Raw genomic sequence first — 72,089 nt, 5'->3', positions numbered from 1 at the left:
CAAGGCTCCATTGTGTGTTTTGGAATGGTTTGTGCAGCTGGATGCCCTTCCTAATGCCAATCATTTTACAGAGCATACAGAGTGCTCTTTGCATGGTTTCTTGACCATATGATTTTTGATTATATTCATTATATGCCTATAAATTTTGGGAGGCAGAAAAAAATGGTCCTGAAACCTCCCATGTCTCACAATGGATTAACAAATTTCTTTTATAAGCATGTTTCTTTTTCTATTTTAGATTTTACATTTTACAATACAAATCTTGATGAATCTCAGAGAGAAGCTGTGAAATTTGCAATAAATCAAAAGAATATTGCTATAATTCATGGCCCACCTGGTACAGGAAAAACTACCACAGTTATTGAGATTTTGTTGCAAGCTGTCAAGCAGAAACAAAAGGTATATACTTCCCATTATAAAAAAAAAACTTTGCATTCATAAAACTGAGAATTACTATTTATTGGAAAGTAGCATGTTTTGTTGAACTAATTCATTATATGACTGGTATTTATTTTATCAACCTGAAACAGGTACAGGCATGGTAGTGTGGTTAAGAAGTTTGCTTTCCAACTATATGCTTTTCGGTTAAGTTCCACTTTGGGCAAGTGTCTCTACTATAATCCCAGTTAGTCCCAAGTCAGTCAAATAGGACAAATTTATATTATTTTATCTCAGTGCATCTATTGTATATGAAGCTTACAGTCTTGGATTGTCTCCCAGTGATTCCATTATATCTCGTGTGTCCTTAGTTTACATTGAGTACAGCATATGGAATTTATACCTACCCCTTTTCTACATACCAAGGCCATTTCCCTGAGGGTGCTAGAGTCCCGTCTTCTTTCCTACTTATTAAAACCTTCCTATTTGTCAGGCTTGCCTTAAGGCCTCTCAGTTCCAGGTTTAGCTTCCAAGCCTGGAATTTCTTCTCTAATTCTCCTATGAATTTAGCTATAAGAAATAGATTATCAGCATATAGGAGATCTCATGGACAGCTAATCTTAAACTATTCAATGATGGCTTTTCAATGACGAACAGAAGAGATGTAAAGACTGAACCTTAATGCTTTCCTATCTTCACTCTGAATTCATCACTTTACTTACTGAACCCTTGTACAGAGCTTGAACCACCTGCACAAGCCATTTGTCTGTACCTAATTTCCTCAAAACTCACCAAATTACTGAATATGGTGTCCTGTCAAATGCTTTCTTCAAATCAATGAAAGCCAAGAAGAGTTATATAAGACTTGCTGATGTAAATTATTCAGTCACTGTCTAAGTTAGTATTAAAAAAAAAACCTAACTGGAAATGCTCATCATCATTGTTCTTTCGTACTTGCATGAGATGGACAGGTGGGTCATCTGCAACATCTTGCTGATTATGCAGCTAGGAAAGAAACTGAAGCATGTCAGGAGTTATCTCTTTCTGCTTGCTGAAATGATTCAAATAGCAGTTTTTGTGCTAATGTCTTTTCTTCATCACATAATTCAGTCATTTGGTTTTATGAAGATGTGAAGGGACAGACTGTGTTGTCATACGTGACAACATTTCCCACGGCTCCCAACTTCCATAGGGTGCAAATGCAAACAAACACACATACATACATATATACATAAATGCACCCCTCACACACACACACGCGCATGCAAAAGGTTTCCTTGCACTTTCCATCTACTAAATTCTATTCACAAGATATTGGTCAACCTGATGTTACACTAGAAGACAGTTACTCAAGATGCCACAGTCTAGGATTGAACCTGCGATCACATGATTGCAAAGCTAACTTCATAATATAAGGCGGTGATCTGGCAGAAATGTTAGCATGCTGGGCGAAATGCTTATTGGTATTTCGTCTGTCTCTACGTTCTGAGTTCAAATTCTGCCAAGGTCGACCTTGCCTTTCATCCTTTCGGGGTCGATAAATTAAGTACCAGATACGTGCTGGGGTCGATGTAATCGACTTGATCCCTTTGTCTGTCCTTGTTTGTCCCCTTTATGTTTAGCCCCTTCTGGGCAATAAAAAAAGAAAGAAAAAACTAACTTCATAATCACACAGTGATGTCTGCATCCATACTTTTTTTTTTCTAGGTTCTTGTGTGTGCACCATCAAATATTGCTGTGGATAATCTTGTGGACAGATTAGCCCAGCTGAAACAGAATATTCTTCGTATTGGTCATCCAGCTCGTCAATTGCCGCATCTACAAAAATATTGTTTAGATGCAATTCTTTCATCGAGTGATGGTGGAAAGCTAATCATGGATGTCAAGAAGGATTTGGATAAAGCTTATGTAAGTTTACTAGACAGGTTGCGGATTCATCTGTATATCTATTACTAACCGTGTGTCTATCTACCTGAAAAATACCCACTCACCTATCCACCTACCTACATACATACATGCATACAAATATATGTGATGTTATACATTTTCATGTTTCCTCTGCAACTATAGCTTATTTCAGATTGTGCTTGCTGAGACCCCCCTCGGTCATGACTGACCATGGGATTGCACCAAGGAAGTTACTCTCCCAGGCACAAGTCTGGGCAAGGTTGTTTATGGAAGACCAGCAGTCGCCCATGCATACCGGTCTCCCCACTCCATGCCACCAGTGTTATACAAAGGAAAGGCAAAGGCCAATACAGCTTGGCACCAGTGACGTTGCAACTCATTTTTACAGCTGAGTGAACTGGAGCAATATGTCATAAAGTGTCTTGCTCAAGAACACAACACGCAGCCCGGTCCAGGATTCGAACTTACAACCTCGCGATTGTAAGCTCGATGCTCTAACCACTGAGCTATACGCCTTCACTGATTGTGCTTACTAAAGGTTTTTTCTTATAACATTAGTTAGTATAACTATAGTTAGTCTTTTAAGAGACTGTCTAACCTTAACAACACAGATTCCATGCTTTAACAATGATGATGAATATTATATTTTCATCATCGTCATCATTATTCAATTGGTTTGATTTTAAATGAATAACAATAAACATCTTGGTTATTGACAGTGTAGCAGCAAATATAAGAAAAATGTTATAATGTTAGAGCTTGTACGTTAAGACGAATGACAAAAGATATGGCTTTTTGTCAATTTTGTAGTCTCACTGTTAAATAAAAGATAAAATAAAGACATGCAAAAATAACAATGATATATAGTCAAATACATCTTTTTTTTTTTAGAGTCAATTGTTGAAATCAAATAAAAATGGTGAAAAATATAAATATAGAGAAGAGATAAAGGTGTTGCGAAAAGAACTTCGTCAAAGAACATTACAGAGTAGCACTGAAATCCTAAAGCGTGCTGACATTATCCTCTCCACCTTAACAAGTGCATCTGATGATGGATCTCTTAAAGAATTGAAATATAATTATTTTGACATGGTTGTCATTGATGAATGTTCACAGGTAATACTCTTTATTAATTATTAAACAATGTTTCATATTGTCATCTTTTTTTTTAAAGTATCCATCATTTATAGTTTGGATATACAATCTAGATATTCAAATAGGATGCTATGTTTATTGTGCAACATATTTAATTATTCATTCACGTGCTTTATGTCCATTTTACCATGCTGGCATGGGTTAGGTGAATATATTTGTGAGGCATTATTTTACAGCCAGATGCCCTTTCCTGTCACTAACCTTATCTGATTTTCAAGTATGAGATCTCTTATACCACATGCCTGCATGATTTTCTGAAAAGTGCTGATGCAAATATAAAACACACATGCAATCATGCACAGACACGTATGTATTATTATACAATGGGTTTCTTTCAGTTTCTGTCTTCCAAATTCATTCACAAGGTTTAGTCAGCTCAGGGTTATAGTAGAAAAAACTTACTAATGTGTTGTGCAGTGAGATTGAACCCAAAACTCAATCACATAGCCATCATCATCATTATCATTCAATGTGCACTTTTCCATGTTTATATGGTCAGACAGAATTTGTTGAGGCAGATTTTCTATGGCCTGATGCCCCTCTTAGGGTGGTGAATAATTGACCTGAGAGAGAGAGAGAGAGAAGCTGACAAAATGCTTTGTTATTTCATTTCACTTCATTTCCTTAACCCCTTGACAATGGTTGACGCAAATATGCGATCACAGTTTTGCTTGCCTACCCGTGGTTAACGTAAATATACGATGTAGAGCTGCCCTACATCTATCACAGACTTTTTAGCGGCTGACGTATGTTTACATTTGCTATCATGTACTTTATCTCTTGAGGTGCGCGCGCTCGCCCTCCTGTGCATTATCTTAGCTATTTTAGGTTACGTTCAAGTCATGAGACTAGCAGTAGACCATGCGGATACTTTACATGCATAATACTGTGTTTTGAGTTGTACCACAATCAAGTTATTTTTTTAACTTGAGCAGAATAACTCATGCATATCATATTATGACAAATAGCTTCACATAGTCCGTTTTCATAAACCGGTAGACGTAAATGTACGATGCTATGTTATTGTAACGGTGAATATAAATAGAAGCGAGCTCATTGGCACTTGTGTGTTTGTGTGGCCTTATTAGATAAAAAAAAACTGGAGCAGTGTCTCACATGCTTTGGGTAATACCGGCATCAAGGGATTAAGTTGGAGCTTGAATCCTTTTTTGGTCAGCATTCTCTGTCATCATTCTGAGGTCAATGAATCAGAACCTGGTAAATAATGGATTTGATTTAATCAAATTTCTCCCCAATTTTTCACTTTGTGCCAACTGTATGACTATTGTTGCGGAGACTCTGCATTGTTGTGGAGGAACTGTGTTGTTGAGGAACTATGTTGTAGAAGTACCATGTTAAAGAGGCATTATGTTGTTGAAGAAGATTAATATTGTTATAGAGGAGCTGTATTATTGTAGAGGCAATAAGTTGCTATAGAAACATTATAGTATTTATGCTTGTTATTCTGACTTGAGGTTTCAACTTAACCTCCTTCAACCATGTTTCTCACATGGTCAGCTGTATGTTGGATGTTCCAGAGTTGACATTCTCAGTGATAAACATGGCAAGACAGGAAACAGAGTATATGAAGAAGCACTTATATGAATAATATGTGCATGTAATGTACAGAAGTGTAAAACCATTGAGTGTTAAAAGTAAGTATTACTTTCTGAGAAATACACTAATCTTACACGACAAGCAAAGGGTACTGTGCTAAGGCTATGAGTTTATAACCCAAGTGAAACCTGGTCCTTCTGCTTGTAACATATTATAGATAATGAAGGCAGTCATAAACAATTATTTCTTTTGTCACTCAGAATCTCTTTTTCTTCTTAGAAGGATTTGATTTAAGAAAGTCTACCTTCATTTTCTATGCTTCAGTAGATTCCTCACACTTTGCAAACTTGGATGAAAGTGTTGTTGTTACTCTTGACATCAGCAAAGCTTTCGACTGTATCTAGTGCTGAGTTCAAATTCTATTGAGGTCTACTTCATCTTTTATCCTTTCAGGTTGTGGATTCGCAGACTAGTGAAGGTATCAGACCAGATGCTTTGTGATATCTGTTCCAGCACTTTGCATTCTGAATTCAAATCACACCATAGCCTATCTGTTGCCCAGTTTAACACCACTACCTGGCACCTTTGGTGTCTTTAGTGAAGGCCACTCTGTTGCAAGAATTCAGGCCTGGTTACTGGTTTGAGGATATCTCTTTGTCCTTCTCTTCCACCAGTCTTGGAGGCCCTGTAGCAGGTCATGAGCAATGCTTTCCTTCCTGACTGAAAGTTAAAGAAAAAGAAGAAAAAGTTCTTTGTTGTTTTATGTCTAAGAATCAATATTATAAGGATTTGTTAAAATCCTTTTGATATTTTAATTTAATTCAAATCTTAAAATTTTATAAAAATATTTTTTCTATGTTTTTAGGCAACTGAAGCTGCCTGTTGGATACCAATTCCTCGAGCTCCTAAATGTGTTTTGGCTGGAGATCACTGCCAGCTTCCACCAACTATTATATCAAAGGAGTATGTATTTTCACATTTTACATTTTAATTTTTTTCTGTAAGATGGTGGTGATGGAAATAGGGATGTCTTGACCATTATATTCATATTCCTCCTCTCAGTCAAATTTGCTTTGAATAGTCACAGACAACATTGAATAGAGTGGGCTCTAGTCTTGTTAAGAACATGAGTACCTCTCTAGTGCTGGTGGTATGATAAAGTGCACCCAGTACACTCTGTAAAGTGATTGGCAATTAGAAGGACATCCAGTTGTAGAAAGATGCCTACAATGGAACATGAGAGTGAGGCACAACTCCCATCTTCTCTAGTTGGGTAGTAACATTGCATAAGAACAGACTTGAACTGTGGCAACCTTTTCAACCCATGCCAGCATAGAAAAGCAGATATAATGATGACAGTGACGTTGATGTTATATAAATTTGTGAAAATTGTGTCACTGCCCTTACAATCTGGCTTGGAATAATAATTATAAATATGGGAACGCATGAACACTGCTGGGTTTCAAATCTACTGAGGGAGAAACTTCTGGTTTGCTGGGGTCAAAGGGCAGAACTGAATGCATGTCTAGAACAGAAGGTCACACTTTGACTTAACCTCTTCTGAGAGTTACAGAATGTGAGCTCAGCAACTAAGGCAGAAATAATTTCGTGTGATGTTGGTGTATTAATAGAATGGATATGGAGAATTGTGTTTTGAAAGGGCAGCTTTTCATTATGTTTCATTTATATATCTAAATACTGTATGTAGGAATCAGCAATTTGTATTGATGCATTCTCACAAACAGAGATTCCTTGAGGATACAGAGAGTCTGAGGGACAATGAATCAAGTGTTTTTAGAGTATGGCAATCCAGCTTGAGAAATTGTCATTTCTTATACAAAAATTTAGTAGATGTCCCTAGCACTAAAGTTGTATGAGATTACATGCTAGGGCAATTTCACTTCATTAAGCTTCAATTTGGTATTTGGTTCTTTGTTTCTAATTGTTTTCTATTCTGTATTTGAAGGGCAGCTAGTGCAGGTTTAGAGATAACACTGATGGAAAGAGTCTTGAAGGAATATGGAAATCAAGTGAAGAAAATGCTAGCCACTCAGTACCGAATGCATCAGCATATTATGGAATGGTCATCAAAACAGCTGTATGACAATGAACTCATTGCAGATTCTTCTGTTAAAAATCATCTTCTAAAGTAAGGATTTATGATATTGTTTGAAGAATATCTGTTCTTATTATAGATATCTAGTAACATTTATTTTAGTAAGAACCACTGTTAGTATATTAATGAAATTTGAATTTCTTTTTAAAATGCTTTTATGGTTTCAATGATGTTACTGTATATTATATTAATTATTATACATGGTAAGAAAAGGGTTAAAACATTTTCATAAATTTTCTTAGGGATCTGGAAAGAATAGAAGAAAATGAACTTACCACAGAACCACTAATATTGATTGACACTGCTGGTTGTAATCTGCCCGAACTGGAAGTTCCAGAAGAAATATCAAAGGGCAATGAAGGTTTGCATAATTTTTCTTTTCTTTTCTTTTTCTTTAATTTGTTATAATTTGATGTAAGGAAGTAATTAGATTCTAGCAAGTTGTCTGCAATGTTACCACCACCACCACCACTACCACCATCATCATCATCATTTCAACACCTTTTCCATGCTGACATGGGTCTGACAGAATTTGTTGGAACAGATTTTCTACAGGCGGATGCCCTTCCTGTCACTTACACTCACCTGTTTCCAAGCAAGCTAATGTTTCCCCATGGTTGGACATGTTTTCATGGAAGACTGGAAATAAAGGATACCACTTACATGCTGCTGATGCTTGTTTACAACTATCATGTGATGTTGAGACAAAGAGACATGATCAAACACACTCACAATAGGCTTGTTTCAGTTTCCATCTTCCAAATCCACTTATAAGGCTTTGGCCTGCACAGCACTGTTGTAGAAAACAGTTGGTACCTCTGAGAGGAACTGAACCTGAAACCATATAGTTGGGAAGTGAATCCCTACACTACACAGCCATGTTTATGCCTACGTATCTAATGATGTAATACATATATACGACGGGCTTCTTTCAGTTTCTGTCTACCAAATCCACTCACAAGGCTTTGGTCGGTCCGAAGCTATAGTAGAAGACACTTGCCCAATGTGCCACGCAGTGGAACTGAACCCGGAACCATATGGTTGATAAGCAAACTACTTACCACAAAGCCACTCCTAAGGAATTTTTAAACATCAAATGGCCTTGAGGGTCCATCCAAATTAAATAGGAATCAAAGGGGTCCATAGGCAAAAAATGGTTGAGAACCACTGTTCTTTGTGATTCTTGAAAGATTATATTTGTATTCTTACTATACAAAGTAATTAATTCAAAATGAATTGTACACTTTGCAATATATTCCTTACATCAGTTACATGTATGTTTATTTTTGTACCATTCATTTTGAATGATGCTGTATTTAAAATTTTTTTTCCATCTACAGGGGAGGCTGAAATTGTTAATTACCATGTAAGGAAGCTTATATCTAGTGGTCTTTCAGTTGAAGAAATTGCAGTTATTGCACCATACAACCTCCAGGTATTACTTAGAATCCTACATTTGTCTTAAGATGTACATGTTTTTATATTTTTATTTCTTTTTGCATTTTTTGCTGTTATTACATACCTCAAAAAGGTCATGGATTTGCAGAATTGTTAAAGCAGGAACAAAATGTTTTATGGTTTGTAGCAATGGTTCTTTATGTTCTGAGTTCAGTTCCTGCCAAATCAACTTTGTTTTGTGTCCTTCTGGAGTCAGTAAAATAAAGTATCAGTAAAGTGTAAGGGCAATTCTATTCAACACTTTTCCCCTTATTTTTGAACTTGTGCTTATTTTGTAATTATTGTTGTTCTTGTTATTATATTTGCAAGATATATTTCAACTGTGTGTGTGTATGTATGTGTATGTATATATATATATATAAATTTTCAGAATGAGATAAAAATCCAAAGCTGTGAAAGATTTTAGAACATTTATAAATAGAAGGTCTTACAGCTGTTTCCGGGATATTTTATACATCCCTTCATTGGAGACGGTGTGAGAAAATGGTTAAGCAATAGATATGAAATAGAGAGTGAAGTGGAGGAATGAAAATAGACATGAGATATGCAGGGATATTGCATCAGTAGATTCATTATTTAGGCGGAATCTTATATGTATACCATTCTGCCTAAATAATGGATCTACAGATGCAATATCTCTGCATATCTCACGTCTATTTTCATTCCTCCACTTCACTCTCTATTTCATATCTATTGCTTAACCATTTTCTCACACCTTCTCCGATGAAGGGATATATAAAAGTATCCTCGAAAAGCTGCAAGATCTATTTATAAATGTTCTAAAATCTTCCACAGCCTTGGATTTTTATTCCATTCTGAAAATTTTTTGATATATACACATGCTGATATATGACCTACGTTAGACTCCTCATTCGTGTAATCACCGAACCTGGAGCTTAACTATAGTCTGTCCATAGCACTTACTCAGCATTACTTGACACCTTTGGGTCTTATTGACACCATAACCTCTCTCTCTCTCTCTCTCTCTCTATATATATATATATACACACACACACACATATATACATACACACACACAAACAGTGTAAGCTATTAGTTATCACTGTGCAGAATATCATTATAACTGGTGTTTAATGTTATCAGCTGGTTATCATTATTAAAAAAAGTACTGTTCCAAAGTTATTACAATATAATGAACAATTTCCACCTTAAACATATGCATACATATAATATACTCTCTAATAATAAATGCAAAATTCTCTTTGTCCATCTGAGACCCCTGTATCTCAGTCTACATTTGCTCTTCATAGACATATTATACCATTTTGGAATCAGAATGGTCCCATGATTGAAAAATCTATCCAGCATTGGGATCAGATCTAGATGAGGATTTATTATATTCTAACAGTTGAAAATTCAAATTTTAAAAGAACTCCAAAAATTCATGAACTTAAAAGTTTTTCATTTAAACTGAATTTAAAGTAATACCATATTAGTAGGGTACCAATAAATGCTTTATTATTATTATTGCTCCCTTTAGTTTTGGGCTGCAGGCCCAATTAGCCCTTCACAGGAGCTAGCTTCAAAGTCCACATGGAGTGCAGTTCTTAAGCTAAATATATATATATTTTGTAGGTTGAATTACTGCGACTGAAATTGAGTTCAGATTATCCAAAATTGGAAATAAAGTCAGTTGATGGTTTCCAAGGCCGAGAGAAAGAAGCTGTTGTTATTTCCTTGGTGAGGTCAAATGAAAAAGGTGAGCAAACTTTTCAAATTCCCTTTCACCTTCTTCTAAAAGCAAAATAAAACATACAGTAATAAATATAAATTTATGAATTATTATCTCAAAAACATCTGGTATCTATTTTGAAAACCTTATGATTTTAATAATTATTTGCAATAATTTTAGAAGTGTATAAAATGTATATCTGTGTATCATACTTAATGTATAATACTTCCGGTGTCAGTCCCGCTGTTTGACTCCTTGGACAAGTGTCTTCTACTACCATGCAAGTGGGTTTTGTAGATGGAACTGAAAGAAGCCTGTTGTATATGTGTGTGTGCATGTGTTTGTTCCCCACTACCACTTGACAACTGGTGCTGGTGTGTTTACACCCCTGTAACTTAGTGGTTTGGCAAAAGGGACTGTTAGAATACATACCAGGCATTACAAAAAATGTGTTGGGTCGATTCAACTAAAAATTTTCAAGGTGGTGCCCCAGCATGGCCACAGTCTAATAAACTGAAACAAGTAAAAGATACACTGTTGGTAGGCCAGTGACTGCAGTATTTATCCTGAGATAACATCTCTTATAGTCATGCTGTGTTGAAAACAATAAATATCAGGAGACATCTCAGCAGTGGTCAGTGAGAATATCAGAGTCAGTATATCTTTTTTGGATCTTTTCAATGATACATACTTGTAGTCAGTCCACATTCTTAGACTTTCTCATATTTAATGTATTCAACTATGAATAAAACATTCTCTGATGTTTCTAGTGGTCACTTGGTCCTTTGGAAAGACCGAAATGCATCTTGCATTCTTGCTGACCACTGCTGAGATGATTTCCCATCTGATGATATTTGTGTTTTTAATATAGCACATCCATAATAAATACTGTGGTAATTGACCTATTAATTGTGTATATATGTTATGTATGATTCATTAGATTGTTATTTTAATAGTGCTTCAGTTGCATATACCATATTTGTATGATTATGTAAGAATTTAAATATATTCATAAAAATGTTTTCCATTTTTATTTTCTAGGAGATGTTGGTTTTCTATCGGAAAGCAGACGTATAAATGTAGCTGTAACAAGAGCCCGCCGTCACTTAACTGTTGTTTGTGATAGTGAAACTATGAGACACGACAAATTTCTCTCTTCGTTAATGGATCATTTCTTCGATAAAGGATTTGTTTATTCAGCTAATCAGTATTTAAATGGTTTGTATTCATGCAAATAATGACATTATCATTGCTCATCAGTGTTTACTTTCTCATGCTTGCATAGATTAGACAGAATTTGTTGAGGTAGATTTTCTACAGCCATCTGTCCTTATTTCCAAGCGAGGTAATATTTCCCCTTGGCTGGACATATTTTCACAGAAGACTAGAAATGAACAACACCACTTGTGTAACAGTAATGCTTGTTTACAATTATCATGTGGTGTCATGACTAGGAGACATAAACTCTCTCTCTCTCACACACACACACACACCAGGGATACTCAGTTGGACTGAACCTGAAATCACATGGTTAGGAAGTGTACCTCTTCACCACACAGCCATGCCTATGCCTACATATCTAAGGTTATATGTTCCATATTAGTTATATCTACATGTTTATTAGCTTAGGACATGTTGATGGTGCCTTAATAACCACATAGAATATTTCCCCCATTCATTTTAGTCCTTCATCATCCCACTTCTAAAGTATAAGATTATTTTATCAAACTGAACCTCACTACTTCTTCCCATACAGTCATCACTACTAATGTATTATTATTTTCATTTTTTTTTTCATTTCTTAAATATCCATTCATATTATACATGTTTTTCTTACCAATGGTTGGTCCTTTTTCAAACAATGATAGCCATCTATGAAATACTAGCTATGTAAACCAGAATGGATTTTTAATTTAGTAAGACATCTGTCTAGTTCTGTTGTTATCATAGATACTCTTGTTTAATCTGTCTGTGGTTTTACGATAGGAAGAGTGACCAGTCATAACAATCCTAGCCAAATCAAACATGATGACTTAGAATTTATGTATTGACATTATCTAAGTTAATATGACCAACATATTCTAAACCTTTGCACATGAAATGTGGTGTCAAGCAGAATGATACATGGTGTGAACATCAAACAGTATCTTATATGGCAACTATTTATTATTCATAGACATTGTAACTGCTTTGGCAAGGCTTTGAAATCAATAAAACACAAATAAAAACAGAAATTGAAAAATGTGTTATTTTAAAATGAATTGAAAATATGCACCTTCAAATATGTTCCGCTCTGATTATTCCAAAATGTGAGCAGACATGTAGCTCCTCAACAACAAGAAACCTGTTTTGTTGTGGCCCCTTCATTCATAATTGAAGTTCTCATTTCCAAGCACGAAGCTGCCTCCCTCTCTTCAATCAAAAGAGATCTTTGGCTTGTAAGCTGCATGACAACTTCACTAGTGCTAGTGACACAAAAAAGTATTCAGTACATTCTGTAAAGTGGTTGGCTTTAGAAAGAGCATCCAGCTGTAGAAACAATACTAGAACAGATATTGGAGTGTTATTCAGTCTTTGAATGTTGGATCCTGTCAAACTGTCTAATCTATGCATGGGAGGTGGATGTTAAAAAATGGTGATAATAATAAGAATAGTGATTAGTGATCTTCTCTTGTGAGTAGAATAACAAATAAATGTACTGTACGCATTGTCATCATTGAACATTGTTTAATAATTAGTTCCATAATTACGAAAGAAAATTTTATTTTCATTATTTATTGTATGTAGTCTAAAGAATCCTAAGTTGAAATTATTAGTTACTCAATTCTTTAGTTTATATTTTAATGTCTAAAATTACTCATTAAAATATCAACAATTAACTATCTTAAGCATCTTTCTAGGTTCTTTTTCTTTTCTCTCTTAAACTAATTTTTAATTAATATGAACTGTAATTTTTAAAATTTTGTTTTAAACAGATGATATTGTAGACCGGTCATCCTTAAGAAAATTGGAAATGATGAATGGCATTGAAATTGGTAAAAATGCTAACAGAAAAAAACCCAAACCATGTGATGAAAAACAAAAGTATTGTATATATTTTAAACTTCTGTGAAATTTTCTTGTAATTCTATATTTTGGAGTGACCCATGTTTTTTTTTTTTTTTATTATAAACTTGACTGTAGTTTGTCTCAGATTTTGGTTTGAAAACAAAAAACATTAGTCTAATCCTTCATTTCCCCTTTTCTTCAAATATAAAAATCATAATCACTTCCATATTTTAAATAATTAAATATTGTGTGTTTGAAGTAAGTTTATAATTTTAAACCCTTTAGTGTTCAGATTATTCTGTTGACTGTTATGCTTATTTGTTCACATTGTTTTGGATTATTCATTATCTTATTGCTTTGAGATTTCAATGGTGTGCTTGCTTATTTTTAGTATGGCATCGTATGTAAGGCGTGACAGGCCGAATATGATCAGTTTGAACATAAAACAGGCCGGATATGGCCGATTTAAACACTAAAGGGTTAAACAATACATCTGAAATAGGGTTAGACAAACTTGAAGCAGACCTAGAGTAGAGAAAGTATGTCATTGACAAAGGTGCAAGTCACAAAAGTTAGCTAACTGACTGCTTGGCAAAATGATTAATCAAACACTTGATTAATTAATTGGATAATAATAATAGGAAGTGCTTATTTCTAATTGTGGAAGAAACATATGGAAAGGGTAGACCCAGGAGACGAAGTGGTGAGAAAAGACCTTCAAACTTTGGGCCTCACAGAGGAGATGACAAGAGACAGACTTCTGGTGATTCACTGTGCATAATAAGACATGTCAAGCTCCTTTTTGGTACTGGAGGCAAACTCATACACACATGCACAGACATATACATATACACATCTCTTTATCTATCTGTATGTATACATATATAAATACAGTAGTGTGCCAGGTATCCTTTGAAGGCAGCGAGCTGGCAGAAACGTTTGCACACCGGGCAAAATGCTTAGTGGTATTTCGTCTGCCGCTACGTTCTGAGTTCAACTTTACCTTTCATCCTTTCGGGGTCGATTAAATAAGTACCAGTTACACACTGGGGTCAATATAATCGACTTAATCCGTTTGTCTGTCCTTGTTTGTCCCCTCTGTGTGTAGCCCCTTGTGGGTAGTAAAGAAATAGGTATCCTATGATGGATACCTCTTATGTGTTTAAATATACACTGTATTTATATGAATAATATATAGTATATTGACTAATTTTTCTACACGCTAGGCCACTGGTAGTAAAAATTTCTAAATTTTTTCCTACCCTGTTATTATTAATGTATGTATACACATATAGATAAAGAGAGAGGATGCAATTTATTAATTGAATTCAATTGAAATACAAACTTTCCCTCTCCTCATACACAAAATCAGAAATATGCTTACACATAGACAGAGGTGGGGAGAACAAGAGAAACATTAAAATGCTTGGTATCAAATAAGTCAACATTGAATCAGTGACGTCAGATAGGTGGTGTCAACATAGCTGTACCAAAACATCTCATGTCCACTCCACTGATTCCTTTGCTGTTAGTGACCCAGGAGAGTTTGTGTCTTTGTTCCTTGTCTGTGAGGATTGTGGTTCATCTGCTCATTAGTTTGGATTACAGTTCTTACTTTTTATTATTTCAGCAAAATGTCTAAAGCCGACAAGGATGCGAAACGACATAATGAACTGCATAAAACTCTCACAGATTTCTCAAAAAACTCTGAGGAAACTGTGAAAATTTTCCCATCTACACTGAATTCTTTTGAAAGAATGCTGGTGCATGAAGTAAGGAAAAATATTTCAAGTTTTTCTTGTTTTTTTTTTTATTGATGTTTTTGAAAAACAGTTTGTGTTAAAACATATTGCATTTTAGTAGTGTCATTTTTGTTATTTGAAACACTATTTTTGTATTTCATTGAATCAATCTTGTTATGAATCTATAACATAGGAATCAATACAGTTCATTTGTGAATTTGATGACAAACCAACGCTCATTTTATACTTTTTTAAAGTATAAAATCTGTAAAAGAAACTGTGAAACTAATATTACCAAAATGCAAGAATATTATCTATATTAGATTTATCAAAATAAATTTATTTTTAGAATAATTATATATATATAAGCTTATTCTAAAATTAAATTCTTTTTGTTGTTATTTTTTTCAGATAGCCAACAAATTGGGTTTGATACATATCAGTGAAGGAGAAGGCAAGGACAGACAAATAGTTGTTAAAAAATCAAATAATGAGCAAGTAATTAGCCATAGTGATACACTTGAAAATGATTCTTCCAAAGACTTGGTTGATAATGAACCTATAGATAACGAACTTGTAGACAGCTGTACAGGAATGTCTACTGTTTCTTCCTCTAACTGTGATGATAATACAACAACAAACCAGGCAATGTCTATTGATTCAACAACAAACCAGGCAATGTCTATTGATTCAACAACAAACCAAGCAATATCTATTGATTCAAGTGAGTTGTTGGATGAATCACTACTTATGAAAGAAAAACAGAATAAAAAAACAAAGAAAGTAAAGAAACAAAATAAATCAGTGCCGGTTTTTGATTTTGATAAACCTGCAGAGGACACTGAAACATGTTCTTACTGTTCACGGCAAATTTTAAAAAGCAATTATGACTTGCATATCCTTCATTGTTCCAAGAGTAAAAAACCTAACACTAAGACTTCTAAACCAACACAAATGCCCAAAGTCAAAGCCAAATCTGATAAGATGACAAAGGCTCTAAACAGTGTCGATCCAGATGACTTTGATGCTTTAATATCAGCAGCTATGGAAGTAAATAATAAATGCAGTTTCCCTAAATGTAAAGAAAAGACCCATGTACTGCGTATACACTGTGAATTTTGCAGGCTTCATTATTGTATATCTCACAGCATGCCAGAAATTCACGGTTGTGGAGCTGAGATAAAAGCTCAAGCTCGTAAAATAATCTCTCGTGATGGTGTCATATATAGCGGAAGTGGTGTTCCTAGCAAATTACCAAATGCAGTTAAAAGTGCTCGTCTTCAAAGTAAGTTAGATAAGAGGTTGACAGAAATGTCAGACCAACGTAAACAAAAACAGAAGAAAAGCTAATTAATTTATTTAATTATAGGGAAATTGTTGCTTTCTTGGTATTCAACATCTAATGCTGGTTTATTAATATGCAGCAGTTTCTTGGGAAAAAAAAACAAAAAAATGTTTCATTTTGTCAATACATTGATGAAGTTTGTTAATAAAAATATAACTTTTGACTTTGGATAAATTATCAAGTTTTTCAATATAAAACTTATTTTAACTTATTTTGGGGGAGTAAGCATAAAATAGCGACTGAATTGATTATTTAAAATGCTTTGAATAAAAAATATTTTGTTGAAAGATAAAAGGCAATAAAATTTGCACTGTATATGAAATAAAATTAAGCTATCATATTTTGCATATAAAACTTTTGTGTTTATGTTCCACATGGCTATGTAGCTAAGTTTGCTTCCCAACCACATACATGATATCAGGTTCAGTCTCACTGCATAGTGCCTTGAGCAAGTATCTTCTACTATAACCCTGGGCAGCGAGCTGGTAGACACGTTAGGGCGCCGGGCGAAATGCTTAGTGGTATTTTGTTTGTCGTTACGTTCTGAGTTCAAATTCCGCCAAGGTCGACTTTGCCTTTCATCCTTTCGGGGTCGATAAATAAAGTACCAGTTTCACACTGGGGTCGATCTAATCGACTTAATCCCTTTGTCTGTCCTTGTTTGTCCCCTCTATGTTTAGCCCTTTGTGGGCAATAAAGAAATATATAACCCTGGGCTGACAAAAGCCTTGCAACTGGATTTTGGCAGATGGAAACTGAGGAAAGCCTGTTGTGTACGTGTGTGTTTGTGTGAGTGTTAGCATGTATATCTTTGTGTCTCATTGTCATTTTGGGAAAGTTATTGCCTAAATCAGTCTGAGTAGCATAAAAATGTTTCATGATGCATCTAAACGATTTGAATTGATCAAACAGAACAATAAAAGAATTATATCCTGCAATCACCAGACACATTTGTCCAATACCAAGCAACCAAGTAGGAGGTTGGTCTGGGATTTTTTGAAGAAATTTGTCCAGTGAACATTTGAATTTTATGGGATCCATTTCTGTTTTGATATATTTTGGTATGGTATTAAAGAGAGCTGTACCAGTTGAGGTAAAGGAATTGTGATGTAATGTTGCTATGTGTACTGAGATCAAATTTTGGTATTGAGCAGACAGCACGTGGCCAAGTCTTGGATGGATTTTAAAATTGATGCCAACATCATTTGTGCAATATTGATGGAATATTTTCCACATAACAAAATGATGTAGCAATCCCGGCGTTGTTGGAGAGAGTAGAGATTGAGGTTTTTTAGTCAACTCAATAATCAATACCTCTCATGCCATCTATCTTTCTTGTTATGAACCTCTGGAGTGCTTCTACTGTCATAATGAGTTGTTTCATATGAGGGGACCACAGTGGGCAACAGTACTCAGGGTGGGGTCGGGCAAAAGTAGAGTAGAAAAGGATGATGGTGTAGGCATCTCTAGACTAGAAAGTTCTCAAAATTCAGGAGCACATCTTGCAGGCCAAGTCAACCTTGCTGTTTACGTGGAAATTCCAGCTTAGATTGTTTTTAACAATCACTCCAAGATCTCTAGTATTGTTGAATGACATTAGGGAGTCACCTGAGGGAAGAGCATATGGTAATTTCAGACTTTCCTCTTTCCGAAAGTGAATCAAATCAAACTTATCTTCATTTAAATAAATAAATATATATATATATATATATATATATATTAGTGCTTCATCATAGTTTAGCAACCATTATATCAGCCTATGCTCCTCAATCGGGGCTACCCGATGGACAGAAAGACAGATTCTATGACACTCTACTGCAGACTACCTCGTTGACGAACGACAGAGACCTTATCTTTGTGGCTGGTGACTTCAATGGTCACGTTGGACGACATGCTGGGGGCTTCCATGGCGTACATGGAGGCTATGGCTATGGCTCCCGCAACGAGGAGGGAACCAGGCTGCTGGAGTTCTGCGATGCAAATAATCTTATGATTTGCAACACTAACTTCAGGAAACCTACCAGCCACCTAGTCACTTACCAATCGGGCCAACATACCAGCCAAATTGACTACATCCTTACAAGGCAAAGGGAGAGATGGCTGCTTATAAATGCCAAAACCTTCCCAGGTGAAGAATGTACCCCACAACATAGACTGGTAGTTAGTGACTTTAGGATCAGGACTAGGAGGACAACCAGAAGACGACAAATATGGAGAAGAAGGATCTGGAAGCTTAAAGATCCTGCAAATGGACAGAGATTTAGGGACATATTACTTGAAGCCTCTGACGAAGTAGAAGGGGATAGAGCATCACAGGGGGTAGAAGACAGCTGGACGTTTCTAAGGGACAACCTGCTGAGAGCCACTGACCAGATCTGTGGCTGGTGCAAAGTCCCCTCTCGACCTAGAATAACGTGGTGGTGGAACAATATTGTAGACAGGGCTATTAGAGAAAAGAGACAGGCTTGGAAGGTCTGGAAAAATGGGGGTAGCAGGGGATTGTATCAGACTGCCAAAAGAGAAGCTAGGAGACAGGTTTATTTAGCCAGAGGGGAAGCAGATAAGAAAAAATTTGCCAATGTTCTGCGCCGTGAGGACCAAAGACTGGAGGTGTTTCGTGTTGCAAGACAGTGTGTGAGAGAGAATCGTGATGTGGTAGGAGAGAAGTGTGTTCGCATGGAAGATGGTTCACTTGCGCTAAATGAGGATGCAAAGAGAGAGGTTTGGAGATGCCACTATGATAGGTTGCTGAATGAAGAAAATGAATGGGATAAAGAGAGTCTGCCGAATGTTGACCCAACAGAGGGACCAGCTATCCGAGTTGATAGTTCCGTGGTAGCTAAGGCAATTAGAAGCATGAAGACAGGGAAAGCCCCAGGCCCATCAGGAATCACTGCAGAGATGCTCAAAATGTCTGGTAGTGTCGGCTATAGCCTAGTCACCCGTATAGTTAATCAGGTGATACACAAAGGGGTCATACCCAATGACTGGTGTAGCAGTATAATAGTCAACTGCTACAAAGGTAAAGGTGATGCCCTAGATACAAATAACTACAGAGGTATCAAGCTGTTGGACCAGGTGATGAAGGTTACGGAGAGGGTCATAGCCCAACTAATTAGAGAGAGAGTTAGTTTAGATGAGATGCAGTTTGGGTTTGTGCCAGGGAAAAGTACTACTGATGCTATATTCCTGGTAAGGCAGCTGCAGGAGAAATACCTAGCCAAAGATAAGCCCCTGTACCTGGCTTTTGTTGACATGGAGAAAGCCTTCGACAGGGTCCCCCGATCCCTTATCTGGTGGGCAATGAGGAAACTAGGGATAGATGAATGGTTAGTGAGAGCTGTGCGGGCCATGTACAGGGACGCCGCTAGTAGGGTGAGGGTTGGAAATGTGTACAGTGAAGAATTCCGGGTAGAGGTAGGAGTCCACCAAGGCTCAGTACTCAGCCCCCTCCTATTTATCATAGTCCTCCAGGCAATAACGGAGGAATTCAAGACAGGATGCCCTTGGGAGCTCCTCTATGCTGATGACCTTGCTCTAATTGCTGAGTCGCTATCAGAACTGGAGGAGAAGTTTCAGGTGTGGAAACAAGGATTAGAATCGAAGGGCCTCAGAGTCAATCTAGCTAAAACCAAAGTCGTAATCAGTAGGAAGGTAGACAAATCACAAACACCTTCAGGTAGATGGCCCTGCTCGATCTGTAGAAAAGGTGTAGGTAGAAACTCTATAAGATGCACCAAGTGTAAGCTATGGACACATAAGAGATGCAGCAATGTCAAAGGAAGGCTAACTAGGAAGATGGTTTTTGTATGTGGCAGATGCTCAGGAACAATAAACACTGAAAATGCTCTGAGACCAACTTCCGTCACTTTCCAGGGAGAAAAACTAGAAATAGTTGATAGTTTCCGTTACCTAGGTGACCAAGTCAGCAGCGGGGGCGGGTGTGCTGAAAGTGTAACTGCTAGAGTAAGAATAGCTTGGGCAAAGTTCAGAGAGCTCTTACCTCTGCTGGTGACAAAAGGCCTCTCGCACAGAGTGAAAGGCAGACTGTATGATGCGTGTGTACGAACAGCCATGCTACATGGCAGTGAAACATGGGCCGTGACTGCTGAGGATATGCGTAAGCTCGCTAGAAATGAAGCCAGTATGCTCCGATGGATGTGTAATGCCGGTACTCACACTCGGCAGAGTGTAAGTACCTTGAGAGAAAAGCTGGACCTAAGAAGCATCAGTTGTGGTGTGCAAGAGAGACGTTTGCGCTGGTATGGTCATGTGGCGAGAATGGATGAAGATAGTTGTGTGAAAAAGTGCCACACCCTAGCGGTTGAGGGAACCTGTGGAAGAGGCAGACCCAGGAAAACCTGGGACGAGGTGGTGAAGCACGACCTTCGAACTTTAGGTCTCACTGAGGAAATGACTAGAGGCCGAGACCTCTGGAAGTGTGCTGTGCGCGAGAAGACCTGGCAGGACAAGTGAGTCCATAACCCGTGGCCTTCTACATGGGATGGAGCCAGCCTACGTATGCATACCTTCCCTTCTTGGGACACAAAACTCTACTTGTGAAGACGTGATGAGGCAAGTGAGGATCAGAATCGAAATCGATCAATGGAAATTGCGGATGTGCTACCAGTGCCGGTGGCATGTCAAAACTCTGCTTGTGAAGACCCGTTGAGGCAAGTGACGATCAGAATCGAAATCGATCAATGGAAATCGATCAATGGAAATTGCAGATGTGTTACCAGTGCCGGTGGCATGTAAGAGAACTTTCCGTTTCGCGACCGTTGCCAGCACCGCCCCGTTTCGTGTCCGTTGCCAGCCTCGCCTGGCCCTCGTGCCGGTGGCACATAAAAAGCACCATCCGTTCGTGGCCGTTTGCCAGCTCTGTCTGGCACCAGTGCGGGTGGCACGTAAAAAGCACCCACTACACTCACGGAGTGGTTGGCGTTAGGAAGGGCATCCAGCCGTAGAAACACTGCCAGATTTGACTGGGCCTGATGAAGCCTTCTGGCTTCACAGACCCCAGTAGAACCGTCCAACCCATGCTAGCATGGAAAACGGACGCTAAACGATGATGATGATGATGATGATGATATATATATATATATATATACAGATAAGGGGCCTGGTGCAGCCTTCTGGCTTCCCAGACCCCAGTTGAACCATCCAACCCATGCTAGCATGGAAAGCGGACGCTAAATGATGATGATGATACATGTATAACTATACATATATATATAAGTAATAAGTTAAAAGCTGGTTGGAACTGTGAACATTATTGGAGACATAAACACAACATAACAAAATCATTGTGTAACTTTCATTTAATAATATTATTTTTATATTCTAATTTACAGTAAAATCTTATACCAAGATAACATTTCAAATATATTTGATAGAACAATTTTTTGTTGGCTTTTCATGACTCAGTGGCAGTATCAAAAAACCTAACCAGTTTGCACAGGTCATAGTTTATAAGAATGTCTTTAAGAATAGGTAATTTGTTTTTGACATCATGTCCTTTAAATCTGTTGCTGTCAATAAATAAATCTGTAATAACATGTGAGAAAGAGTTAAGGAATTCAATAATATAAATACATACATATTAAAAATGATTAAATTGATGAGTTTTGTGTGTGTGGTCTTTATGATGCAAAGAATCTATTTTGCAGCATCACCTAATTCCCATGAACCCCTTTGATTACTTATTTTATTCTGGTAGGTCCCTATTCTCACTTGTAGTTAAAGACTAATTTTACAGATACTTCTTTCAAAATTCCTATTTTGTTTTTTATACATTAACCCTTTAGCATTAAGATTTCTCTGCCAAATGCAATGCTTCTTTATTCACATTGTTTTAAATTGATCATGTCCTGTAGTTTCAAGATGAATATAATGTGATTGTTTATTTTTAGATTGACATTGTAGGTTACTTGTAAGAGGCCTGATCTGGCTGGTTTGAACATAAAACGGGTAGAATATTTCGACTGGATTGCCAACCTCCTCTGGCCCCTGTGCCGGTGGCATGTAAAAAGCACCCACTACACTCATAAAGTGGTTGGCATTAGGAAGGGCATCCAGCTGTAGAAACACTGCCAGATCAAACTGGAGCCTGCTGCAGCCTCCTGGCTTCCCAGACCCCGGTCGAACCATCCAATCCATGCTAGCATGGAAAACAGACATTAAACGATGATGATGATAGCTAAGTGCTAAAGGGTTAACTTGTGTAGGTTGAACAGTGTAAAATGTTAGAGAAAGAAGCCTAGATGTTTCTGGCAATAAATATATCCAAAGTAACATATTTTCATGGACCCTTAAAATATTACTGTAGATCCCTAATTTACTATTTTCCTTTCATGGACCCCTGGGGGTTAAATAGATCCTGGTTGAGAATTTAAAGCTATGTATGTTGACCATGGACATAGTACATTGACTATTATTGAATACAAACCATCAAATCTTGATTGGGAATTCATCTTTCTAGTGATTTAGTCAACTTCAGTTCTGATGACAGCAATAACAATAGTGGTGGTTGTGAAAGAGAGGGAGAGATAATTTGATACAATTGCCCCCCAGCCACCACCACCACCAATAAAAGAAATCAATAAGATGGTTGCTAAGAAAAAGGATATTATGAAGTCTTTCTAAGTGGAATGAACTTTGGGAAAACTCATTTCTGATACTCTCTGCATGTTCTAGAATCTTTTGATATTCTTCTGATAGGAAACTGAGATCTTTTTCATGTACTTGTAATTCCTGGTAAGAAAAAGAAAGTAGAAAAAAAAGAAAGACATTTATCAAATCATTAGGAGATTTGCTTTTCCTGGTTGTATAGGCCTGAAAATACATTTTACTGTGAATTCCCAGCACACTACATTCTGCAATGGAGACATGTCACTCTAGACTCTTTCAACAACACAGTCACTGCTATATAAAGGAAGCAGTATAGGTGCAAGTGTGGTGCTATGGTTAAGAAGCTTGCTTCCCAACAATGTAATCTGAGGTTCAGTCTCACTGCATGGCATCTTAGGCAAGTGTCTTCAACTACAGCCCTGGGCACTCCAAATTCCAGCAAATAGATTTGGTAGACAGAAACTGAAAGAAGCCTACTGTATATATATATATATATATATATATATATATATATATATATCATATTCATCATTTAATACCCGTTTTCCATGCTGGCATGGGTTGGATGGTTTGACTGAAAAATAGTAAGCTGGGGAGCTGCACCAAGTTCCAATCTAATCTGGCATGGGTTTTATAGCTGGATGCCCTTCTTAATGCTAACCACTCCAAGAGTGTAGCAGATACTTTTTATGTGCTACCGCCATGGGTGTCAGTTATGAAACACTGGCATTGGGCACGACTATGCTCTCACTTGGCTTGACTGGTCTTCTCAAGCAGTATATTGCCAAAGGTCTCAGTCACTTATTACTGCCCAATGTGTGTATGTGTGCCCTTGTCTTGACATCATGGTTGTAAATAAGCATCTGGGTCAAACAAAGGATGTCAATTGCTTCCAGTCTTCCATGAAAAACATGCCTGGCCATTTGAAAATATTATGATGCTTGGAAATAAGAGAGGGTTGGAAGGGATTGTAGTGACGCCATCTTGGAAATCTCCAGCATGCATGACAGGGTTGGAATCTTCTGGAAGGCCTGCCGGAACTTCCCTCTTGTACATGTGCAGAAAACTAGCAGCAGCAAAGTTCTCCTTTATCTCTCTCTTTTGACGTTAGCAGCTGAATGATACAGACGTGTCTCCAGCAGCTCTCTCAAGCTGCTACCTCGTGGTGCTTCCCCGCTATGCTTGTATGGTCAGGATTGACTCACTCCACTAGACTACTGCCGATTCGCCCGGAGGAAGGAAATGTTTATATTGCAAATGAAAGAATAAATATTTATACTGTTGAAGTTAATGGAAACAGTATAAATATTCAGCCATAGAAAATCTACCTCAATGATTTCCATTTGACCCATACAAATATGGAAAAGTGGAGATTTAACGATGGTGATGATGCTGATTGATCATTTAGTTAGTTACTTAGATATTTAACCAACTGACTAACAATAAAGAGTGATATTAAACCAGTGCATGTGTTTTATATTATTGGCATAAAGACCCTCCCAAGATGCAACAAGATTTGTTTCAACACATGAGTTCATATCAAGAATCTTGTAAACCAAATACAAACACATTATTAATACATTAGATTCTATTCTAATCATTCTACATTATTCTGCAGATAAACATGATTATTTGTATTTTTGCTTTTGTTGCTGGGTTAGTACACGTGACCTTTTTTGTAACGAGCATACGAAACTGATAGGAAGGAGAAGAAAGGTGGAAAAGGTATCCCTAAAACAGAGAAATGGCCTGAATGCTGGCAACAAAAAAAACTCTGCCAAGGCACCCAAGGACCATGTGGTGGTGTTAAACATAACAAAATTAAAAATTAAGTCTAACACCAATGTTGGCTATGGTGGAATTTGAACTCAGAACACAAAGAGATGAAACAAATATCACAAGGTATCCTTTTGAAACTCTAACCATTTTACCACTCCAACAATTCACTGTCTTAGATTGGTACTTTATTTACTGACCTCTGGAAGGATGAATATCAAAGTTGACAAATACTTAGTGACATTTTGTCTGCCTTTATGTTCTGAGTTCAAATTCTGCCAATATCAACTTTGCCTTTCATCCTTTCAGGGTTGATAAAATAAGTACCAGTTGAGCACTGGGGTTGATGTAATAACTTACCCACTGATGTAAAATTGCTGGCCTTGTGCCAAAATTTGAAACCATTGTTATTAAAATATAATTTGTTTACCTCTAAGGCTTCCAATATCTTTACATTTCTGGCTAATCTCAATTGCTCTTCCATTTTTGGGTGCATGATATTCAGTACGTAAGGTACTAAGTTATTATCAACATCTGAAAGAGAATTTTTCATGAAATATGTATACTGTACTTGATCAATTTGTACATTATCATGTCTGCTGATTTTATCTCAACTTTTCAACTGTTACTTGTAATTCAGATATTCAATTAACAAAATATAAATGAACCAAATTGTTAAGCAAATAATAAAAATTGCTCCACTAAATTAGCTTTAATTGTCATTGTCATCACTACCACTACCGCCACTGCCTACACCACCACCGTTTTGATCATCATCATCAGTAGCATTGGCTCAACAGCATAGCTGTGTTGTTTGGAAATTTGCTTCCAAATAACATGGTCTTGAGTTCAGTCTCACTGTGTGGCTCCTTGTGCAAGTACCTTCTACTGTAGCTCCAGGCCAAACAAAGCCTTGTAAGTGAATTTGGTAAATGAAAAATGAAAGAAGCCACTCTGTGTGTGTGTGTGTGTGTGTGTGTGTGTGTCCTTATCTTGATATCACGTGACAATTGAAAACGAGCATCACTGTCATACAAATGGTGTCCTTTGTCTCCAATCTTCCATGAAAAACATTGTCTAGGCATGAGGAAATATTACCTTACTTGGAAACAGGTAAGGGTTGGTGACAGGAAGGACTTCCAGCCACAGAAAGTGTGCCTCGACAAATTCTTTCCAATGCATGCAAATACAGAAAAGTGGATGTTGAAACGATGATGATGCTGCTGATGATTTTCCATGCTTGTATGGCTCAGATGGAGTTTGTTGAAGCAGTGTGTGTGTAACTGCATAAATGCTTATCTTCTGTGTTTTGCATTTAAAAAAAAATCACTGAACTATGGACAGTAACATCTCTTTTACTCTTTTACTTGTTTCAATCATTTGACTGTGGCCATGCTGGAGCACCGCCGTTAGTTGACCCCAGGACTTATATTTTGTAAGCCTAGTACTTATTCTATCGGTCTGTTTTGCTGAACTGCTAAGTTACGGGGGCGTAAACACACCAGCATTGGTTGTCAAGCGATGTTGGGGGGACAAACACAGACACACAAACATACACAAACACACATACATACACATATATATATATACACATATATACAACGGGCTTCTTTCAGTTTCCATCTACCAAATCCACTCACAAGGCTTTGGTCGGCCCGAGGCTATAGTAGAAGACACTTGCCCAAGGTGCCATGCAGTGGGACTGAACCCGGAACCATGTAGTTGGTAAGCAAGCTACTTACCACACAGCAACTCCTATGCCTATTGGCATTTCTCTGCCAACAAAGTTGTCTACAAACTCTGAAGTTTTGAAGGTAACTGGAAAGTAAACTACCTTTCTTTAAAAACAGGCAAGAGTTAACAACAGATGGGGCATATGGTTACAAAATAATGTCTTGATATATTCATCTAATGACAAAATAATGTCTTGATGTATTCATCTAACCTATGCCACTATGGAAAAAATGTAAAACAAAAAAACAATCATACAAACTTACCACATGTAATGGTGAGATGAATTTTCTTTTTAGTTGCTTCTGTTGTAATGAAATCTTTCAAGATAGAAATAGTTGAGATATTTTCAGAACGAAATAATATTTCTCCTTTACTGCAATGAATAAATAAACAAATAAATAAATAAATGAATACATACTTTTCATTGTTAGTTAATTTGGTAATTTAAATTTTCTATTTAGTGATTCATTTTCCCAATTTGGTGTTTACATTTCAGTTGTGGAAGTCAGTATGCATCCTGGGGCTATAACTCTACAAAAATCCAGTACAAATTCTTCACGGTTCAAAATGTTGCTTACTCAATCTGATATACCAAAATGTCAGATCAGGTACAGGGGTAGGCACTGTTTCAGCACGTCACTGCATTTACCACTAGTTAGTATTTGCTTGGGTTGTCCCAGGCAACCCTCTGAGCAGTGTTGCAGTCAGACTCCATCTTTACACTTCCTCAACCACCACGACCATGTGGCATGAGGTCAACTAACACAAACCATCACCTGAGTGACATCCTCAAGGAAGAGAACACAGTAAGCGTGATCTAAGAAAACCAAGCAACATGATGAAACAGACTGAGCTGATTCTCTCGAAGCATACAAGTAACGGGATGCATTGCAGTCTCTGAGTACAGTCGTTGGATATCAAAATGGTAAAACTCAAATTCTTTTCATGGCACACTGAATCATGGCTGAACCTTATGGATTAACCTTATTTTTCTGAAAAACAAAAATTTAGTTGAAAAATAATCTTAATAATGCAAATAAATATATCAATTGTTCTGACCTGTAAGAACATTCCAGCATTGTTTGTTGAAAAGCAGAGATGAAATAGTGAACAGCAGTCTCTTCCATTGGAGGCTTTTCAGGAAATTCTGGTAGGCAAGAACTCCCCCAAGAATGGGCTTCCATAAAGCTAAACTGACCTTTCAATTTCAAAGAATTAAATGGCCTTTAAATGAGACAAAACAAAACCTGTTTTACAAAATTGCCAAATTATAAATGTATAAACAATTAATCTGTTTATCTTTTACTTGTTTCAATCACTGTGGCCATGCTGGGGCACCACCTTGATGGGTTTAGCTGAAGTAATTGATCCCCAGTACTTATCCTATTGGGCTCTTTTGCCAAACCACTAGGTTACGGGGATGTTAACAAAGCAACAGTGATTGCAAGCAGTGGTGGAGGAAAAACACAAAAACAAAGATTGACACATGTAGATATACACGCATAAATACATACATACATACACACACACACATTCATACACACAAGCATATATATATATATATGTATGTATATCTACATGCATCTGTCTACATGTACCTATATGTGTGTGTGTATGGAAACTGAAAGAAGCACATTGTATATATGTGTATGTGTTTGGGTGTGTGTGCATGCGTACATCTATCAAATCTACCCACAAGGCTTTGGTTGGCTTAGAGCTGTAGTAGAAGATACTTGCCCAAGGTGTGGTGCAGTGATATTGAACTTCCATCCATCTGTCTGTCTGACCATCCACCTGTCCATACATGCAGACATGCATGCATACATACATACATATGTATATGCAAGACAGACTTCTTTAATTTCTGTCTACTAATTACACTCACAAGGTATAGGGTTGATAACATTCATACAGTGAGACTGAATCCCCAACACATGGCTCAGAAAGAAACTTCTTAGTCATAAAGGCAATGCTTGCACTTATTAGATATATATTTATGAGTGTGTGTGTGTGTGTGTGTGTATGAGCAAAAACATAATACTTAAATATGCATGCGTTGTTGTAAGTACATAAAAGGAAATGGAAATACCTTGCTGAATCAAAAGAATGTGTTCTGGTGTGTAATGATAAAGGTTTAATTTGAAACTGTTTTATCTGACAGGTTTTGGGCTGGGTACGAGGTGTGATGTACGCCTGTAACGTTCCATGTTGACCTTCGATGGTACGGACTTTTAAGTCAATACGAGTTGTATTTGACTGGCATCGGTACGTAGCCAACAGACAGTTACCATCCTGTTGTGAAAAGAAATAGCAAAATAAATCATTAGAAATGTAATGAACACACTGAAGCATGTAATTTAAGATAAAAATAAGTTGTAGTTACATGAAATAATGATTTCAATTTTGGCAAAAAACCAGCAATTTTAATAGGGGGTGAGGGGTTAGTTGATGACATCAAACCCCAGTGCTCTATTGGGGTGTTATTTTAATGACACAAGGATGAAAGACAAAGTTCACCTTGGCAGTATTTGAACTGAGTATGTAGAGAAATGCTGCTAAGCATTTTAACTGGTGGTAACTAATTATTTAATACACTGTCACAATATGAAAAGCATTTAATAAAAAAAAAAAAAAAAATGAGCACTCAATTTTGATTTCTTTTGTTATGGAAAAATATATAAGTAATATTGTTGGAATTAAATAATTAAAAATTGATAAAGAAATTTAGATCATGGGGGAAAAATGTTTCATTTTTTATTCAGATAACAATTAAAATGTTTATAGCTTTACCTGAGGGTTACAGGCACTAAAGCTAGCAACAGATAAATTTTTATCAACATCAATCATATACACAGGAACATCACTCTGAAAAAATAATACAAATAAATAAAAATATGAATTTTTCATTATGTCATATCAAAAACAACTCAAACTTCCTCTACATTAAATCTTTAACCCTTTTACTGCAGGAGCCAGATATGTTCACTCAAAATTTAATTATCCTTAACAGCAGAAAGCAGTTTTATATACAAATCTAACTTCTGTTGAGGAATTTATGTTTGATACTATATTTTGTTGAAATATGTCAAATTCATTGAGACTACAAGACTTGCAGAAAATATCAATTCTATTTTTTGGTAGATATTTAACATCATTACCAGAATAACCATGAAATTTAATTTCACAGTTGAGAGGTTAATTAATTAGAAGGTGACCATAATAAAATCATCAATAGATGACTGGAACACTCTCAGCAAACACTTATACTATTCTCAGAGTCTTCTTGTACACTCATACTCTTCTATAACTTGAGAACATATTTTACTCAATTAGTGGAAAAGTAGATGCCAAGTTTGAAACACCTAGCTCTGTTATACAAACAAAATGGCTTTAGCTTTTATAGGAAACCATTAATAGATTAGAATGTACAAAGAAGAAATCATAAGAGATATGTTGGAATAAGGGAATGGATAGCTGCAAAGTGACAAGGAGGGTTTTTCTACTCCTAGCCTTGGGTTGACATTTTAGATGTCTTTTGGGCTGACAACTCATGTAATATAATTATGAGCAATGTCAACTATGTTGGAGAATTTCTTTGTAAGGAAGAAGTTGGTGCCTTTCATTGGAATTTTTACAGAAAATCTGAATCTGTGTGTGTTAAGTGGTTTTCCTTTGGCTAATTTCATCCTTAATTTTTTCTTTTGTTTTTTTCTTTTCTCTTTGTCAACAGAATTCATTGAGGCAGATTTTCTATGGCTGGATGCACTTCCTGTTGTCAGTCTTTATCTGTTTCCTAGGAGTGTAACATTTCCCTATGGCTGAAAGTTTTCACAGATGACTGGAAACAAAAGACACTGCATGTTATAACAATGAAACTCATAACTACAGTATGATGTCAAGGCAAAAACACACACAGATAACAGGCTTCTTTCAGTTTCTTATTTCTTTACTGCCCACAAGGGGCTACACACAGAGGGGGAAAACAAGGACAGACAAACGGATTAAGTCGATTACATCGACCCCAGTGCATAGCTGGTACTTATTTAATCGACCCTGAAAGAAAGAAAGGCAAAGTTGACCTTAGTGGAATTTGAACTCAAAACATAGCAGCAGATGAAACACCACTAAGCATTTCACTCAGTGTGCTAACGTTTCTGCCAGCTCGTCACCTTAGGCTTCTTTCAGTTTCTGACTACCAAATCCACTGACAGAGCTATGATCAGTCTGGGGCTATAGTAGAAGACACTTGCCCAAGGTACTATGCAGTAGGGCTGAACCTGATTCCACATGGTTTGGAAGCAAACTTCTTGACCACACAGCATCTAGTTTCAATATATACTGCCCCATGTAATTATATTTGTAATTTTTTGAAGATGGTGATTCAAAATAGAGTAATACAATGGAAACCAATACTAAATAAAATTCTTTAAAAATGATGTACCTGTATAAGGATATTTTCAATGGGTATTTGCAGTTCTATACTCAACTGGTAACTGGCATCATCTTTATTTAGTACAAAACTAGTATTCACATGAAAGGAACGGAGTGATGCCATATACACTTTTGTATTAACATTGTGCTGGTATTTTTCTCGTTGTTTGCTGACAGTTTTCTGTATTTCTTCTAGCTCTTGCCTGTCAAAACAACCACAGGGTTAAACAGTGCCTTTAAGCTTAAACATATGCAATAAGTGTAATATTATTATTTTACAAACATACATTCTTTTTTACTCTAGGCATAAGGCCTGAAATTTTGGGGGAGGGGGGTCAGTTGATTAGATTGACCCCAGTATGCAACTTCTACTTAATCTATCAACCCATCCCCCTGATACTATTTCATTCTTTTTAGAAATCATCAGCATGACACAACCTGTGACATATTAATTAATTAAACATTTTATGAAGTGAAACATTTCATTAAAAATGGAAATAATTACAGACTGGAGGAATTTCATAGAATATATTTTAAAAAAATTCACAAACTGTATTTAACTCTTTCAATAGTAACCCACTCAAGACTGCCCCAAGTTCTATGGTACAAATTTCCTGTTCTGAAGTAATTGAAATTAAAACCTTCCATAAAAATTTCATGTTTCAAACACCAGCTTAATAACAACCAAGTTATTTTACTAAAGTCTTCATTATTTTCTTTCAAATTTAAATGAACTAAATGTAGCATATTTCAAAAGAAATACGATAACAAAGAGGATTAAGGTTAAGAAAATATTTATAATAATTACAGAAAATTTTCATATAATTTTATTTATTATTCATAATTCATTGAAATACAAAATAATAATTCACACATACATATCTTTAGATTAGCTCCATTGTATAAATATAAATAGTTGAAATGTAACTTTAAAATACATCTATCCTCTAATTACAATGTGTCAGTGGCACGTAAAAAGGACCATTTGAGTGTGGTCATTGCCAGTGCCACTTGACTGGCTCCAGTGCTGGTGGCATGTAAAAAGCACCATTTGAGTGTGATCGATGCCAGTATTGTCTGACTGTCCTCATGCCGATGGCACATAAAAAGCACCTACTACACTTTCAAAGTGGTTGGTGTTCGGAAGGGTATCCAGCTGTAGAAACCTTGCTAGATCAGATTGGAGCCCGGTGCAGCCTTCTGGCTTGCCAGTCCTCAGTCAAACCGTCCAACCCATGCCAGCATGGAAAGTGGACATTAGATGATGATGATGATGATCCTTGTTTATCTCTAACTCATTCATCACAGATCCGGGATAACTATGTTACACTCAACATGAACCGATCTGTAATAACACAAGTTGGTGATTAGTCAAAAAAAAAAAATTAATGTTTGAGAAGCAAGGTTAGCTTCTGAAAGAAATATTTCACCTGGACTTTGTTAAAATTACAAAGACCTAAATTATTACGAGTGGTTCATAAAGAGCAACAACAATAATTGTTTCTGATTTAGGTACAAGGTCAGAAATTTTGCAAAGAGAGAATTAGTTGATATTATCAACCTCAGTATTTGACTGATATCTTATTTAATCGGCCCCGAGAGGATAACAGGCAAAGCTGACCTCAGCAGGATTTGAACTAGAACATAAGGAGCAAGAACAAATACCACAAAGTATTTTTTCGGATGCTCTAACGATTCTGTCAATCCAATAAAAATAGCCATTGTCATCATTATTACTGCTACTCCTGCCACCTTCATTCTCACCATCATCATCATTATTAATTCTTAACTGCTTTCCAAGTTGGCATGGGTTGGTCACTTTGACAGGATCTGTTAAGTTGGAGAACCTTGTCTTGCTATATTGTCTCAGTTTTGGTATGGACTTCACAAAGTATACTGGGTACTTTTTCATGGCACCAAAACTAGAGAAGTTGCCTTTTTGCTCAGCAAGACTAAAGAGTCCTCTCAACATTGCATTGTCTCTGTTCAATTCACCAACCACTTCACAGACTGGACTGAATATTTTTTTGTGTGGCACCAACACTAGTGAGGTCACCTTGTAACTTGTAAAGGGAAAGAATCTCCATGACTGAAAGAGAGAATAGGAGAGGGTGATGATTTGAGGAGAAATGTCGAGAGAAGATACAGTACGAGGACTCCTTTCCACAACTGGAGTCTGCATTTATTTAGATTGTGGAAAGAAGCTTAGAAAGCTGGGGTAAAAGCAGAGAGGTATTTGTTGCAAATTAGGAAGTTAGTAAGAGGCAAAAGATTGTGTTGGGGGTTTGGTAAAGACTGTTGATGCTTGCACAGATCTATAAATTATTAATTCAAAATGGTGCTTTAAACATTTATATCAAATGAAACTAGTGTGTAAAAATTATAAGAACATAATTACTACAGTGATGAACCTACTTGAGCCCAAGTATTTTGGTTTTAGCAAATTGGTCAAAAGAATCTGAGGCCAATTCTCCATGACTGGTTGAAGGATCAGTAGTCAGTCCCATCACCCAGCCTAGAAGCAATTGATGCATGCAAAAGACAAAATAGAAAGAGAAAAGCAAACAATTGAAGTTACAAGAACAACTTCAGAACCTAAAAGGAAAAAATTTAAAAAAAAGACATGCTGTAAGTAGAATATATATTAGTTATGTGAATTAAATATGTTTCTATCTCAGACATTGATTAGCTCATTTAGTGTGGAGAGATTATTGTCAAGGTTAAAGGTTAAAAATTGAGAAATATTAAATTTCTATAAAATTTTCAAAGAGTCAAAGTAGAGCTTACACATTCTAGAAATTTATATTTCAACCACTCTTCCAAGGAATTGCTTACAGAAAGAAATTATCAGCCATTTCTTGTTGCTTTTACTTGTAAAATGTATAAGGGTATACCTTGACCAAAATTTAATGTGAATGACATTAAAAAAAAAAATGTGGTTTAATGTTTTTCCGTGATACATATCCTTAAACACCATGCTTCCGCAAATCACTCCTGATGTACCTATGCATGCTTTCCTCCTTACGGCTCATTTACTAAGCACTTTTCTGTCTTTTGTGTTTATGTGTACTATGCATGTACTTTTGACTGTCATGCTCAGCCTCATTACCATAATCCTCATGCAATTTAATATTGGTTAGTCAGTATTTAGTAATGGAGTGTAAATATGATTCCTCTCAAAATCTGAGAAGTTACCTTAAGGCCTTTATCTGAGCCTTTCCCCGATTAGTCAGGGCAAAGCCATCAGGACCTACATGGTAGATTTGTTTCTTAGTTGTAAGACCTGAAACAATTCCTATAAAAGAAATTTTAAATAAAAATTTGAATTTAAAAAAAACAATAATTAAAAGAAACGATAATATTCCACAAGCTAAAATTTAAAGAATTAAAAATGTATTTCTGTAACAGACTGTAATTAAGTATCCATCTTATTGTCTTCTAGAATAGAGCTGTAAATAACATTAACTTGTTATATATGTTTAATCAATAGAAATAATTACAAAACGAATTTTAAAAAATCTATACTCTTTTACTTGTTTCAGTCATTTGACTGCGGCCATGCTGGAGCACCACCTTTAATCGAGCAACTTGACCCCAGGACTTATTCTTTGTAAGCCCAGTACTTATTCTATCGGTCTCTTTTGCTGAACCGCTAAGTGACGGGGACATAAACACACCAGCATCGGTTGTCAAGCGATGTTGGATGGGACAAACACAGACACACAAACATACACGCACACATACATATATACGACGAGCTTCTTTCAGTTTCCGTCTACCAAATCCACTCACAAGGCTTTGGTCGGCCCAAGGCTATAGTAGAAGACACTTGCCCAAGATGCCATGCAGTGGGACTGAACCCGGAACCATGTGGTTGGTAAACAAGCTACTTACCACACAGCCACTCCTGCGCCTATATATATTCCTAGTTTATTTCTATCAGTCAATACTGATTGACATGACATTGAAATATTTCAAAATTTATCATTTTCTTGACTAAACCTCACAGTTACACCAAATGCTGTGCCTCACTATTATTGCCAAAGATCACTCCTGGTGAAAGCACATTCTTACTACAGCTTTGACTGCATTCCAAAGACTGGCTCTTCTCTTCGGGACTAAAAGATATTCCATGCTCCAACAGCTACTGATACTCTACAAGGCTCAAATAAAGCTAACACTGCAGCAATGCACCCACATCTGGGACAGTGACACTACTATACATACTAATAGCCTGGATCACATCCAAAGCAGAGTCACTCAACTAATTGGCATTCAGTTGCTAATGGACATGCTTCCTCAGCTTCTAGCCTACAGGTATTCTGTCTCTATGCTGGGCTACTCATAAAATTGGTCCTTTTGTTCATCAGCTACTCCCAATTGAGGAACACATGCAGAGATAAATGTAACCGTAGTATTTTCCAAGTCTAGCTTAATTATCCTATCATATAGTAACTCAGTTACTTTATTTATTCATTTCTCTGCCAAAAGGAAACCTACATCTCTCAAACCATCATTATTGTTTACCCAGCTCAATAATTATAATAATAATAATAATAATAATAATAACAACAACAACAGCTTTCTTAAATTACAAAGTGCATCAGCTCCTAGAAACAACACAAAAGGAAAGAAAGAAAAAATGTTCCATATTAGATTTCAGAATTAGTATGGCCATACATACCTGGATATGTAGAACACACAATTTCAGGATAGTTAGCTGCACTAACAACACCTCCTTGTATTGATGTAATACTTTCAGTACATGCCTGTGTAATAATAATAATAATAATAATAATAAGCTTATTGTATGCAGTGTTCTGGTGTATTGCAATGCATAAAAAAAGAGCAAAAGAGAACAGACACACACCACACATACGTATGTGTGTGTGTGTGTATATATATATATCATCATCATCATCGTTCAACACCCTTTTTTTATGCTGGCATGGGTTGTATGGTTTGACAGGAGTTGTCAGGCAGAAGCCTGTACCATACTTCTGCCTGTTTTGGCATAGTTTTTTTAAGGTTAGATGCCCTTTGTAATACCAACCACTCTGCAGAGTGGGCTGAGTGTGTTTTAAGTGGCACCAGTGCAGGTGAGGTCAGTTTTTTGGCATGGTTTTTACAGCTGGATGGCCTTCCAAATTATAACCACTTTACAGTATGGACTGTATATATATATATATATATAATGGTATGGTATCAACCAGACTATTGGATGTTGTTTTAGCTTTCAAATGATACTATCCCACTGGCTAGGCAAGCAGGCCAACATTCCCCCTGAGAGGAAGGCCATTCCATTGCAGAGTTACCCATTTACAGCTGAGTGGACTGGAATGTGAAATGAAGTATTTTACTCAAGAACACAATTCCAGTCTGGGAATGGAACCCATGTTCTAGTGATCATGGGTGCAATACTCTAACCACCAGGACATGCACCTTCACACACACACATTATCATAATCATCACCATCATCATTTAATGTCTGTTTTCTATGCTGGCATGGGTTGGACGGTTTGAAAGGAGCTGGCCAGCTGAAGAGTTGCCTGGTGTCCATCTCTGTTTGGCATGATTTCTACAGCTGGATGCCCTTCCAAACACCAACCAATTCACAGACCATACTGGGTGCTTTTACACAGCACCAGCATGGGTGCTTTTATGTGGCACTGGTACAGGTGCCTTTCACATGGCACCAGCACCCATGAGCCCACCAGATTAGGAACACTCAGTCGAAGAAGAGAGATGCAGGAGACACGCTTGTATGCAAGGACAACCATGCTCTTTACATAGTTTGATGTCTTCTCAAGCACAGCAAACTGCCAGGAATTTCAGTCTCCTGTCATCCCCTGTGAGGCCCAACATCTGAAAATCCTTTCAACCACTTAACCCCACATCTTCCCTTTCCAAGTGTTCCCTGCACAATTATATATTTCACCAAAGGTAAATTCCACCACGGTATATTCCACAATGGTAAATTTCACCATAGGTGAAATCGTCGTCGTCGTCGCCACTGCTGCCATCATCATCACCACCATCACCATCATTATCAAATCATTATTTAGAAAGGTTCCACAATGCTTTGCGCTCATCACTAACATCCACACATCCAAATTTGTGGAAACTATGCACTGCCCTTAAATCTGAGGTAGGATGAAGCCAGACAAAAATTGCACACGTTTGACATGAAGACTCAACAATAAAAAAAAAAGACCTATCAAATTATTGATGCACGACTGAAGAAGCTAGTTCAGGAATATCAAAATGAAGACCCTCTGCAATTTTTAAGAAGTATTGCACACAATTTGTCTTAAGAAATTTTTTAAAAAATAAATTAAACTTTCTTATCCTAACTCTTCTTCACAGTAATGTACTCACTGTTATTTTTTATCCTAATGTTATAATAAAATGTGTGCTAAAATGTAATCTTTTCTTTCTTTATCCCAAATTATATTATTTTTGAAATTTTGTGATGCGTCTTTTTCATAGTTTCTTGCTTGATAGGAATACATTAAAGTGATCCCATCTCAATTCAAGTAGATTATAAAGATTATTTTCTGTCTCACCTTCAGACTCTCTCTCTCTCTCTCACTCTTTCTTCTTAAGACTTGAGAGATAGACAGATTAAATAACATAGATATTGACCCAGGGTCTAGAGAAACTGACCACGGTGATTATTAGCAGAAGGAATTTAACCTATGATGAAATTTTTCTGGTGGAATTTTCCATGGTGGAATTTACCTAGAACCTAGTCAGCCAACCCAGGCCAAAAGTAGAAGACACTTGCTGAACCCCAAAACAACATGGTTACAAGGTGAACTACCTACCCACACAGCTTCATTAATTATTAATTTTTTAATTTTATTTTTGTATTATGAACATTTTTTTACACATTTTGAATATGTAGTTCAACATATTTTGCAGAAGAGAAAGACAAAATAATTACATGAGAGTATTTTTGAACAGGTTCTCTAAATTCATCAAAAGCATAAACATCAATAAGTCCATCATCACGCCCAACAAGAACATCTGGAACACCATCACTTGTTATATCAAACATATTTAAGCAGGAGATACCTAAGGCAAAAAAAAAAAAAGAAAATAAATAATTGAAAAGAAAAATCAAATGAAAATGTATAAATTTCCAGTTTATTTAATGCATAATACAATATGAATCAGAATATCAAAATAAATTTAAATATTAGACATCCTTACCTGTAACAATGATTAATATAGCAGCTGTACACTATGGCATGGAGTGCTGATAGTATAGAGGCTATGCTATGAACTGGGGACGGAAACTGGGTATGTTTTTTTTTTATCTGAGGAGCAGTCAATAAATCATGAAACAGTTTCTCAAGAGACTCCCTACTGGCTTTTTTAAGTTCATCAAAAGGCACAGGTGTAGCTATATGTGCATTGTGCCTACATGCACATTGTATATTTAAACATAGGTGTGGCTATAGGCACAATCATATCTGATAGTTGTTAGTTGATCATATTGACACCCTCACCCCATCAGTGCTTATTTCAGTTTCATACTTATTGATTTCTGTTTGTCGATCAGCCAATTTGCTCTTGACAAAAGGATATTCAAGATGAAAATAGGAAAAAACCCCAAAAGACAGAGTGCAAAAAATGAGAAGAGATGGGGTTGTCTGAGTAAAACAGACAAACAGATAGATAGTTAGAGACAGATAGACTGACAGACAGACAACTAGATAATGGAAGTTTCAGCTGTGCTTCAAATAAACATTATCAGCTGTACATATCTGAAGTGCTTTCTAGCTCTGAAGAAAGACATAAGCTTCCTGTAGGATAAATTTCATTTACAAAATAACTTACCCCCACTTTTTTTTAAATTTGGTATTTCCCATTGATGACTGTAGTCATTTCTGGAATAAGGAGAATAAAAATAAAGTCAGTATGAATTTAAAATTAAAAGAATAATTTTTGAGGTGAAGAGACAAATATGAAATCAAATTTCAGTTAGTCAGAAAGGCAGAAATATGCTTAAGCCAAAGCTTTCAAGCAAGCAAGCAAGCAAGCAAGCAAGCAAGCAAGCAAGCAAGCAAGCAAGCAAGCAAGCAAGCAATCGTCGTCATCGTTGTTTAACATCTGCTTACCATGCTAGCATTGGTTGGACGAATGACTGAGGGCTGGCGAACCAGATGGCTGCACCAGGCTTCAATCTTGATCTGGCAGAGTTTCTACAGCTGGATGCCCTTCCTAACGCCAACCACTCCAAGAGTGTAGTGGGTGCTTATACATGCCACCGGCATGGGGCCAGTCAGGCGGTACTGGCAACGACCTCGCTTGAATCTTTTACACATGCCACCGGCACAGGTGCCAGTAAGGCGATGCTGGTAATGATCATGCTTGAATGGTGTCTTTTATGTGTCACCAGCACGGAGGCCTGATAGCCGCTCTGGCAACGATCACGCTTGGATGGTGCTCTTAATACCCTACTAGCATGGGGTCGAGTGCCAGTAAGGCGACGCTGGTAACGATCACGCTCGAATGGTGCCTTTTAAGTGTCACTGGCACAGAAGTCGGTTAGCTGCTCTGTCAATGATCACACTCGTATGGTGCTCTTGGCACCCCGCCAGGACGGGCCACTGCACATGCGCACACACACACAGGCATGCACATACACACATACATATATATTATGTATATGTGTGTGTGTATGTGTGTTGTCAGGGATTTCAGAAAATGTTCTTCAGTTAAAGTCTCCAGAATCAAACTGAACATAATTAATGCATATACATATCAAATTAAATTTTTAAAAAACTTCTTAATTAACAGAACTGTTACAGTAATCACTCACCATATCGCGGTTCACCTATCGTGGTTTATTATTTAAGCTTTTGTCAATTCCTCCGTGGTGTTGTTTTGTATTTATAACAAAATAAATAAATCCAAATTATAAAAATTAAAAAAAAAAATACACAGTACAGTACTTTTTCTACTTCGCAGATTTTCACCTATCATGCAGGGGTGGGGTGGGGTGGAATGTAACACCCATGACAGTTAAGGAATCACTGTATTATGAAAATTTTTTTCATTGACTCAACTCTTTCTACATAAGAGTAATTAATATTAGTGAACTAATTAGTAGCAGGTGAAATCTGATTAAACCAATATTTTAATGAATAACCAAAAATAAAAGCAGAATTTCTATTTTAAGAAGTTGAGAATACCTCTGGAGTTGGGCATGACCTATATAGCCATCACTGGTGCCATATATGATTTCATTTCCCTCAGAACCTGAAAATATATAAAAGATGTGTGACAGTGGTCCCATCCAATTCGTTTAGCATTGTGAAACAGAAAATATGAAAGTAAAAATATGGATAGACTGATTTTTGATAAAAAGAAACAACAACAACAAAAAACCCCCAGTAAAGAAGAAAAAGAAATTGAATGAAATGCAAATATTAGTCTCACTACAACTTACCACCATCGTTTTCAAAGAGTTCTAAGACAGTTGGAGATCCAATTACTTCAATGTGGTACTTTATATTGGAATCCTTCATTAATAAAAAAAATAATATTCTAGTATTTATATAATAATAAATATATAATTCATTTTGAAGAAGAGGAGGTACAGGAAATATAACAGGTATAAATTACACAAATTTGATTGTTTAAATGTTTCTATGACATTCTATTAACTATATATATATACAAAATTTAGAAGAATGACCACTAAAGTGGACACCCTATATGCTAAACATAGACATCAAATTGCCATTACCATGAAATTTTGTATGTATCACAATTTTTAATCTTCAGATTTTTTAAGCATGCTAAGCCACTGGTTTTAATTGATTAACATCAAATTCTACCCTTATTAATTAATTATATATATATATATATATATATATAGATATTATATAAGTATATATGTACATATATAGAGATAGATATGTATGTTTATCTGTATATATCAAACCTGAACAACAAGTAGAAGTCGGTCTCTAGATGCCAAAACTGGAGTGATCATTTCTTGCTTCGTTTTTGGTAAACAAATAACATCATTTATACGGTCACCACACAATATGTTATTTATATCATTACATTCCTGGTAGTGGGTGAATATGTAGCTTCCACATACAAAAAGATCAGCTCCATCAACATACCTATTAGAAAAGAATTACACTTATATTACAAATCCACCACATTGTATTTACAAGCTATCTCTAATCCTGTAAACCACTAAATTTCTGATGATGCCAATAACTAACTAAATCCTTGATCCAGATCCAATGAAATATAAGACCCTTATAAACCTTAACATAAAAATAAGAGATAATAAAAGCAATAAACTAGACCCAGTCCCACACCAGACAAAAAAGGACAGCTATATAACTAGGGATACTTTAATATGTTGAAGCACATAAAAACTACACTATACATAGAGTGTACAAACATCTATATAAACATTACAATAACAATAATTTAATCCAAATAAATACATACATTGACTCAATATTCTCTGACAAATTGGTGTTGAATAACAGAAACTGCTTTCCTTTTTTGGAAAAACCCCACACTTCAGAGCCACATGCTACAAAAATATTGCTTTTTGAGGTTTCATGAGCACCTCCAAGTTTAAGTCTTGATATTTTCTGGGAAGGCAATGTCTTGAATACAGGCTTAAAGAGAGAAAGAGAGACAAATTTATTTTGATACAGCTTTTAGGACAAGAAAATATTATTAATGAAAATGAAAGTAGACTTTAGAATTAATGTGATGTTTTTTTTTAACATCTCAGTAAGAAAGGATATAAAGTTGATTCTAACAGCAAACACACACACATACATGCACATGTGCACACATGTACATATGCAGCTCCCCCAACAATTCCTGTTGTGCAATACCAAGCAATGTACATACAATTATTTCTTGTTTCTTCACTCCAAAACATTGAACAACTCCATTATTATCAGCAATTGCAATCTGAAATAAAAAAAATATATTTTATGTATATATATGTGTGTGAATTAGAAATATTAAACAATCTTCAGAAAATTGACATTATTTCTGTGTATCTCTTCTATACATATATCAAACATTGTTAAAGAGGTTAAGGTGTCCTTGTCTACTTGTAACTGCACAAGTATCTAAAACAAGAAGGAAAAGTACGGTACTTCTTCCCAAGCCATAACCACTCAGGAGTGATGGTTAGCTGTACCTGACTGCAATTTACTTTCTGACAAAAAGCATATTTGTTAAACCAGATTGTAGCTGTTTGATTTTGTAGGAAGAAATATATAAAGATTTTAAAAAAAAGAGGTACATTTAGGGTTAGTAATGGGATTAATCCTTTTGTTACCATATTTCTGTTGAGATGCTGTGTTTCTTTCAATTAATTTTAAACATAACAAAGAATTTAGTAAAATAACTTCATTATCATTAAGTTAGTGTTAGGAACATAAACTGTGACTAAGGTTTGGTGGGAAATTTTAATTCAGAACTTTTGAAAACAAGACATTTGTACTACAGAGCCAGAGGCGGTTTCAGGCAGGTTGGTATCAAAAGAGTTAAAAATCATCAGGTAAATTTGTTTTACCTTTTGTGTCTTTCCAGTTAATGGTAATAATCTCATGGTGTTTGGAGAAGTGGTCCCAACCTAAAATATAATTGTTTAAAGATAACAAAAGACAAACATGTAAAAACAGAAAGAAGAAATACATCATCATTACAAAATAAATGAAAATTTTTTAAAAAAGCAAAAAATAGATGGCATGAGATGTTTTGGCACAGCTGTTTCGGCACTGCTTATTTGGTTTCACTGATTTGACACAGACTTATTTGACATCAGGCATTTTAATGTTTCTCTTGTTCTACTTCTCTCTCTCTCTCTCTCTCTTCCTCTCTTTGTTTAAATGAGTGAGCATCTAGTTATGTTTTTATGTATGTATAATGTCTCTCTCTTTCTTTCTCTCACTTTACCTGTATGTGTATATTTCTATGCGCACATAATGTGTGTGTTTGCCTCCAGTGCCAAAACATACCATCATTAAAACAGGTGAAATGTCCATTCAGCCATACCAAATAGTCAGCATCCAAAAAGCCATGCCTAATTGTTTCATTACAAAATAAAAAAACAGATGGTATAAAAAAAAAATAAAGTGAAAAATATGAGGATGCTGGGACAGTAAATCATGTTGAGCAGGTTGATGTTGTGCACAGAAGTCTTTTATGACTTCCAAGACAGAGGACATATTTTGATGAGATTGACACTGTTAACATTTAGTTTGAGTCTTACAGATGATTTACTGAAGGGAAACACAAATAGGTAAGAGTTTTCAGTGGTGTTATATGCCTAACAAAGAAGGATGTAGATTAATATTTAGAATGGAATCAACAAGTGAAACACATGATGAGGTGGTAGAAAGACAAGAGACAAATGAGTCAAACAGGTCTAGATATAGTTGAAGCAGGAACATTTTTTTCTTAATGATTAATAAAAATCTTTGTATTTGAGCGCAGACTTTTGTTCCGTCAACCTACCAAACATTTTTGTCATACTTAAGTTCAGAGAAGCAGACATAAAAGTAGTAAAAATGGAAAAGAGTAAAGGAGACTATAATATACCAGAGGGTTAGTAGTTGTATTGGAGTATTTGTTTATTAGCTGGATGAATTACTTTTGATACAACCTGAAATGTGCATGTGTATATTTGGTTCACTTTCTAGCATGGGATATCACTTTCCCTTGGACAGATATAAGCTTAAAGAAGTACCAGTAGATGAATATGGTGAGAAGGACTTACAACACAGAGGACAACTGGAATTCTCTATAAGACAACCTGCTGCAAGTAAGACCAAATATGTGTAAGAAGCAAAATTTCTCCCTGATGGAAGGTGACATAGTGAAAAGGTGGTGAGCTGGGCGAAATGCTCAGCGGTATTTTGTCTGCTGTTGCGTTCTGAGTTCAAATTCCGCTGAGGTCGACTTTGCCTTTCATCCTTTCAGGGATGATAAACTAAGTACCAGTTGCGCACCGGAATCGATATAGTAGACTTAATCTGTTTGTCCTCTCTGTGTTTAGCCCCTTGTGGGTAGTAAAGAAATAGGTATTTTGTCTGCTGTTATGTTCTGAGTTCAAATTCCACCGAGGTCAACTTTGCCTTTCCTCCTTTCAGGTTTGATAAATTAAATACCAGTTACGCACTGGGGTTGATGTAATTGACTTAATCCCTCTGTCTGTCCTTGTTTGTCCCTTCTATGTTTACCCTTGTGGGTAATAAAGAAATATGAAGGTGGCATAGTGATGGAATAGTGAAGTAAATAGAGCCATAAAAGCTAAGAGACAGGTCTGGAAAAGACTGGAAGAAAGAGGGAGAGCAAGGAACAGTAGTAGGTTGTTAGGAGAGAGGCTAGAGGTAGGCATACGTGATGAGAGGATCAGAGGTATAAGGTGTTGTGGATTACAAAGTAGTGTATCAGGATGAATCAACAGGTTATTAATAATGGTGGTGGTGGTGGGGTGTATGAAACTCAAGAACACTGACCATCACTGACATTAATGAAAAGGAGAGATGAAAATTTTGCTGCAAGAGGTTGATGATTCATGAATGTAGAGAATGTGATAAAAGAGAGAGAGAGAGAGAGAGAGAGAGAGAGAGAGAGAGAGAGAGAGAGAGAGAGAGAGAGAGAGAGAGAGAGAGAGAGAGGGTCTATCTCAACAGAGACACCAGCTATTGAAGGTGACAGTCATACAGCTGAAAGCACAATTAAGGATATCAAGGCAAGAAAATCATCTGGATCACCAAGGATTATTGCTGAGATGATGAAAACATCAGGCAAAGTAGGACATGAATTGCATAATCAATCAGGTAATACAGGATTATGCAGCTCATTTGAAACCTGTGACCAATGATGCTAGTGTTCACGGATTATGTTATGAAATAAAAACAAATAATTTCCATGTTTGATTTTTCTGATATTTTAATATCTTATTGTAATAATTGGCAGTTTTCTCAAACATCTCTTTATGATCAACATCATTTAACATCCACTTTTCTGCATGCAAGGGTCAGATGGAGTATATACAAGGTAGGTTTTCTGTAGATGGATGTCCTTCCTGCCACCAACCCTTGTGAGCAAGGTAATATTTCTCATAGTCAGACATGTTCTTGCAGAATATTTGTTTTCTTATTACCCATAAGGGGCTAAACATAGAGGGGACAAACGAATTAAGTCGATTACAACGACCCCAGTGCGTAACTGGTACTTAATTTATCGACCCCGAAAGGATGAAAGGCAAAGTCGACCTCGGCGGAATTTGAACTCAGAACGCAGCGGCGGACGAAATACCGCAAAGCATTTCGCCCGGCGTGCTAACGATTCTGCCAGCTCGCCGCCTTAGTTCTTGCAGAATATTGGCAGTGAATGACAGTGATGCTCCTTTACAACTATCACATAATTTGAAGATATATTTGGAATTCTTTTATTGCAAATATATTACGACATGAAGTACAGAGGTAGATGAGTTAGAATTGTTATTTAAATACATGAACTTTCCATTTGGCTTCTTGTAAAGATTTATCTGTCAACAGGTCCCATGTTATGTCTAAGAAATTGTCTACCATAACGCAGGAATGAACTTCCTAAACATACTTATCAAATCCTTCATGCCCATTTAAATGTGATTCAAGACAAGACTAACATCTTGATATAACCATATATCTAAGGATCGACGTATCGACTAAATCCCTACTCAGGCTCTTATAGACTCTTAGATGTAATCGTCTATGAACTTTTCAAACAGTAGTATATGCTATAAGGAGAAAACACATCCCACTGTTTGACATAACAATATTATTGTTTTTCTGAAGCTAAACATCATTAGTTTCTACGGAGTCTCCGTCTTTATTATGTGATATACAATAACCAACAAACAAAATGTATGGCCTTGTACAAATGACAAAAAAATCAAGACGTTTCTAATAGAACACACAAGTTGACTGAGTCTTTGCTCATAAATAACTAAGTGGCATGTAGATGTTATTATGCATTAGTAATACTGTTATCATTATTATTTAACCAGGTACCAATTAATTTTGACACAAGACTATCACGCAGGTAAACGTGTAATTAAGAGCTTGGATACCAGACGACGATTATGTCCCTTTATTTGAATATATTAGTTCAACTTACTTTGAATATAATATAACAAACTGAAAATAAAATACCGTAAAGAATCCAATGTACATATTTTAACAATTAAGTCAAATTTTACCTGGGTATAATCAATACGAGTAAGTTTCAAATCCATATTTGAAGTTAGAAAATTTTCTTTATACTATAACTTTTTCGTTGTCAAGCACTTGTTTATTTGCAATGTATACCGCAGTTAATCAGGTGCTTTGTTTCTATGGTATAAATAAAGACGAAATTCGACAAAGAAAAATTAAATATAAACGATAAAATAATATTTTTGAAATATTTTGAAATATTTTTCCAGAGTTTAATTCAAGTAATATTTTAGATATAACCATTCCATAGTTAAAAAGCATGAATTTAGATTAAAATTTTTCTTTTCCTCGGCTAGTTCTGACATCATTCTTTTTCTAGTTCCTGCTTGAATATCTGCGATCGTTGTTTATTTTTCTTTAACTGGTGATTTTATTTGATCTAAAATTATTTTTTGAATTGAATATTTCGTATCGATTTAATGAGATTATTACCCACATTATTTCTTGTTTAATTTGGTGATTGCTGAGTTCTCAAAGAACTCTATACTGCATCGATTTAGTAAGTTTTTTTGTTATTCACTTTTTCCTTGTGTCACATTGAATTTAATTGGATTAATTAAACTTAAGCAACCTCGTAATTTTGTTTTTTAAAATTGATAAAAACGGATTAATGTAAATGCACCAGTTTATAAATGCACCACTTATGAAAATCTGTAAATTTCTGGGTTTTAAATGTCTGGTATTTACAGCATGACAAATTGTTTTCGTATGCAGTTTAAACGTATCCAGGAAATGTTAAGCGGCTTCATGAGCTTTTATTCAAGAAGCCTTGATCGTATGAGAGACTAGAAATAATGCAATATCATAAATGATCTGAGATTTATAAAGGAACAGTGAATCGACGGTTAACAGGCATAAATTGTAGTTAACGCCGCTTAACATTTATATACTTTTAAGTTATCTGAAAAACAAAATGTTTAAAGAGGAACCAGAATGTACGATATAAAAATTATGCATGCTTCTTTATTTTGTTTAATTTATTGACTGATTTCCTGTGTTTTTTCAAAATCATTTCCTTACTTTTGTAAATTGTGTTACTTCTCTGGATTGTTTTTTTTTCTTCTGGCTTTTATTGTAATATTTTCCCAAATGAAATAAAAACAAATCTCATTTTTATTCTTCTAATCAGATGTCATAAAACTCTGGAGTAATTCTTATAAGGATTGGTTTATTTCCTTCTTAAAACTTATCTCACAGGTTCACTGCATCATTCTCAAACTCAGCTGTAGTCATTTTGGTATTTTATTATCTATAAACATGGTAAAGTGATGTTGATATCGCATCGATTGTTCTATCAAAATCTTGTTCAAACTTATGCAAAATGTGAGTTAATCAATCACCCCTTCACTTTCAATAGAATGAACAAATTATTTTCATCTCCAACGAAATGTCGCCTATTCTCCATGGTACACAGAAAATGTACACAATCTAGAATGAATGAATACTTTTCGGCACTACTTAAATACAGAGATCCCACTGCATCTACGTAACGATGTTTTTACAATGCACACCCGTTAGTGGGTTGTTTTACTATTAGTTAGGGTTATGTAGATGCGTCGGGACCTCTGTATTTCAGTAGTACCGAAAGAACATCCTAGTGTTCGCTTCCTTAATTTTGACATGACGTATGCCATTTTATTTTTTACTTTGGACGGCAGCCATGCTGGGTCTCCGCCTTAAGGGTTTAATGGAATACACATGGCTTACCTATACGAATGTGCCTCTGTCTTTATATATATATATATATTAGGTCGTCAAGTATGAAATTTGTAGAAAAGAAAAAAAAGTTTGCTAATGTTTTATAAATACAAGGAATAGTTTTATTCATCAAAGTATGCACCCATATTGTCAAAACACTCTTGCCATATCAGCGGTAGCTTGTCCAGTCCGGAACTGTAAAAGCCTGGCAATCTAGACTTGATAAAATCTCGGAAGGCTTGTTTTACAGCATTAAGTTTTTTTCCTATCAAAAATTATCCAAATTCTGGAAGAAGTGGTGGTCAGTGGGGGCAAGATCAGGTGAGTATGGTGTATGATGGAGAACTTCCAACTCCTGTAGTTTCGCCAATGCCATTTTTACGATGTGTGGTCTGGCGTTGTCTTGCAATAAAATAGTAGTGGATCTGTTGACTAATCTAGGCTGTTTTTTTTTCTAAGTTTCTGCATCATTTGGTCCAGTTGGCTGCAGTATACTTCGGCCGTGATTGATGATCCAGGTTTAATGAAATCATAATGGATCACACCTGCGCCAGACCACCAAACACACCATCAAGTTCTTTTGATGAATTTTGCTTTTTGGACAGTGTTTTGGTGGTTCGTCTTTGTCCAGCCCATTGTGTTGAACGTTTACGGTTGTTGTATTGGAACCATTTCTCATCACATGTTACAATTCGAATAAAAAAATTATTCATTTTTGTGACGAGAAAGTAGCACAATGCAGGCTTTCAAACGTTGCTGTTTCTGATTTTCAATGAGTTCATATGGAACCCACTTATCCAACTTTTTCAATTTATCGATTTGAAGTAGGTGAGTCAATATTGTTTGCTTGCTAACACCAAACTACAACGATAATTTCACAGGCACCTTGAGATGGATCTAACTGTCTTTCAATTAGTGATGATGTTCTTGTCTTATATATACTGCTTATATTAGTTGGACTGGTGTCCTTATCTTCATCCTTACTTTCACTACATTTTGGCTGTTCTATTCTCCAGTCTTCTTCAGGTGTCTTATATTGAATTTAGTTGTTATTGTTTCACAATTTCAAACCTAACCCTTTATTTGATCTGCAGGGGTAGATCAAATAGAGGAAGACTTTGGTTAATGCAATATAGTCACCTAGAAGTTCCGAGTTCAATCTCAGACAAGGTACTATAGTAATTCACATAATTCAACTGAAGCAAAATATGTCACAAACACAGAGAGTGGAATGAGAACGCGGTACCCCTATAGATTTAAATAAAGGGTTAGGTTTGAAACTGTGATACAATCAAGTTTAACAAAAGACACCTGAAGAAGATTGGGGCTTATGAGAGCTGAACTGTAGTGACAGTATACATAATATAAATCATAATTTCCATTGATTTTTGATCGATGAAATTGAAATCAATCAAAAATCAATGGCAATTGCAGTTGTGATACCAGTGCCGGTGACACATAAGAGAACCATCCAAACGTGGCCGTTGCCAGTGCTGCCTCGACTGGCCTCCGTGCCCCTGGCACGTAAAAAGCACTAACCGATCGTGGCCATTGCCAGCCTCGCCTGGCACATAAAAAGCACCCACTACACGCGCTAGAAACACTGCCAGATCAGACTGGGCCTTGTGCAGCCTCCTGGCTTCCCAGACCCCAGTTGAACTGTCCAACCCATGTTAGCATGGAAAGCGGATGTTAAACGATGATGATGTTGATGAATTCAAAATATGAGTGACATATCATCATAAACTCTACACCAACATTAATGGCGGTGTCAGTTGTATTTTAACTTCTGTTAAACACTTTCTAGTATTTATTACTCTTCCAGTTTATTATGTGTGTTGTGTGTGAGATGCTTGCAGGTGTGGTTGCGTAGTTTAACCCTTTTAACATTCAGATTTCTCTGTCAAATGTAATGCTGTTTGTTCACATTGATATGAATTGGTCATACATTACCTTGTAACTTTGAGATTTCAATGATGTGATTGTTTACTCTTAGACTAATATTGTAGGGTAAGTGTGATAAGTCAGATCTGGCCAGTTTGAAGATAATACTGGGAGATTATTTTGGCTGGATATAGCCTTTTTATATGCTAAAGGGTTAAAATTTGCTTCTCAAACACACTGTTTGCATTAAGTAATAGTTGCAAAAAAAAAAAAAAAAATCAAAATGCCATCGTACAAGAGGTGTTTTTCATTTACAATCTTCTGTGAAAACATTACTTTACTTGGAAATATGTCAGTGTTTGGCAACATGAATGATGACATTGGACTGTAGAGAATCTGCCTCAATGAATTCCATCAACCCATGTGGTCTTGGAAAAATGGACGCTAAAACGACGATGTTTATAATAATAATGTAAGCACTGCATCTGCATGCTTACACACTCATGGATAAAAGACTAAATGCAACATTATTGATTCTGTGCTAAATCAACAGGCTCCAATATATTATTTTAAAAACATTTTATTTCACTTTATAGGAAATGTCTGAACAACAGGGTGTGAGTTCTTTCCCTTTGCCTCCAATGCAATACATCAGCTTGTACACAGATGATCACATCAAACGTGGTAGAGTGCCACAACCACCTCCACCGATTCAAGTAAGATTTTATCTTCTTTTCTCAAAGATTTATAAATTTTTTTTTTTGTTCTTGTTTATTTAAAACCAGTCTCTAGTGATATTTAAATAGCTAATATGAAAAACAACATACTTCTGTAGCGAGTCCATTCAGCGTATTGCTTTCACTTTACTGTTTATTTTCTCATGTAGTAGCAGGTGACTTGAGTATTATTTACCCTAGTCATCCTGTTAATATGTTATTTGAACTTTGATCTGAAAACTACAATGAAAATCAAAATATGCAAACGTGAAAGAACCTGAATAAAGAAGTGTTTTTGTTATATTTCTATTAAAATAAACTCCTTTTGTTTCAATTAATTTTGAAACCAATCTTTTCTTTTATCTTTTGCTTGTTTCAGTCATTGGACTGTGGCTCTGCTGGGGCACTTGAAGAGCATAGTCAAACAAATTAACTGCAGTGCTTTATTCTTTTTAAGCCCAGTACTTATTCTATTGGTCTCTTTTGCCAAATTAAGTTATGGGTATGTAAATACACTATCACCAGTTGTCAAGCAGTGATGGGGGACAAATACATACACAAAGACAAACACATGTAGATATATACATTTATATATGATGGGCTTCTTTCAGTCTCCATTTATCAGATTCACTCAAGGCTTTGGTTGGCCTGAGACTATAGTAGAACTTGCCCAATGAGTCACACAACTATGCGGTTGGCAAGTAAATTTACTACACAGCCAATTTAGTAAAATACTTTGTCATTATTAAGCTGGTATTTGATGGTAGATTGTGACAGAGATCACTTTAAAAAATGAAGTTAGTATCATAGAACTAGGGGTGGTCTCGGGTGGGTTGGTGTCAGAAGTGTTAATTATTTAGACCCTTAGCTGGTTTCTGTTAAAGGTCTTTTCTCGGTATTTTAAATTGATGTCTCAGTTAAAAGAGAGAAAAACAAAATTTTACTTTTAATCAACTCTGTGTGTCTAAGTTATCCATTATGTCTCCAAGAAACATATCTTTTACTTGATTCAGTCATTGGACTGCAGCTATGCTAGAACGCTGCTTTGTAGGGTTTAGTCAAACAAATCGACCCCAGTTCTTATTTTTTAAGCCTGGTACTTATTCTGTCAATATTTCTTTTGCTGAACTGCTAAGTTATGGGAACATAGACAAACCAATATTCATTGCCAAGCAGCAGGGGGAGGAGGCATATATATATGATAGGTTTCCACTCAGTTTCTGTCTACTAAATTTAGTCACAAGACATTGGTCAGCCTGAGGTGTAGTAGAAGACATTTGCTCAAAATGCTGCATAGTGGGACTGAACCCCCAAACCACATGATTGCAAAGTGAGCTTCTTAACCACACAGCCATGCCTGCACCTATATATATATATATATGTATTCATATTCATTCAAAGTTACTGGGTATCTCCAGCAGAGTCCACTTTGTTGCAAACATTATAAGTGTGTGTGTGTGTTTGCATGCATAAGTGTTGATGTTCCATGGTTTTACTTACCACTGTGAGCAAAACCATGATGTGATGTTTACATTCCTTCTTGAACATTATAATCAGTTTCTTTATAGTTTCAATGGCAACTGGAATAATAAAAAAAAAAGAACAAGCCCTTACTTGGAAATAGTTAAAAGTTAATGACAAGAAGGGCTTCTGGACAGGAGATACTGTCTTTGATAAGTTTCCATCCACCACATACATGGAAAAATGGCTGAATTGACATTTCCTTTCTTTATTGTTATTTTCAAAGAATTTATCACATTTTATTTATCATCAACCTAATTTTATATATTTTTTGTTTCTTTTAAAGGACAGTTATATGATGTTTGGAGTGCCATTTAATGCAGATGATGCGATTATTCGACCCTTAGAAACACAAGGTTTCCGACGCCTTTACCCACAGAACTACGACCACAAACGAGAACTGAAAAAATTAAATCATTCAATTTTGATCAACTTCTTAGACTTACTTGACATTCTCATTCGGGCTCCAGATTCTCCGAAACGTACAGAAAAACTGGATGATATGAACTTGCTTTTTATTCACATGCACCATTTAATAAATGAATTCCGTCCTCACCAGGCACGAGAAACACTTCGGATGATGATGGAATATCAAAAACGCCAACGATTAGAGATTGCTGACAAATTTCAAAAACATCTTGATGGTGTCAAAGAACTAATTCTCAAGTCTTTACAAGCTCTGCCTGATGCAGATGCAATGGAATGCAAGGCTATGACTTCAAGTGAAATACTACAGGCAAAGGACAAATCTGAAAGTAAACCAATGGACATTGAACCTTGTGATGGTTTGGACAAAATAATGTGTGACATTGTAGACAACTTGAGTTAGACACATATATTTTTCAAAATACATATTTATTCACACACACACACACACACACACACACACAAATATGATTCTAAAAATATTCTTGATGACATGGTGAAACTGTCTTTTTAAAACTTTCTTGAGAATAATTTTAAAGTCACTTAAATATTTTAAAGCGATATTAAAAATGTAGTGCATTTTATCTGAATTCTATTTGTTTTTACTTTTCTTTTTAAATTATATACAAAGTGGAGGTGCAGTGGCCCAGTGGTTAGGGCAGCGGACTCGCGGTCGTAGGACCACAGTTTTGATAACCCAGACTGGGCATTGAGAGTGTTTATTGAGCGAAAACACCTATGGTCCATGAGGCTCCGGCAGGGGTGGTGGCGAACCCTGCTGTACTCTTTCACCACAACTTTCTCTCACTCTTTCTTCCTGTTTCTGTTGTACCTGTATTTCAAAGGACCAGCCTCGTCACACTGAATCTCCCCGAGAACTACATTAAGGGTAACATGTGTCTGTAGAGTGTTCAGCCACTTGCATGTTAATTTCATGAGCAGGCTGTTCCGTTGATCGTATCAACTGGGACCCTCATTGTCGTAACCGACGGAGTGCTATGACGATATACAAAGCGGCACATGAGAAAGTAGCCCAGGTTTCATATCATAGTGTAAATATAGAAATAAATTTCACACATGAAAAAGTACCAGCCCTTTCTGTGCAAGTGTCATTGTGTTACTTTGACCACTTATAACTGCTATTCAGAAACTATGTGCAATAATTTACTCGTTTAGTTTTCTCATTCACTTTTAATTGCTGTGAACATGTGAAATGATATGGCTTCAGCTTTAGACTTTTCAATACTTGTTGGCATGACCTCTTGCTTATGTGAGACTGCTGTGCCAATTTACATGTTGACTCGTTTGGACTTTCAACAACCCTTTGGCAAATGTCCTGAATAACTTCCAGCATTCGAACTGTAGGATCTCTTTGTTTTGGAGCGTTGTGCAACTTAACCAACATTTGTATCATTCTCTTCGCTGGTAAGCTTTTACCCAGAAACTTGAAATCAAAAATTTCATGTTCTCACATATGCTTCCATAATCTCCTCTCTTTCCACTATTGAGTACATCATTTTGCAGAAAAAGCTAGAGATGTTTACTCCATTCAATCTTACAATTAACTGCTGTGGTGGGAATAACGTAGCCAACAGATGACTAGTGTACCATCTTTGTTCAGCAGTTTACAAGTGGTTGAAATAATGCTATGACACTTGCAAGTGAAGGCTGGCTACTTTTTCGTGTGTGGAAATTAATTTCTCTATTTACACTATGCTATGGAATCTGGGCTACTTTTTCATGTGCCACTGGCATTGGCCATGACCACGCTCACACTCCACTTGACATTACTGCCTCCATGAACAGTGCGTTTTATGTACTACTGGCATGGGTGCCAGCCAGACAGCACTGGTATCGGCCACAACTATGATTTCATAATATATATATATATATACATAGGTGCAGGAGTGGCTGTGTGGTAAGTAGCTTGCTTACCAACCACATAATTCCGGGTTCAGTCCCACTGCATGGCACCTTGGGCAAGTGTCTTCAACTATAGCCTCGGGCCGACCAAAGCCTTGTGAGTGGATTTGTTAGACAGAAACTGAAAGAAGCCTGTCGTATATATATGTGTGTCTGTGTTTGTCCCCCCATCATCGCTTGACAACCAATGTTGGTGTGTTCACATCCCCATAACCTAGCGATTCTGCAAAAGAAACCGATAGAATAAGTACCAGGCTTACAAAGAATAAGTCCTGGGGCCGATTTGTTCAACTAAAGGTGGTGCTTCAGCATGGCCGCAGTCAAATGACAAACAAATAAAAGAATATATATATATAGGTGTGTGTGTGTATATATATATATATATATCAGAAATTGAAATGTCAAAGGAATAAACACTTATCTTATGAACTGCATTAGCTTACAGCTGTTTCGGCTATATGATACTCAGTTGAGTGCCAGAGTATCACCTTCATATTTGAAGCTCCAATGATGCTATAAGGTGATACTCAGGCATACAACTTTGTGTCCACTACAGCTTATAGCAGAAACAGCTGTTAGCTAATGCAGCTCATACGACAATTCACTCGTGGGAATAAACTTGAAATTTGATGATACTTGCTTGAGGCACTACATGGTGCCTTGAGCAAGTATCTTCTATATTTCTGGGCTGGCTAATGTTTTGTGGGTGAAATTTGCTATTGAGAAACTGTATGGAAACCCCTCATTTAAATGTATGTATGCCTGTGTATGATGATGATATATATATATATATATATATACTAAAATATGGGGCAAGTGAAATCGGAATCGAAATTGAACCAATCCTATGACTGGCACCCGGCAGATGCCAGGACCCCTGGACTGGAGATACGTAAAAAGCACTATCCGAATCGTGGCCCGTGGCCGATGCCAGCGTCGCCTCGACTGGCTTCCGTGTTGGTGGCACATAAAAAGCACCATCCGAAGCCAGTGCCGCCTCGACTGGCTTCCGTGCAGGTGGCACGTAAAATGCACCAATCCAACTGTGGCCAATACCAGCCTCGCCTGGCACCAGTGCAGGTGACACGTAAAAAGCACCCACTACACTCGCAGAGTGGTTGGCGTTAGGAAGGGCATCCAGCTGTAGAAACATTGCCAGATAAGACCGGCGCCTGGTGCAGCCTTCTGGCTTCCCAGATCCCCGGTCGAACCGTCCAACCCATGCTAGCATGGAGAACGGACGTTAAACGATGATGATGATATATCCATGCAGCAACTGAATCCTACTGCTGTCTTGGGTGACAAGGAGACGTCTTTATATCTAGCATGGGCCACCTACGTGCAAGTCGCTGACTACATGCTTCCAACCCGTCAGGTCTGCATGCTTCACCACCTTCCCATTGCCACAGGACTTCCGAATAAAAAATAAAATAAAAATATACTAAAATTATATAAATATATACTAAAAATAAGATATATATATATAGGGAAAAAAATGCACATGGGTGTCTGAGCAGCTCCATTTTAGAGGGCACTGCTCACCTGGAGGCCGGGGATGTTCTAGAAAAGGTGAACCAAAAGTTGCCGGTTTTCTATATCTGGTCAGCTTAGTGCGATTGATGGATGTCCATCCTGCGCTTGAAGAACAAACAAACTTTTATTTACAAAATCTGGATGAAACTTAAACACTTCATGTTGGAATGTGTGCACTCTGTTGGATAAAAAAAGTGATTGTAGGCCTGAAAGATGCACTGCACTTGTTGCTAACAAGCTGAACCACTATAACATTCATATAGCTGCACTCTCAGAGACTTGTATATAAGGTGATGGTCAGCTTGAGGAAGTAGGACGTGGATACACCTTTTTTTGGAAGGGAAGGCAGAAGTGGGGGCACAGAGAGGCTGGTGTTGGCTGGAACTTGTGTATATCATGTAACTGGCACTGACTCCAACTGAGAATTCATACAACAACTCTACGACTGATCTCCTACTGACTTTATCATGTGGGAAGGGGTGTGCCATTTTCACTACAACACATTTTTAAGATGTGGTGCATGAAGAAGTTCTTTGATAATAGAATCCATTTCAGTACTCAAGTTTTATTTGAAACAGGTTTACTTCTTAGTCTTGTGGGTAAGATAATAATCAACAACAACAAATTTTTCTCTTTTTGAAAACTTTATTTATATTTTTTTTTCTGACATTCAGTGGATGAGAACATAAATGAATTTAGAGTAAAAGTGTAAATATAAAGGATACAGGGCTCACATAAGGCACATCATTTCAAGATGGAGGGCTGCAAGTAATATCTGATAGAATGTGAATAGCAAACATTTTATCAAATGACCATTTCAGAACATTTTAATCAAGATTGCTTAGCATTTATGTTCACTGGACCACAAATGAAGACCTTCAGAGTGAAGATGACAGTTAGGAGGTAAACTGTATAAAATACATTCAATTTTTAAAATTATATTAAAAAAAAAAACATGTTTCAAAACTCTTAAATGCAATGAATTTTTGACTAGAATTTTCTTTAGACTATGCATGTTTTTGCATACATTTATATGCGAGAATGTATAGGTATGTTCAATGTTCATCATATGATATGACAGACAAATGAATGCTAATTATTCTTCACAACATTTTTTAATGTAGCTGATGAGTGGGTGGTTTTGATTTTATGTTAATGTACTGGAATATTTCCTTTGAGTTTCTCTAAGAATAGTGTCTGCTAATGTCTAAGTTTAAGGTAATAATTTAAACAATAGACACAGGATTAGAAAATGCACAGCACTGAAGTACAATCTTCCTTTTAAATAAGATGTAGGTATATGTATTACATGTGCAAATAAAAGAGTGGACATGGACAGGTAAATAAATTTCAGTTATATTTTCTTGTTTTTTAGAATATTAAATGGGACCACATTGAGCAGATATAAGGAAGAAGGTAAATATTTGGATGTTACTTTCAGTTTGTTGTGTCTTTACAAGTTTGTTTCTTTCTGTCATATACAATTTGTGTTTGAATGTGTGTAAATGTATATAGACATAATGCATACATACATACACATACACACACATATATATATATACACATAATGCATACATACATATATATACACACACGTAATGCATACATACATATATATACATAATGCATATGTATATACACATACTTTAATCTACAATGAGAAATGTAGCTCACATTCACACACAGATTGGATACATGGGTGCAAGGATGTTTGTTGGATGGATATATGTGTGTTAACACACATAAAATATGTGTTGTTAATGACTAGTCTGTGGTCAGCAGCAGAATGGAATGTTAATGAGAATTTCAGAGAAAATTGCGAATACTAAAATATTCCTATGACTTATGTCTATCTATTTGATCCCACACCTTGTTAACTGATTAGAATTAGCTGTAAAGAGTTTTACAAGTTAAAGAGTATATGTAACATTCTGTAAGATCACATCATTTTAATCATCAGCATCATCATCATCATTAAACTAATTTCTCTCTTTCAGTCAGGCAGAACAAGATTTTGGGTATACATGAGTTTGTTAGTGATAAATAAATAAACATTTTTACTATTCAGGATTACTGAATAACTTCAGTAGATGCAACAATGACAAACAAAGGTAGCAGGGGTAGGGAATGATTGTATATGAGGTATGGCTGTTCATATATAATCATTTGATTATATATGGTTATATATGAGGCATAGTGGCTATGAAGTCCAGGAAGATTAACAAAAACCGATTATAGCAAGACACCTGTTTCTGCCTCTCTGTCACACTCTAATCTTTCATCCTCTGACACATGTTCCCCTCTTCAAATGCCCCTGCCCCTCTCAAAATTCCTCACCTTGCAAGTTACTTGGTGACCCTGCCAGTGCTGGTGCCATGTAAAAAGCATCTCGTCCACACTGTAAAGTGGTTGGCATTTGGAAGGGCATCCAGCTGTAAAAATCATGCCAAAACTAACCTCGCCTGTGTTAGCACCACGTAAAAAGCACTGAGATCACTCTGTAGAGTGGTTGATGTTAGGAAGGGCATCCAGTCATAAAAAACCCTGCCAAAACAAACATAATAGCCCAGGGTAGTTTTCTACCTGGCCAGCTCCTGTCAACTGTCACACCCATGCATGCATGGAAAGATGGATGTTGAACGATGATGATGATCATGAGTTCAAATCTCATTTCATCCATTGTGTTGTCTATAAGCAAGGTACATAATTTTACTTGCTCTTGCTAGTAGGAAGAACAATCAATTTTAAAAACCAAAAAAATTCTTCAACAAAAACTAAAAATTTGCTTTCTTTCTTTCTTTATAAATATATATATATATCATGCCATTGGCTAGAGGTTTCCAACAGATCTATCATTGATTCACTGCATCTATGACAAGGAATTGTCTGTACATCTCAAGACATTTCCATCTTGTTAATCAATTTATCAGTTATTTCTTGCTGATATACACACACATATGTTTATACATATATCAATGTACAAGACACACTTCTGTACAATTTTTGTCCACCAATTTTCACCTACAAACTATTGCTCAACTCAAGGCCATACCAGGTGACACTTACCTAAAGTGCCATTTATAAACTTCTTAACCAAACCTTGCTATGCATTTGTATATGTATATCCCTATCATATTTTGCTTTTTGTGTAACTGAATTGGTTAGTTTTGCATATGGCATATAGGATAAATGTGAAGCAACATATTTAACATTTAAAGAACTTGCGAAAAAAAAATTTCATTTCGAAAAAACGTTAAAAGGTAAAAAAAAAAGAAAATTGTGGCAACTAATCTTTTGGTGACTGAATACAGGAAATTATGACTGATGCACAATATAATCATATGCTGTATAAATCAAGATTTTAAACTGGTTAAAAATATACTAACAACAGAAGATTTTATTTGTTTCTCAAAAAAAAAAAAAAAATCTGCAACTATTAACTATTTAACTAAAATTTCAGAGCAGATGAATAAACACTGATTTCTTCTGATTAAAGTCTACAGAAAATGGGGATTTTGTGATGTTGATCATATTCTGAAATATATTAGCAGTAAACATAAACTGAAATGGTTCTAATCTAGAACTGAAACCATTTCATAATATCAACTTAATAAGAGTTCACCTCCAGTTGCCATATGGTAAGATAACATAGTGCAAAGGCGACTGACCACTGCATCTCTCTCTCTCTCTCTTTCACACACACACACACACACACAGAGGATATGAAATAATGCTAAATCCATTCTTTGGTCAAGTTATATAAACCAATTATTTTCTTTTGTGTATTTTTTATAATCATCAGAAGTAAGAGCAATATCCATCACTTTTATTAGGGCCTCCAAGGCTGATAGGAGAAAAGGAGGGAGTTATCTTCAGACCACAGACCTGGCTTGGCCCACATACTTGCAACAGAACAGACTCTACTGGTCTCAAGTCAAACTGGTCTTGGATCAAACCTACCAACCACTAACAGCAACAGTCCATCTCTGAAATTTTACCCAAAAAGTTTTGGTTGAATAAAGGCTATGATTAGAAAACATGTCGTGCAGTGGAATTGAAACCACACAGTTGTGAAACAAACTTCTTAATCATACAGCCATGTATGTATAAGAGAAGGAAATTATTTAGTTAAAATTGATGACATCGTTGAGTAATGCCAGTATAAAATGAATATTATACTGTGTTGGCAACAAGTGTAACAGGGTCTCACAGTTTGGCTACTGAAAATAATGGAAGAATTTGTTTGATGAAGGCACTGAGAATGAAAGATGGTTGCAATTTAGAACTACTGATTTGAGTGGTGTAATGTACATTGAAGCTTTACATTACATGTGTGGTAAAATGAATTCATGTATTTGTAGAATATCATGAAGAAGATTTTATTCTTTCATTGATTCCTGCAACAGACTTTTAATAGTGAACAAGTAATGGTTCTAGATTGACCAAATATAAATGAACATGAGTATGGTCATTAATTTCATGACAAAATGTTTTACTTTTAGATTTTAAATTTGGTCGTCGTCATCATCATCATGAGTTTGATTTTTTTAAAAAGGATTTTAGTTTTTTTTTTCATTCATTGATGGTCTTAAAAGAAAATATTACTGAACTCTACAGTGATTTAACAACTCAAAAATGTAGGTGTAAGCTGTTCTTGGACAAGATACACACCTCTGCTTATATCAGTTTAGTGAGAGGAAATCAAAGTATTATTCTGACTTTGTCAGAGTTTTGGTTTAAAAAAAAGGGAGCAACCGGCTAAAATATCTGCCAAAGAATTTGATGTAAATACCTTGATTAGCATGAAACCCAATTGCTACAGAACAACATATTTAATTTGGGCAATTTGAAGATGCTAAATTTTAATTTATATTTTATATGAAGTGTTGAAAAAATTTAGAATAGGTAAAAAGCCATCATTGGCAGAAAAACTAACCAAATTCCAACCTAAAAGTAAACTAAAAAAAGAAAAAACGTAGGTCCAAAAGTTTAAAAGTTAAAAAATTTAGTTGAATGATTGGAACTTCAAAAATAATATCTAGCTGGCTTTCCACAGTATATTTGCAATTGCTGATCACATCACATACAGATATAGACACATGTAAAAATATGATAGCAAACCCCAGTTTGTTCATAAGCCATTGCTAAAAGAAACAACCACAGATGCTTTCTGTACAAGTTCATCCTCATAATGTGTTGTAACATTTTATTAAAGAAACAATCCAAACAGATTTCAGAACATGGAATAAATTTCCAAGTAATCTTAACTAAGTTCTTCCTTGATATGTTAGCCAACCCTAAATACTATGACCCCCCCAACTCCAGATGAAATGAAATGATATAAGATTGGTGTGAACTACAGTTTTTTAAAAAGTAAAACAGAAGGATGATGAATGGAATTTAAAAATATAAACAATTATGGAATAATAATAAAAATATATTTAAAATAGTGTGAAAAGAAAGAGAATGTTTTTTTGTTTTTAATACATAAAAAAAAAGCTGGTTTTTCTATCAAGAATTTGATTTCTGTAGAAAAATGTATAGTTTATGCACTTCAGTATAGTTTATGTACAAAAGTAACTGCAGTGGAGCAATTAGTTTTTTTGATTACGTTGTTCAGTTTTCCTTGACCAAGCATCATTTCTGCTTGATTCTTAGATTTGATGTTGCATATCTGCTATCTCTGGAGATATTAAATAATCCTAGAATATATTTATTTATATTCCCAGAACATGCACACACACCTAAGAAAAAAAAAAACCAATCCAGAAACACCTTGTCAGGGATTTGCAGGAAACTGCATAGGAACAGCTTTAGTCTGTCATTAATTTCATTTAAAAGAAACAAATGAACTCTTTCATAAGGCTTTTTCTCCAACATCTTCCATCACAGCACTGTAGTCTGGAGGTGCCACATCATTATAAGGATATGGGGAACCAAAGGAATCCAAATTGTCACCTGTTAACAAATCGTCAGCTTTCTTACATGCGATGCTCTGAGGTAATAAATATTCATCGTTATTGATATTCGGAGATGTTCCAGGAGCATAGGCACTTGAATGACCACTGTCACTATCTTCCTGATGGTGTACTTGGGCTTTAGTGTGTTTAGAATTTGCATCCTGTGGCTGCAGACAAGAACCATTGGAAAGGAGCATAGCTTCCAGTTCATATTTTTCAGCTTCTTCATTAGCCCAACGTGGGTTCATGTATTCTTGCATAGCTGCTGCTTGGCTGGAGTGGCTTGACAGGGTGTCCGCATCGATATCAGGCACTTGAGGAGACATCTTTGTATACTCAAGTCCATCCATTTTCAGATAGCCATCTTGACAATTTTCTGTAGGTAAGTCCACATAGGTTTGGCTCAGATCTAAGTAGTACTATGAAAAAGAAAAAGCAAAATAAAAAAAAATGTATATATGTATAAATGAGTCACAGAAAAGAAAACAGAGAGCAATCATCATCAATATCTTAAATCTATATTTTGCTTTTGGTCCATAATTTGGTTGGTCATTTATGAGAGTTTTATTGTTTTTTTAGTGATAATTTTTATTGTAAATATCACTTTAGTTAGACCTGAGATGTCTATAATGATATCATGCAACGTTAAAAGATTGTATACATAAAATGAAGATATTTGGCTGTCTTGATTATTGAATAAACCACTACTATCATTGTTTTATTTAATGTTTGCTTATTTATATAAACAATGTGATAGAAATGATATACACTGATTTGAGATTAGATCTGTACCTGAAGTGTGGAAAGTGTAAAATGAGGTATGTGTACAGAAGGAAGGTAACTGTGCAGTCATCGTTCTAACTAATTACATACAATGTTATGGGTAAGAGAACCAAGCACAAAAATGGAATACCTATTTTAGAATTGGTATTTATCAGGCAAATATAGTAATTAAATAAATCAATTAAATAGTTTTTCTACTTCATAAGAAATGCAGTTGTAGCTTGGTTAGTATCACAAATAAGTATTACAGTAGCTAGAATATGACAAATTATAAGTGGTTGAAATGCAAACATACTTGCTTGACTCCAGCTTCTAGAAAACTGCCCATTGTATCTGCAAGTCGAGAAAATGTAGGTCTTTGTCCTGGTTCAACCTTCCAACAATCACACATAACTTTGTATCTGTAAATTAAAACAAGACAACCACCATCATCATCATCAATCTAATTCCAAGCTTTTGAACATTTTTTCAACCAATATATCCTTCTTTATTATTTCTTTATCCCTTCTCTCCCTTGGGTCAACCTTTGACATTGGATCTACTAACGGTTTTTTTAAAATACTTAATAGCGTTCTGTTTATCATTTATGCAGTCTTCAAAATTGTTATAATGTCTTGTTGTTGAGATAGGTTCTCTTTCTTTCCTGATGAGAAGATTACATTATTTTACACCATTTATTCCTTTGGAATAAAGCCAATGTTGTCTTCGAAACATATGTCAAAAGTAAAAGAATTTGAATAGCATCTGCATTCAACTCCATTTATTCATTTATTTATTTATATATATATATATATATATATATATATATATATATATATATATATATATATGTATAATCTGTTGCTATGAGTTCAACATGAAATATTTTGCTAGAAACACATTTATGGATTAAACATCTTGAGTCTCAGACTTCTTGCTATGAGGTTGTTATTCTAAATGGCTTGACAATATTCCTTTGAACCTGTCGCCTCCATGAATACTTGGTGTGTGTGTGTGTGTGTGTGTGTGTGTGTGTATATATCTTTTGGTCATTTGTTAAATGTATGCTTTTCCATGCTAGTATAGCTTGAATGGGAATAGTTTTGAGGAAAGATTTTATTTATGGATGCTTTCCAGTCACCAACTGTTGCCTGTTTTCTCAAGTAAAGGATTTTTTTTTTACTCTACAGGTCTTTGAAAGTAAAGAGCAACAGGTTGTAATGTAAATATCACTATTTCACTCAAATGATGACAAACAAAATATTAGCATTCTCACACAATCACAAACACACTCAACTGCCATACCATATTTAATCCGCCATTCATTGACATTTAATCTGACACTTTCATTTCAAGGATATAAAAAATATAACAAAAAAACATAAAAACAAACAAAACACTTCTTACATCTCATCAGTTGCATACTGAGGTTTATCCATTCTGTATCCAGATTTCAGTAAATCAATGAATTTCTCATTTATTTTGACGCTGGGGTATGGATTGCCACCTTTTGAAGGAAGACAAAGATTGCAAAGATCAATCAAACGTAAAGTAAAATTTTTTTTGGTATCAAAAGAATTATATGCAGTCTTACAAGCAGAATGCTATCCTCACTCGTGTTATTGGTATGAAAAAAAAAGCACTTAGTACAAGCTAAGAAGTAGTTGGCATTAGAAAGGGCATCCAGCTATAAAAACCATGCCAAAACCGAGACCGGAGTACAATCCAAGGATCCTATCAAACTGTCTAACTCATGCAAGCATGGAAATGTGAATGTCAAATGATGAGGACGACGATGATATGTATGGTGGCAAGTTAACAGAAGTGGTAGAGTGTTGGAAGAAATATTTTGCAGTATTTCAACTCTTTATGCTTAGAGTTCAAATCTTGATGAGGTCTACTTTACCTTTCAACCTTTCCAGGTTGATAAAATAAAGTACCAATCAAGTACTGGGGTTGATTAACAGTATCAACTAACCCTGTTCTCTCAAAATTGTTGGCCTTGTACCTCAAAAGCATAGGGAAAATGAATAAAAAAAATAATAATAAGGCGCAGGAGTGGCTATGTGGTAAGTAGCTTGCTTACCAACCACATGGTTCTGGGTTCAGACCCACTGCGTGGCACCTCGGGCAAGTGTCTTCTACTATAGCCTTGGGCCGACCAAAGCCTTGTGAGTGGATTTGGTAGACGGAAACTGAAAGGTTTGTTCCCCCAACATCGCTTGACAACTGATGCTGGTGTGTTTAGGTTGACATAACTTAGCAGTTAGGCAAAAGAGACTAATAGAATAAGTATTAGGCTTACAAAGAATAAGTCCTGGGGTTGATTTGCTTGACTAAAGGCAGTGCTCCAGCATGGCCACAGTCAAATGACTGAAACAAGTAAAGCAGTCATATTGGCAAAATAATTAGAATGTTGACAAAATGCTAGTGCAAGAAAGTTAGCTTCAGGTTGAAGTCCACACTGAAGTGCTGGCAACATGTGGATTTTGCTAAAAGCATACAAGAGCCAGAGGGCAATGTTAAACTGAGTGATGAATTAAGGCCTACCATCACCCAAAAACAAGAACCACTCCTTTTTTGGGTCTTGTTTAGACCTCATCAGCTTTATTGAAGTTGATTTATGAATCTAAAGAAGCTCAGATTGCATAAGCTACAGGAGTATTAAGGTATTGTTTTTTGTAGCACTCCTTCTCTGTTCAAAAGCTAAAATAATGAGTAAAGAGAGGAACTTACCAAGACAAAATAATTCCCAAATAAAAACTCCATAAGACCATCTGCAATAGAAAGACGCAAGAATTCATATAGAATTACTACAGTACTACAAATACAGATGAACATACATACACACACACACATACATACATACTGGTGCATCCAAATGTGTTTCTTTGAAGGCTTCAGTTATCATCCTAAGAAATCATGTTGATGATGAAGTGTAAATTGTGCTAAAACCACACGATACAACAGTCCCATTCACTGGTGCTGAAAAAAATTTCATCTGCCAATATAATCTGTGCCTTTTTAGCACTTAATGTCTATAGTCTATATAAGATGATTTCTTAGGATGATTGCTGCAGCTTAACTTGGATGTGCAAAACAATATTTGTTACTAAGGCTGCTTCCATTGCTGATATATATATATATATATATATGTGTGTGTGTGTGTGTGTGTGTGTTTGGCATTCACCATGATAGATCACTAGCCACTAAACGTTTTTTAATTTCTCTCCCTGTTTATTTCTGTGTTCCTTTCTGTCAAAGAGTATAGGCTCAAAATGTAAAAGACTTTCTCACTTCCCGAGCATTAAACTAATACATTTGTTTGTTGTTTACACACCCATCTTCATAAATTCTCACTATCATCATCATCATTTAACGTCCGCTTTCCATGCTAGCATGGGTTGGACGGTTCAACTGGGGTCTGGGAAGCCCGAAGGCTGCACCAGGCCAGTCAGATCTGGCAGTGTTTCTACGGCTGGATGCCCTTCCTAACGCCAACCACTCCGTGAGTGTAGTGGGTGCTTTTTATGCGCCACCGACACAGGATCCAGACGAGGCTGGCGAACAGCCATGCTCGGATGGTGCTTTTTACGTGCCACTGGCACGGAGGCCAGGCGAGTATATATATATATATATTTATATATATATATTAGTGAGAATTTACAAAAAACGAATATGGGTGTGTAAACAACAGACAGATGTATTAGTTTAACGCTCAGGAAGTGAGAAAGTCTTTTATGTTCGAGCCTACGCTCTTTCACAGAAATAAACAAGGAGAGAAAATAAAAAACGTTTAGTGGCTAGTGATCTATCATGGTGAATGACAAACACACACACATATATATGTATATATATATATATATATATATATATATATATATTATGTACATGTATGTTGTTTGTATTGGTGCATATAAAGCAAGTGTGTTAGAATAATAGAACAAACTCACACATCACTTTTCGTTGTGTAGATTCTGTGTGTCAGAGATTCAATGGCCATCCATTTGATGGGAACGGGTGTCTGCAACACAAGCACATCAATAATCAACAAACATTCTTATGAAAATCTGTTACATAAATTTTAAGTCTTTTGCTACCATATTTCTGTTATACAGTTTCTTTCAATTAATTTCAAAAATAACGAATATAGTAAAATAACTTCTTTATTATTAAACAAATGATTAGAACATAAATTTGCATGAAATTTTAACAAGAAGTTTTAATTTACATCACTTTAAAATAGAAAATCAATTGATAGGACTAGAAGTAACCCCAGGGTTACTCCTAGTAATTTATAACTACCATGTCAACACTGCCATTTAAGGTTGCTCAGTAACTACCATATGACACAACTGTCATATAAGGTCATTCTGTAACGTCCGTGTGGATACTACTACCATATAAGGTCATCAGTAACTACCATAAAACACTACTGCCATATAAGGTCATTCAGACACTATATGGCCATATAAAATCAGTAGCAGCTACCATGTGATAATAGCCATGTAAGAATATTCTGTAACTATTGTGTGACAATATGACCACATAAGGTCATTCTATAACTGCCATGTGACAATACTACTATATATGGTTATTCTGTAACTGCTGTGTGACACTATTACCATATAAGATTATTCGGTAATCACCATGTTACTATACTGCCATTTAAGACATTCTGTAACTCCCATATCTCATTATTTTCATATTCAATGACTGCCATGTGACACTACCTCCATATAAAGCTATTCTGTTACTACCATGTGACACTACTGCCATGTAAGGTCATCCTGTTACTAATATGGAACTATCTCAAATAAAATAACTGATGAGGCTTAGCAATATAAATGTAACTTACATCTCCTTTCTTGTGGTATTCAGCTGATTTGTAGCAGTTCTTGGCAAGGCCAAAATCACAGATCTTGACAACCTCATTGGCAGCCAACAGGATGTTACGAGCAGCTAGATCTCTGTGGATATACTTTTATCAGACATAACAGAAATTATTAATGTGAATATGAAAGAGAAAATAAAATGGCATAAAAGATGATGATCATGATGATGATAGTGATATGGAACTACTTATACACACACAAAAAAAAAAATGGAAAGATAAATCTATGAAAAAATAGCCTATGTAGTTCTCTTAAGTATTATTTAGAAAAAATCAAATATCCCAAAATGGGGTGGAAACATTCTAGGCTAGATTTAATGTCCACTTTTCCATACTTGCATGGTCAGATAGACTTCAAAGCAGATTTTCTATAGCTGGATGCCCCTCCTGTTGCCAACATTTACTCTGTTTTCAAGTAATATAATAATTTCTTCATAGCTGGTCATGTTTCAATGGAAGATTGGAAATGAAGGACACTGCTCATTATCACACAATGTCGACCCGGACACACACACCCATATGTATGCATGTGTGTGCATGCGTATATGTGTGTATATGTGTGCATGTGCATATGTGTGTGTCAAGGGAGAGCATGTGCCAATTGTATTGAAACCAGTGTCCAACTGGTACTTATTTTACCAATCCCAAATGGATGAAAGTCTTGTGAGTGGATTTAGTAGAGAGAAACTAAAACAGTCTGTCATGTGTGTGTGTGTGTGTGTGTGTGCACATGAGTTCATGTTTCTTGGCTTCCAGACTGTGTTGTTTGCTTGCAGTCCACTAAAAAAGCACATCCAGGCGTCACGTCATATGGTATGGTCTTTGTAAACAAAGGGCTCATTCACATGGTGTCAGCTATTTCCACTTCTCTGCATAAAGAATGCCCAGGCTGTTTGCTATCTGACAGACTTAGAGATCATTACCCCACCTAGATACAAATGGAATTTGGTGACATGAAAGAGCATTCAACTGTGGAAAACTCTGCAACAACATACTCTCGTCTGACCCATGCCAGTATGGAAAAATAGACGTTAAAACAATGATGATGATGAGAAGAAGGATGAACAGTGACTCACTTTTTTAGAAGCTAAATATTCCATCCCTCTTGCCACTTGGTAAGCATAGCAAATGATAGTTTTTGTAGTTAGAGGTCGATTCAGGTGTTCACTGTTATCTGAGTCTGCATGATTGATGTAGTGTGGCTTTGAGGCGTCATCCAACAGGAATTTTTTTTCGTCCATCATAATGTCCTCCATTGTATCCACAAAACTATCTTTGTGCCTCAAAAGGAAGTTGCGTAGGTTCCCAAAATGACAATATTCAACCATGACATAGAGTTCACCTGAAGTTGCAATGCAAAGAGAAAAATGGAAACAAAATTATTTGAAAGACAAAAAAATGAGAGAGAGAGGGGGTAGAAAAGGGAGAGAGGGAGACAGCTAGAAAGAGAGAGGAAGCAACAAGGAGGAAACAGAAGGAAAAGAAAATAGATTCAAAAGGAATAATGATGAGAAATATAATAATGAAAGTTGTAATACAGTAATAAGGTAAGAAAGAACAAAAGTGAGGAGAGAGAGAGAAAAGAGAAGAAGCAGTAAGGAGAAAAGGGGCAGAGATGGGAGTGAAAGCAGAAGGCATATAGTCAAAAGAAATGAGAGAATTAGAAATATAATGAGGGTAGGAAAGAATGAGAAGGGAGAAGGGAAATGTGGGAGATGGCAAAACAAAGGGAGTTGGGGAGAGATGAGAAGGGCTGGAAAGTGGGAAGGAGGAAGAGAGAGGTAGTAAGTGGAGAAACAGATACAGAAATATTCTGGTTAAAAGAAAGTTTGTAAGCCTAATAAGAAACCCCATTATTTCATCTTTAACTCATTGTGAATATTTTGGTAAAATTAGGACCAGAAACCAAACACTCACCATATCGGATGTTCTTAGTGACAGCGCCAAGTAAATTAACAATGTTTAAGTGAGGACCAAGATGAATAAGAATCTTTAATTCTGACAACAATGCTTCCATTTGTTCACGGTCTGTACAATCTGTAAAAGAGTAAAGTCAATCATCACCATAGGTTTAATGTCCACATTATCATGCTTGCATGAGTCAGATGAAATTTTACTGAGGTGCATTTTTTATGATCAAGTGGCCTTCTTGTTGTCAACCCTCACCTGTTTCCAGGCAAAATAATATTTCCTCATGGCCAGACGTTTCCACCAAAGAGTAAAACAAAGGACACTGCTTGCATGACAGTGACACTCATTTACAACTATCACATGAAGTCAAAGGAAGGAGACAATAACACACACACGCACACAGAGGCTTCGTTCAGTTTCCCTTACCAAATCCACTCATAACACTCTGGTCAACCTGGGGCTATAGTAGAAGGCACTGGAACTGAACATAAAACCATGTGGTTAGGAAGCAGACTTCTTACCACAAAGTAAAAGGCCTTGGAAGGAAGATCTCATTATCATTCCAGGAATATGAAACAGACAAATCCAGTTATGTGAAAAGAAAAATTTCTTTAAAATATTCCCTCCACACATAAACATATTTGTAAATTCTCTTACCTTTAACCATTTTGACAGCTACTGTTGTAACATCAATTCCATCTTCAATTCCTATTGCCTCTGCTTTGATAACCCTTCCAAATGCACCCTGACCAAGTATCATTCCTGAAATAAAGAAGCATTATCTTTAGTTCGACTTAAGAAGCTGGTTTAGACCTTATTGTCATAATCATTGCTTTCAATGTCTACTTTTACATGCTTGCATGGATCAGATGATGTTTTTGACATTGTGTGGGTATGCCTGGACAAGAGCAAATTCAAATATGAAATAGAAAGAGCACTAGTGTAATAGACATTACCAACCAAGCACTTTAAGAAAGTATTTTCAATGTTGCCAAGAGCAGCTTACCAGCAAATACATGGAGAATATACAATATGTGGCTAACAATATACATCATCATCATCGTTTAACATCCGCTTTCCATGCTAGCATGGGTTGGATGATTTGACTGAGGTCTGGCGAACCAGATGGCTGCACCAGACTCTAATCTGATCTGGCAGAGTTTCTACAGCTGGATGCCCTTCCTAATGCCAACCACTCCGAGAGTGTAGTATACATATAAGAAAAAGAGATATCACAAGAAAAACAATGGTTATGTTATGAACTTCATTAGGTTACAGCTGTTTCTGCTATGAGATGCAGTAGGTTCTTAGCTGAGTGCATGAATAACATCCTAAAGCTTCACTGGAACCTTGAATATGAAGTGCAGTTTATTTGGGAAAAAAGTATTACATTTGTGTAATATACAGGGAAGACATTACCAGTGAGAAAGTCATTGCTGGTGCACATAAAAAAGTGTATGTCCAAAAGACATGAGTGAGAGAGAGAGAGAAAGAGAGAGTGATTGAGAGAAATATGACAAAAATGTAATTCTTACCTAATCGAAGTCGTTCCTTCGGAAATTCCCACCGTGAATCATAAGGTAGGCATCCAGTTTGTTCTCCAATAGGAATATCTGGGTTGTAATCACCTTTAGGCACAACAAGCTGTTTCTCAAGATCGTCAAAGTCCTATAATAAAGGAAGTGAAGAACGTATAACTCATGGAGATCTTTGTCATAAAGAAAGAGTTTAGGATTTTTTATATCTTCCAATTTTATCTTTGTTGTTGCCATTGTAGTTTAATGCCAAAACAATTCTAAGTAGTCTTGTGATCAAAGACAATCCAGTGTTTGTCTCAGCCACTGAGACTATATTATTCAATGTGTCCCTTTCCTTTTCAAGATGGCAAGATATCTTGGTTGATGTCAAAAGGGAGATTTAAACCTTTTGATACCAACCTGCCTGAGACTACCCTAGATATATGATACAGATTTCCTGTTTTGAAAGGTTCTTAATTAAAATCTTCCATCAAAATTCCATGTTCTAACACCACTTTATAATGACAAAATTATTTTACTAAATATGTCATGTCATTATTTTCACAATTAATTGTAACAAAAATTTCCTCAGAAATTTGGTAATGAAAAGGTTAAAGGACAGAACCATATTCAGATTCTCATGGTTCATATATAACCTGTGTAGACGAGAATTAGTAGATGAAGTGTTGTGCTACTAGTTCAGGGCTCATATTTGCTGCAGACGTTCTATTACACTTGCAGGCATTACATTATATCATACATTCCTCAGATAATTTATCTGCTAAATGCTATGTTGCATGTAGTGTCAGTAGAGAAGGATAAACTTCTAACACTACATACTGACACTTCTTAAGATACTATATAGAGAGCTCTTAATTGTAGTCATTATACTGTAGCATTTCAGTACTCAGGAGACGGTAATACAATGACAGAGGTGATAAGTGAATAAACAGATTGAGTTTAACGGGAGAAACTGCTCTCACATGTTCACTGAATGGAATCTTAACAAAGTCAAGGTAGATTTAGTTTGCATTTTGTGCAGTAAAATGGTTAAAAAATTTTAGAAAAATCAAAATCAATGATATATGTGATATATGTGT

General features: G+C 36.0%; 4 protein-coding genes and 1 long non-coding RNA gene across 14 annotated transcripts in view; 3 read left to right on the top strand and 2 right to left on the bottom strand.

Annotated features, from left to right (window-relative positions):
- The window catches only part of LOC115218508 (DNA-binding protein SMUBP-2), a 24,218-nt gene extending 7,728 nt beyond the window's left edge, over positions 1 to 16,490 (top strand). For 3 of the 4 annotated variants that reach the window (XM_036508396.1, XM_029788367.2, XM_036508397.1), the window contains exons 6-17: positions 239 to 399; positions 2,086 to 2,286; positions 3,178 to 3,402; positions 5,864 to 5,961; positions 6,965 to 7,147; positions 7,357 to 7,475; positions 8,455 to 8,549; positions 10,169 to 10,292; positions 11,307 to 11,483; positions 13,241 to 13,349; positions 14,944 to 15,085; positions 15,467 to 16,490. In XM_036508396.1, coding sequence (XP_036364289.1) covers positions 239 to 399; positions 2,086 to 2,286; positions 3,178 to 3,402; positions 5,864 to 5,961; positions 6,965 to 7,147; positions 7,357 to 7,475; positions 8,455 to 8,549; positions 10,169 to 10,292; positions 11,307 to 11,483; positions 13,241 to 13,349; positions 14,944 to 15,085; positions 15,467 to 16,405 — 2,573 coding nt within the window. In that variant the 3' untranslated portion in view covers positions 16,406 to 16,490. The remainder of the gene's footprint in view (positions 1 to 238; positions 400 to 2,085; positions 2,287 to 3,177; positions 3,403 to 5,863; positions 5,962 to 6,964; positions 7,148 to 7,356; positions 7,476 to 8,454; positions 8,550 to 10,168; positions 10,293 to 11,306; positions 11,484 to 13,240; positions 13,350 to 14,943; positions 15,086 to 15,466) is intronic. The other variant, XM_036508398.1, reaches the window with a different exon arrangement.
- A 5,223-nt stretch (positions 16,491 to 21,713) lies between these two features.
- On the bottom strand, positions 21,714 to 46,351 carry LOC115218520 (Bardet-Biedl syndrome 7 protein homolog). Of its 2 annotated transcripts, none has more exons than XM_029788387.2 (19): positions 46,229 to 46,351; positions 42,551 to 42,610; positions 41,875 to 41,937; positions 41,458 to 41,633; positions 40,931 to 41,117; positions 40,433 to 40,505; positions 40,176 to 40,242; positions 38,818 to 38,867; positions 37,919 to 38,049; positions 35,656 to 35,740; positions 34,167 to 34,266; positions 30,982 to 31,174; positions 29,331 to 29,405; positions 28,630 to 28,832; positions 27,600 to 27,764; positions 26,804 to 26,913; positions 25,237 to 25,340; positions 23,030 to 23,153; positions 21,714 to 21,959 (listed from the first exon to the last, which is right to left on the bottom strand). In XM_029788387.2, exons 1-19 carry the CDS (start codon positions 46,262 to 46,264, stop codon positions 21,817 to 21,819), a joined length of 2,145 nt encoding a protein of 714 aa, XP_029644247.1. In that variant the 5' UTR covers positions 46,265 to 46,351; the 3' UTR covers positions 21,714 to 21,816. The 2 variants fall into 2 exon arrangements, with proteins under 2 accessions (XP_029644247.1, XP_029644246.1); XM_029788386.2 differs by lacking the exon at positions 34,167 to 34,266 and adding an exon at positions 33,387 to 33,486.
- Positions 32,320 to 37,554, top strand: LOC118765824. The gene is made up of 3 exons (XR_005001708.1): positions 32,320 to 32,330; positions 32,511 to 32,517; positions 37,477 to 37,554. It is a non-coding gene; the product is annotated as an uncharacterized LOC118765824 (long non-coding RNA).
- A 201-nt stretch (positions 46,352 to 46,552) lies between the features above and the next one.
- On the top strand, positions 46,553 to 53,079 carry LOC115218446 (mediator of RNA polymerase II transcription subunit 7). Its single transcript, XM_029788267.2, has 3 exons — positions 46,553 to 46,743; positions 50,423 to 50,542; positions 52,350 to 53,079. The coding sequence occupies exons 2-3, from the start codon at positions 50,426 to 50,428 to the stop codon at positions 52,890 to 52,892; spliced, it is 660 nt and encodes a 219-aa protein (XP_029644127.1). The 5' UTR covers positions 46,553 to 46,743; positions 50,423 to 50,425; the 3' UTR covers positions 52,893 to 53,079.
- Positions 53,080 to 59,743: 6,664 nt separating this feature from the next.
- The window catches only part of LOC115218235 (vascular endothelial growth factor receptor 1), a 101,067-nt gene continuing 88,721 nt past the window's right edge, over positions 59,744 to 72,089 (bottom strand). For all 6 annotated transcript variants that reach the window (XM_029787960.2, XM_029787961.2, XM_029787962.2 and 3 more), the window contains 10 exons: positions 71,008 to 71,140; positions 70,130 to 70,234; positions 69,479 to 69,598; positions 68,638 to 68,903; positions 67,526 to 67,648; positions 66,621 to 66,691; positions 65,404 to 65,444; positions 64,075 to 64,174; positions 62,984 to 63,089; positions 59,744 to 62,324 (listed from right to left, as the gene is read on the bottom strand). In XM_029787960.2, coding sequence (XP_029643820.1) covers positions 61,803 to 62,324; positions 62,984 to 63,089; positions 64,075 to 64,174; positions 65,404 to 65,444; positions 66,621 to 66,691; positions 67,526 to 67,648; positions 68,638 to 68,903; positions 69,479 to 69,598; positions 70,130 to 70,234; positions 71,008 to 71,140 — 1,587 coding nt within the window. In that variant the 3' untranslated portion in view covers positions 59,744 to 61,802. The remainder of the gene's footprint in view (positions 62,325 to 62,983; positions 63,090 to 64,074; positions 64,175 to 65,403; positions 65,445 to 66,620; positions 66,692 to 67,525; positions 67,649 to 68,637; positions 68,904 to 69,478; positions 69,599 to 70,129; positions 70,235 to 71,007; positions 71,141 to 72,089) is intronic.

Source organism: Octopus sinensis, linkage group LG13 (genome assembly GCF_006345805.1).
Source record: "Octopus sinensis linkage group LG13, ASM634580v1, whole genome shotgun sequence".
Classification (NCBI taxonomy): Eukaryota; Metazoa; Mollusca; class Cephalopoda; order Octopoda; family Octopodidae; genus Octopus; species Octopus sinensis.
This window is presented reverse-complemented; position numbering and strand designations above follow the sequence as displayed.

Coding starts and splice junctions, on each gene's coding strand:
- LOC115218446 (XM_029788267.2), top strand. CDS start 50,426: ATGTCTGAACAACAGGGTGTGAGTTCTTTCCCTTTGCCTCCAATGCAA. Junction 50,543..52,349: donor AACCACCTCCACCGATTCAA/GTAAGATTTTAT, acceptor TTTCTTTTAAAG/GACAGTTATATGATGTTTGG.
- LOC115218520 (XM_029788387.2), bottom strand. CDS start 46,264: ATGGATTTGAAACTTACTCGTATTGATTATACCCAG. Junction 35,741..37,918: donor CTGTTCAAAAATACTCTCAT/GTAATTATTTTG, acceptor ATTATTACACAG/GCATGTACTGAAAGTATTAC. Junction 29,406..30,981: donor TTGAAAATATCCTTATACAG/GTACATCATTTT, acceptor TTATTTTTTCAG/AGTGATGTTCCTGTGTATAT.